We start from the raw sequence: 72,089 nt of genomic DNA on the forward strand, positions 1-72,089 counted from the left end.
CCACTAACATTAATAGTAAGAGATGGAGAAACTTCTCCATTAGCAGTTTTGTACCCAAAATTAGCAACAACAATATTCGCCCTTCGTTTTCCACCAGATTAACTCCCTCAATTTTGATTTCTTACAAAATTATATTGACAAAAGACCACCGCCACCATCACTAACTCCGACAACTCTGGTCAGCCAATCAAACAACAACACGCCATAAAAAAAAGCTCTTTTATTTCAATTGGTATTGAATACAAATTCAGAGATATTTGAGGTTCAATTCTACCCTTGTACAAAATATATTTGTAGAGTCCTTTAGTAGGGTGTAAAACAGTAATGCTCGGCTAGTTATGTTTGCATATTATTTAGGCGGTGTTTAATTTGGTGTAAAAAATAACATTAATTGCATAATTTCTAAAAATTTATTTTTACTGTTTTGACATTATCACTCATAATCTTTTTTTAAAAAAAATAATAATTTTTTTTAAAAAACTCTTAATTATAAAATATTATTTGGGCGATTTTTTTAATGCTGATATTCACAATATTAAATACGATAAACTTCTATATGTGTCGTAAAAATGGGGATAGAGAAAGTAATGCATATAATATAAAAGTTATTTTAAAAGTACTATAAATTATAATTAATAATTACATTTTTAAAACACATATAGAAATATAGTTAACGTCATATTACATTTGTGTCACATAAACTAGGACTAAAACATTACTCCTTACGTCCAAATTTACTTGTCCATTATATTAAAAATGGATGTGCAACAATACTGGTTTAATTTGAAAAATCAATGGATAATTTTTCATTTTTGCCTATTTTACCGTTGATATTAAATACGATTCATTATCCACTAAATTTTTCAAAGCATCAAATTTATTATATTCAAAATATAATATAATAACATTATCCCTAACATTTACTATATTTTAACTTGTGTGTCAAGTTAATAGTGAACAACTATTGATAGACCGAGAGAGTAACATATATTGGGCCCATGTTAGTTCGAGCGCTCAAGTAGTTAGTCTTATAAATATAAATGGAATTGAACACACATTATATTCTTTCTACTATCTTTAACATATGAGCAGGGGCGGAGCCACCTTTGGTTTAGGGGGTTCGTCCGAACCCCCTTCGGTAAAAAATTATACTATTTAGACATGATTGAAATAATTTTTTATGTATATATAGTAGGGGTTGAACCCTTTTCGGCTCGTTCATATGTTCACTTTTTCAATTTTTAAATTCCCTTAATAGTAATCTCGGGTTCGCCACTGCATGTGGGGCATTTCAAATAAAATGACGCATATATGATTGGTCTTATTGGAATATTACTCTAACTTCTATATATTTTCAAGACAATATAAACATCATTTAATAGGGATACTATAGTAAAATAATCATATTATTAATTATTTAAATTATTTATTAATCATTTAAATTGAATACTTATGAAAAAAATTAACAAATTGAATACTTTAATCATTTAAATCTACCTATGAAAAAAAATACTTTGTTTAATTTAATAAATTGAATTGATTAAATTTGAATTTCATGTAAAGGAAAAGGATCTAAAAGAGCAATAAAACTAAAATAACAAAAATCTGATGTAACTGATAAAATTTCTTTTTAAAGTCGGAAAAAAATATATTTCATGACGAATCTATATAAATTGGCATAGAAATACACATATTATTTAAAAATAAAAAAATAATATAAATCATAATAATTATCTAAAAATCAATCAATTTTATCTGTTAATAATAATTTCACTTAATAATTACATAAAAAAATCATTCTAACTTCAGTGACTATTAATAAAGCATAATTATATAATACTTTGATTATTAATATACGTACTAATTATATGACAACAACTTTGACAAATTAAAAAATATAGTCTTATTTTGACTTTAGGCAAATGTTACCCAAGGAAAAATAAAGTATTCAGATACCTCTAACCTAGGATATTCACAAAGAAAGCTAACCCCATCAAGATTCAAGAATTCCATATTCAGGTACCCCTAATTCCTATTTTTTTATTCTAAATTTCCTCAATATTGGTACTTTTTTAGTTTAGGGTTTATGATTTTACATTTAGGTGAATTTATTTAGTTCAATTGCCTCAATTTCCTATCTTTTGTCTTATTCTAATCTTGTTCAATATTGTAACTTTTTAATTTGATGTATATAATGTTACATTTAGGTGAGCGAATTTAGTTTAATTACCTCAATTTTCTATAATTAATCTACATTTAATTTGAATTTCTTGTTCATGATTGCAATTTTTGCTTTGGGGTAGAAGATTTCTATAATTGAGTGAATATAGCTGGACTCTGACATTCTATTTATTGAAACTGGAGGTAAAATATTTTTTTTTTTGATTCTTGATATCAAAATACTAAGTTCTGATTTGTGAATTAATTTGTCATACGTGGAGGTGGAAATAGGGAATGGCGGGGCCTGACAAGGTTTAAATGAGCATTTCAGGGCTTAAATAGGGCAAGACAGGGTGAGGGAAATTCAATATATGAAATAATGGAGCAAGGTAGGTACTGTATCTACACTTTTAGTAGAAAATTATAAAACAAAAAGTTACTGTAGAGGTTTAAACTCGTATGATATTTATTTGCTTGTGTAGGTGATCATGGATAAAAGTTGGATGCATAAACCAAAGTTCATTAAACGATATATTGAGGGTGTCCAATCTTTTATACGGCTTGTTCGATCTCACTTTAATTGAAATATCAAAGTTCGATGCCCATGTAGAGATTGCTTAAATGTGTTTTTTTCAAATACAAAAAGTAGTGCCTGACCACTTATTGCTTGAAGGAATTATGAAAAGTTACGTACACTGGAGACACCATGGGGAACAATCACAAATGAGATATAACAATGACTCAATTTACAGTGAAGATGAAAACGAAGGCCATGATAAGGATGATGGGATTCGTACTATGTTAGAAGAGATAGTAGAAGGATCTTTTGCCTATCATTCGAAAGATATTGGTAATAACGTGTGTACTAATATGAGTGAGAAAGAAGCTACAACTTTTGACAAATTGCTGAAAAAAGTTGAACGTGAATTATATCCGGGATGTAAAATTTTTTTAAAGCTTTCATTTCTTGTGAAGTTGCTACATTTGAAAGTATACAATCAATGGAGTAATGAATAATTTGATATGTTGCTGAAGTTGCTAAAAAAGGCATTACCTACTGAAGAGACACTTCCTAAGTCATATATGATGCTAAAAACATGCTGCAAGGTTTAGAATTAGGATATATTTCGATCCATGCTTACAAAAATAAATGTGTGTTGTACTGGGTTGAACATAAAGATAGACAAGAGTGTCCACATTATGGTACTTCGAGGTGGAAGATTGCCAATAGAAAGGATAAAAGGATTCCTCATAAAGTTTTGTGGTATTTTCCATTAAAGGTGAGACTACAAAGGTTATTTATATCTAATAAAACAAGTGTGTACAAGAGGTGGCATAAAGAGAAACGTCTTAATGAGGCGAATGTATTAAGGCATCCCACTGATTCTAAAGCATGAAAAAAGTTTGACAAGAATCATTAGTGATTTGCACAAGAACCTCGTAATATTAGACTAGGTCTTGCAACTGATAGTTTTAATCCATATGGTAACATGAACATTTCATATAGTATGTGGCCTGTCATTCTTGTTCCTTATAATATTTTTCTGTGGAAATTTTTTAAGGACCCTTTTATAATGATGTCATTACTTATTCTTGGTCCCCAAGCACCAGGAAAGGATATTAATATTTATTTGCGTCCTTTGGTTGATGAATTGAAAGAGTTATGGAGTGATGGTGTAGAGACATTCAATGCATCAACTGGGGAATGCTTCAAAATCCATGCTACTGTTTTATGAACCATAAATAATTTTCCAGCTTATGGTATTTTTTTAAATTCTCTACTTTCCTTGTTGTCTAACAATCTATACTACTTATGTATTAGACTATTTATGAGGCATTGTAAGATGATTTGAAAGATTCAAACTTTGTAAATATATTTTTATGCATTTGACTCATTCTCTTCATAACTTTTTTGTCACTGAGTAAGAAAGATAGGAAAAGTACGGGGTCTTTTCTTGAAATATTATGGATCTTACTTTAATAGTGAGTCCTAAATCAAGTCCAACTCATGAATGCTTTTTTGATTTTCAATTTTGGTAGCATTTCCTTTCAAGTTCAAGTGTATTGTTATATAACCCCATTTGTCACTTGGATCACTAGTATCTTTCAAACTACTCCCTAGAATTCTTTTTCATTTTTCATTTTTGGAGGACAACTCTTCTAATAAGAAATGAAGAACATGGAGAGAGAGAGAGAAACGTTGTATAATTATTAATTGTATTTTTGCATGAAAAAGAGGTGTTTTTTTAGTTGATTGACACCACATGATAAAATCAAATTTTTATTCATTGTTATAGAGAATCTTGTTTTTCTGCATATGTTATGTTTATGTTCCGATTATAAACTATAGCTGAATATATAACTTATTTTAAGGAATTAGGCAATTTATCTGGATGGAGCACTAAGGGATATATGACATGTCCTACTTGCAATAAGGGTGCATCTTCACAAAGGGTAAGAGGTAAAATTTCTTACACGGGTCATTGTCGGTATCTTGAACCCAACCACTCTTGGAGAAGAAGCAAAAAATTTGATGGGAAGATAGAAAAAAGAATAAAGTCAAAAGAGCTCTCAGGTGATGATTTCTTGCAACAATTGGATTTACTCAGTACTTATAGACCAGGAAGATACTCAAATAATAAAAGAAAGAAACGTTTTCCCAAAGAGTTGAGTTGGGTGAGGAAAAGTATTCTATTTGAGTTGCCCTACTGGAAGAACTTAAAGTTGCGACATAATTTAGATGTCATGCTGTGAGGCTATTTTAGGGATATTATTGAATATTGATGGGAAAACTAAAGATACATATAAAGAAAGACAAGATCTAAAGGATATGAACATAAGAAAAGAACTATGGTTGCAACATGATGGTTCTAATTATACAATGGATGGTACTTGTTATTATATGTCAAAAGAAGAGAAAAAAAGTTTTGGGCATTGTTAAAGTCTGTTAAATTTCCTGATGGCTATGCTTCAAATATTTCAGGGTGAGTAAATAGGGATGATGGTAATATAACTAGACTCAAAGGTCACGACTATCATGTTTTGTTACATCGAGTGCTGCCTATTGCTATTCGTTGATTTAAAAATAAAGATGTATTTTCAGCATTAATTGAGTTAAGTGATTTTTTCCGACGATTATGCTGTAAGACATTGAGATGATATGACTTGGAACAGCTAGAAAGGAAAATAGTTGTTATATTATGTAAGCTTGAGATGATCTTTTCACCTGCTTGTTTTTTATGTTATTGTACATTTGGCTGTGCATTTATCACGAGAGTCAATGTATGGTCGACTAGTACAATATCATTGGATGTACAAAATTGAGAGGTTTGTATGCAAGCTTAAGCGTTATGTCCGAAACAAGGCACGACCTAAAGGTTCTATCGCTAAAGGCTATATTATTGATAACTGTTTGACATTTTGATCTATGTATCTTGATGACATTAAGACTAGATTTAATTGTAAAGACAAAAATGATGATGGATCTAGTAACAATGATGGGCCTATTTTAGAAATATTTTTAAAAAGCGTTAGACCATATAAAGATGGAGATTATGATGCCATACCAAAGATAGATTTTGACATGGCTCAGTGGTATGTGTTGAATAATTGCGAAGAAGCAGAACCTTTTCTTGAGTAAGTAGTTCTTTTATATATATTTAAATATGTTGATATTTTTTATTTAAACTGTTTCTAAATAACTTAATTTGTTATATGCAGAGAGCATAAAGAAGAGCTATTGAAGCAAGGTGTTGTGGATATAGAAGAGAAACACAGAGAACAATTTCCTTCGTGGTTCAGAAGGAAAGTAAGTGACTTAAAGATAATAATCATGTTGTGTCTTTAAATTTTATCTTCTTATTCTTTACTAATTGAAAGCAATAACCTTTCCTCATAGATTATGCAGTTATTTAATAAGGAGAAGTTAAAATCTATCATGAAAGTATATCCTTTAGCTATGGGTCCTGATGTGCGTGGAACAAAATGTACTGGTTGTATTGTAAATGGTGCTAGGTACCATATTCAGCAATACGATGAATTACGTAAAAGTCAAATTGCGATATAGTTGTTAAAGGCCTTCATGAAAAAGTGGAGATTGAATTTATGGTATCATAACTGACATCCTTGAGTTAGAGTATGTTGAAGAAAATCGAGTTTTCCTATTCAAATGCAAGTGGTTTGATCTTTTCAAGAAAATAGAGATGAAACAAGATAAAAATTTTATGAGTATCTGTGTTAAAAGATTTTGGTATGAACATGATCCTTTTGTACTAGCTACTCAAGCAAAGCAAGTATTTTATATTAATGACCCAAAACTCGGGGAAGATTGGTGAATTGTGTTCAAATTTCAAGCTAGGCGCATATATGATGTGCCAGAAAAGGAAAACTCAGAGGTAGAAAATAATGATTTGCTTGTTACAAATACTGAAGTGTATCAAGATACGTCACTTGAAAGTAAATAAATTGTTAATGATACAGTTGATACATTGAGTCAACTATATAGAGATGATGTTGAGTCGATTACCGTAGGTGCAAATGTAATGAATTGGAGGCTCAAACAGAATATAAAGTTGAAACTGATTATGATGGAGAAGATTCTAACCAAGAGGATCACACTATGGTTGAGTACATCAGTGACCATGAGGAGAATGAGGGTAATAATAGTACTACTAACAATGAAGCTGATAGCACAAATGACAACGACGACATTGACTTGTGATGTAACCTCATAATAAGTAATGTCAGGTACGTACATGTTAATATATAACTCTCCAAAATTATTTATATCTTGTTTAGTTGATTTTAGGGGGATAAATTTCATAAGTTATTTATAGACACACCTATTGAGCTAAATTTCCATAAAGGATTTTAGGGTGATGATGTGTAACACCCTAATTTGTTGAACTTGGAATGCTACACGGTGCTTATGACCTCGAAGGACCAAAAGCTAACCCATGACTGATATCTGTACCTATATACTGTATAAAATACTGAATAATATGGAAACATTCACTGAAAGGCCACAAGTTTCAATACTGGACATAACATGAATGAGATAACATCTGTGGGGTAATACAATACCCAAAACAAAATTGTAAACACTGAAGTCTGAAACATAATAGTCTATATCTAGTCTAAAAGCCTCTACTGTCTGAATAATCTGAATAAGGAGTTGATGGGACATATACCCAACTAACTCCAACTAATAACAAATTAATGAAATAGTGGAGAAATAATCATATCCTAGAAATATGAGGAATCACTTCTATTCTGATTACTGAGACTGAAATCTACTGTTGATCATGAACTTGTGTCTCTAAACCTATGGTGTAACATAAAAAGAAAGAACCATAGTGCAAATATGTCAGTACAATAGAATGTATTGAGTATACATGTGAGGTAGGATAATGCAAGGGTTAACATGCATGAATAATTCTAGCTGACTGTCTAACATGAATGCGAGGATGCATACATAAATCATAACTGTAACTGACACTGTGATATTGTGATTACTAAATCTAAATACTGATGACATGACATACTAATAACTAATATAATTGATAGCATAAATAATTGTATCTAAATATAACTAATAACATGGGTGACTGTATCTAACAGTCCTAAATCTGATGGAACTATCTGAGTTCCTTACTGTATCTGAGTCGACTATATCTACCAGTCATGAATCTAAAGAACTATCTAAGTTTTTTTACAGAGACTGGAACTAAAACTGTGTGAGGTAGTATTTAACTGACATGACCCTGATATGCCATTATGGTTGAGTTGGGGTCCAATCTGTAACCCTAATTAGAAAGGTGACAATACCGCGCCACTGGTAAGGACAAGCTGTGGGCGACCCTTATCTGATAGTATCCCCAAAAGAGAATGGTGGGGCCTTTATCTGAGAGTGCTTATCTATTTCATCAACCCTCATCAGATAGTATTGATGTCTTAACCGATGCTGGCTACATAGTTTCGAAATGCAAAGATGACTTCTAAGGATCACACCCTTATTTGATAGTGTGTATCCCTATCCTTGGGTTCACTCAGTGCTAATTCCTACTCCCATCTGAATGGACACTGAACATGATTTACTGAATGAACATGAGCTGAGTTACTAAGTTTCGTTGACTAACGAAATACTACTGATATCTGACAACTGATTGAGTCATGAGATCATGGAGATTTTTCCTAAGTCATAAGACTATTTGAAGTCTAAGGATTCACAGCTTTACTGAGAGTATCATGAAAACATGACATTGCTCTAGGTACACAACTAATGTTTGGGTACAAGTACCCCCAGGACTCGATGGAAGGAAACTGACAAAGCATAACTTACTTGAATACATAATAACATTATAATACATTTACTGAAGCATTTTATCAAACATATGATAGGCATAAGCTTGTACGTACATGGGGATTTCATGATATCATGCTAATTAGACACTTTCCCTTCATCTAGGCATTCAACCAAATACATAGTAGCCATAGAATGTGTAAACAACATCACACAACAATTAACTATTGTGATTCAATTCCAATTTAATAATTCAAGGGTTTAGTCCTAGGGTTTCATGAATCTATACCCATACAAATCAACCCATATGGAATTTAACACTCATTCATGGAATACAATTCAATTACTCATTATCAATATAAAAAAAAGCAGCCCAATCATGAAATTCATAAGAAAATCCATAACTTGAATTTAGAAAAGGGATTCTTGGGCTTCATGGACGAAAGGAATCCATGAATGAACACTATGCATACCTTAGTTCGTGATTTCGTGAAGATTGATGGTGAAACCTTCTTGAATTTGAATCCCCAATAGAAACCCTAGCTTGTTCTTGAGAGAAACTTGAGAGAAAATAGTATATTTTGGTGAAGAATAGCTAAATCATGTATTATTGGGTTTAAATAGGGGTAGAAAATTGACCCTTTTAACCCTGGACGCATCATTTAATTTCAATAAAATTATCCCAAACTGGGCCCCTGGCGCGATGCGAAATTAACGCGCTATGTCACTGGAAATTGACAATTGGGAAATAAAGGGATGGCGCGACACGGAGCCATTGCGTTGTCCCTTCCTTCGTGACCTGGAACTTTGGCGCGACGCGGGGGAAATCATGCTAAGACACTGGACAAATGACAATTCAGAATTTGAGTGCTGGCGCGATGTGCTATAATCGCGGACACCTACTAGAAATTACAAAATGCCATTTCCTCTTGTGGTGCGGCGCGCCACTGACTAATATGGCACTATTTTACGATGAGAACTTGAAATAGTCATAACTTCTTATCCGATTATCGGATTTAAGCGAATCATATATCGATGGAAAGTTTATTGAATTTTTCACATGACAAAAAGTAAAAATCTTAAAAATTCCTCATAGAATAGTTATCATTCAATTTAGAAGCTAATACTAGGAATTCTTGGGACTAAATTTGCTAGAAATCTTTGGAGTATTACAATATCTCCCCCTTGAGAACATTCGTGCTCGAATGAGACTGACTGAGAGGGGAAACAATTAGATGAACATGAACTTAACAGGAATAACTGGAACATGATCTCATGACTGACAAGCTAAACATAACATACTGAACATGGATACCTGATGCTTGTGTAACTGATTCATGAATGCATGAATGAATATGCAATGGTACTTGATACCAAGTTTATACTGGGAAAATAAACATAAAACTGAATACCAAGTTCGTAATGAACACTGATCATGAAACTGAGTAAACTTAAGGAGAACTGTTACCTTGAGCTTGATCTGAGTTGGTAGAGAAGAGGTATACTTGGTATGTATGTCTGCTTCTGCTTCCCAAGTAGCTCCCTCGATGGACTGATTTCACCAAAGAACTTTAACTAGAGGAACTTCTTTGTTCCTCAATCTACGAGTCTGATAGTTTAAGATTTTGACTGGAATCTCTTCATAAGAGAGACTATTCTAAACATCAATGCTCTGAATAGGGACTACGACTGAGGGGTCTATTATGAACTTCTAGAGAAAAGAGACATGAAATACTAGATGAACTGAGGCTAGATCTGAAGGCTATTCAAGGTCATAAGCTACCTTGCCAAAATGACTGAGAATCTTGAAGGGATCGACATATCGGGGACTGAGCTTTTCCTTCTTACCAAATCTCTTCACTCCCTTCATGGGAGAGATCATTAGATAGACATGATCACCAACCTCAAACTTGAGATTTTTTCTATGAACATCTGCATAAGACTTCTGTTAGCTCTGAGCACCCGAAGTCTTTCTTTGATTAACTGGACTTTTTTGAAGGCGTCAAATACTAAGTCAGGACCTATGACAGAGGTCTCACTAACTTTGAACCAACCAATTAGAGATCTACATATCCTACCATAGAGATCTTAGAATGGAGCCATCTAAATACTAGAATGATAGTTGTTGTATGCAAACTCAATCAAAGGCAAGTGGTCATCCCAACTTCCCTTAAAATCAATTACACACGCCCTTAGCATCTCTTCTAAAGTTTGAATGGTCCTTTCTCATTGACCAACTGTCTGAGGATGGAAGGCTGTACTGAGATGAACTTGGGTACCGAGACCCTTTTGGAATACTTTCCACTAATGAGAGGTGAACTAGGCACCTCTGTCTGAGATAATAGACAATAAAACACTGTAAAATCTGACCAACTCCTTGATATAGAGTTTGGCATAGTCCTTAGCTGAATAAGAGGTATGAACTGGAAGAAAATGAGATGATTTGGTTATTCTATCTATAATGACCCAGACTAAATCATGCTGATAACGAGTTTGAGAAAAACCCATCACAAAGTCTATGTTCACAACTTCCCACTTCCAAGTAGAAATACTGAACTCCTGCATGGACCCACTAGGCTTTTGATGCTCTATCTTAACTTGCTGAGATATAGAGCACTTAGCCATAAATTCTGCAATGTCTCTCTTCATCCCACTCCATTAATAGATTCCCCACAAGTTGTAGTACATCTTTGTGGCCCCTGGATGAATAAAGTTGCACGCACCATGCGCTTCTGCAAGAATTCGCTGACTTAAGTCGTCTGCACCTGGAACACAAAGAAAACCCTGATAACGCAAAACACTATCTCCCCCTTCGGAGAAAACCTCTACTTTCTGATCCTGAACTGACTCTTTCAACTTGACAAGGCTGGAATCCCTATCTTGCTTTTCTTTCACCTCAGAAACTAGAGATGATTCTGAACTACTCTGAACACATACACTACCCTCTGAAGAATTGACTAAGAAAACGCCTAGTTTGGCAAGCTGATGGACTTCTTGAGCTAACTTTTTCTTACTATCCTCCACATGAGAAACACTACCCATAGATAGCCTACTGAGAGCATCGCCCACTATGTTGGCCTTGCCCGGATGATAGAGGACACTCATATAGTAGTCTTTCAAGAGCTCTAACCACCTTCTCTAACAAAGATTGAGATCCTTTTGAGAAATATATACTGAAGACTCTTGTGATCTGTGAAGACATCTACATAAACTCCGTAGAGATAATGCCTCCAAATCTTCAAGGCAAAGACTACGGCTGCTAACTCAAGATCATGAGTAGGATAATTTCTCTCATGGGTTTAAGCTATCTGGAGGTGTAGGCTATGACCTTACCATACTGCACGAGGACACAACCCAAACCTACTACGGATGCATCACAATACACCACGAACCCATCTGAACCATCTTGAAGAGCTAAGACTGGGGCTGAGGTAAGGCGAATCTTCAACTCATGAAAACTCTTTTCACAAGGGTTTGACCACTGAAACTTAACTTTCTTCTGAGTCAATCTGGACATAGGGGATGCAATAGATTAAAATCCTTCAACAAACCATCTATAATAGCTAGCCAAACCTAAGAAACTCCTGATATCTAATGGAGAGACAGTTCTTGGCTAGTTTCTTACTGCTTCAGTCTTTTGAGGATCAACTCTAATGCCATCACCAAAAATGATGTTACCAAGAAATGCTACTGACCTTAGCCAAAATTCACACTTACTAAATTTGGTGAATAGTTGATGATCTCTGAGAGTCTAAAGTACTATTTTGAGATGGTCTGTATGATCGTACTCAATGTGAGAATAGACCAAAATATCATCTATAAAGGCTATGATGAACATGTCCAAGTACTACTAGAACACGTGGTTCATCAAGTTCATGAAATCTACTGGGGCATTGGTAAGACCAAATGACATGACTAAGAATTCAAAGTGACCATACTTAGTATAAAAAGCTATTTACAGAACATCACTTTCTCTAACTCTGGGCTGATGATAGCTAGATCTGAGGTCTATCTTAGAGAAATAGCTGGCACCCTAAAGTTGGTCAAACAAGTCATTGATTCTGGGAAGAGGGTACTTTTCTTGACTGTGACCTTATTGAGTTGACGATAATCAATGCACATTCTAAGAGAACCATCTTTCTTGCGCATGAATAAGACTGTTGCACCCCACGGGGAAACACTGGGTCTGATGAATCCCTTATCTAAGAGATACTTCAACTATTCTTTCAATTCTATGAGTTTTATTAGTGCCATTCTATATGGTAGAATATAGATAGGCTGAGTATCTGGAAGAAGATCAATGTCGAAGTCTATTTCCCTTTTGGGAGGAATTCCTGGAAGATCCTCGGGAAAGACATCTGAATATTCATTCACTATTGGGACTGATTCAAGGCTGGATGTTTTGAAACTAGTGTTCTTAAGTCAAACAAAATGATAGACATATCCTTTAGATATCATTTTCCTTGCCCAAAGATAGAAAACAAGCTGACTCTTAAAAGTGGATACACTACCCTTCCACTCAAGGATGGGTTCATTTGGAAACTGAAACTGGACTATTCTATTTATGTAGTCCACTATGGCATAGCAGGATTAAAGCTAATCTATGTTGAGAATGACATCAAAATCAGTCATCTTTAATTTGACTAAGTCTGTTGAAGTGACTTTCTGAAATATCACAACTGGGCAGTTCCTATATACCCTCTAGGCTATGATGATTTTTCCCACTAGGGCAGAGACTGAGAAGGGCTCTACTAGAATTTTGGGACTGATTCTGAAATCAACTGATATATAGGAAGTAACAAAAGACAAAGAAGCTCCTGGATCTAGCAAAACATAAACATGCACATGAAAGATCTGTAATGTACCAGTAACTACATCAGGAGAATTTTCCTAATATTGTCGGGTCTGAAGAGCATATAGTCTATTTGGGTGTTGCCCATTAGTAGCATTGGTGGTGGCACCCTACTGATTCAGGTGACCGGACTGAGATGAGGAGCGGAGATGACTCTGATAACCTAACTAAGGGAAGTCTCTGGCTATGTAGCCTAGCTTGCCACAACTGAAATAGACATCGTTCCAGCTCTGCAAGCACCCTTGTGGTTCTTACCATAAGTCTGACAAAGGGGATTAGCTCAGGCATTGCTAACACTATCCTAAGACTTAGATCCTGGAACTCTGTCTCTGAACTTAGGAGCTGGAGCACTGGATGAAGAAGGAGCTAGAACTGATGACTTAGGACGAAACTGAGAACGATTTCCTCCTTCTAATTTAAGTTGACTAAAATTGAAGCTACGTGTCCTAGCTTTCTTATTCTGCTTTTCCCTCTGCTTAATCTTCTACTCCTCTATCTGCTGAGCATGGGTCGTAAGTCTGGCTAAAGTGATGTTACTAGTTAGCATAGTGGATCTACACTCATTAACCACGCTATCATTTACCCCTGAAGTGAACTTACTAATCTTGGTTCTTCTGTCTACAACCACATGAGGGGCATATCTGGATAATTAAGTAAACTTTAGAGAATACTCTTTTACCGTCATATTTCCCTGCCTGAGGTTGATGAATTCTAGTACCTTATCCTTTCTAAGCTCTTGGGGAAAGAATTTGTTTAAGAATGCAGTGACAAACGCCTTCTACTCTATAGGACCTACATCACCTGACCTTTCTGACTTCTACTAGTTGAACTAAATATGAGCCACATCCTACAACTGGTATGCGGCTAACTCAGGACTCTGAACAGTAGTCATCCCATGATGTATGTCACTTTATGAACTTGATCAATGAATTCCTGAGGGTCTTCATCTACTTTAGACCCATGGAAGGATAGAGGATTCATTTGGGTAAAGTCCCGAATCCTATCTACAACTGAGTTGGCCACTGACTAAGAAACAATAGCTGGTTGCTTATTATGGGCAGCTACTGACTGAGAAAGAGTGGTAAATGCGGTCCTGTACTTTTCATGAGAAACAAGATCGCCCAAAGGTTCTTCGGGCTGAGGGGCTAACTGATTTATTCTCTTAGAAGACATTTTTTGAAATAAAGAGAAGAAATAGATTAGACTGAGAGATTAACTTGTGATTATTCTCACTGTCACGACATAAATACTGAAAGAAGGGAAACTGTTCCTAAACATCTCATAGCCTCTTGCACATAAATGTGGTGCACGACACACCCATGTACAAAACTCTACTAGATACGGTTTTCAGACTTCCTAGGACTCTATTGAACCTTAGGCTCTGATACTAAGTTTGTAACACCCCTATTTACTGAACCGTAATACTACATGGTGCTCATAACCCCGAAGGACCATAAGCTAACCTATGACTGATATATGTACCTGTATAACGCATAAAATACTGAATAATATGGAAACATACACTGAAAGGCCACAAGGTTCAATACTGAACATAACATGGATGAGATAATATCTGTAGGGTGATACAATACCTAAAACAAAATTCTAAACACTGAAGTCTGAAACATAATAGTCTGTATCTAGTCTGAAAGCCTCTACTATCTGAATAATCTGAATAATTAATTGATGGGACATGTCCCCAACAAAATCCAACTAATAACTAATTAATGAAATAGTGGATAAATAATCATGTCCTTGAAGGATGAGGACTCACTTCTATTCTGACTGCTGAGGTTAGAAGCTAGTCTAGAACTCGTGTCTCTAAACCTATGGTGTAACATAAAAACAAAGCACCATAGCGCAAATATATCAGTACAATGAAATGTACTAAGTATACATCTGAGGTGGGATAATGCAAGGGTTAACATCTATGAATAATGCTAGCTGACTATCTAACATGAATGCGAGAATGCATACATAAATATGCAACTGTAACTGACACTGTGATATCGTGATTACTGAATCTGAATACTGATGATATGACATACTAATAACTGATATAACTGATATAACTGATAGCGTAAATAGCTGTATCTGAATATAACTGATAACATGGGTGACTGTATCTGACAGCCCTGAATCTGATAGAACTATCTGAGTTTCTTACTGTATCTGAGTCGACTGTATATGACGGTCTTGAATATGAATAACTATTTGAGTTCTTTTACTAGACTTGTACTGAAACTTTGGGAGGTAGTATTTAACTGACATGCCCCTGATATTCCATTATGGCTAAGTTGGGGTCTAATCTGTAACCCCAATTGGACAGATGTCAATACCGTGCCACTGGTAAGGACAAGCTGTAGGTGAACCTTATCTGATAGTGTCCCCAAAAGAGAATGGTGGGGCCCTTATCTGACAGTGCTTATCCACATCATCAACCCTCATCGCACAGTGTTGATGTCTTAACCTATGTTGGCTACATAGTTTTGAAATGCAAAGATGACTTCTAAAGATCACACCCTCATCTGATAGTGTGTGTCCCTATTCTTGGGTTCACTCGGTGCTAATTCATACTCTCATCTAAATGGACACTGAATATGATTTACTGAACTGAACTTGAGCTGAGTTACTAAGTTCTATTGATTGCAAAATACTACTGATATCTGAAAACTGACTGAGTCAAGAGATCACGGAGATTTTTCCTGAGTCATAAGACTATCTGAAGTCTAAGGATTCATATCTTCACTGAGAGTATCATGAAACATGACATGGCTCTAGGTATACAACTAATATTTCGGGTACAAGTACCCCCAGGACACGATAGAAGGAAACTAACCAAGCATGACTTACTTGAATACATAATAATCATCATAATGCATTTACTGAAGAATTTCATCAAACATGTGATAGGCATAAGCTTGTACATACATGGAGATTTCATGATATCAGGCTAATTAGACACTTTCCCTTCATCTAGGCATTCAACCAAACACATAGTAGTCATAGAATGTGTAAACAACATCACACAATAATTAACTGTCATGATTCAATTCCAATTTAATCATTCAAGGGTTTAGTCCTAGGTTTTCATGAATTTATCCCGATATAAATCAACTCATATGGAATTTAACACTCATTCATGGAATACAATTCAATTACTCATTATCAAAATGAACAAAAGTATCCCAATCATGAAATTCATAAGAAAATCCATAACGTGAATTTAGAAAAGGGATTTTTGGGCTTCATGGACAAAAGGAGTCCATGAATGAACACTATGCATACCTTAGTTCGTGATTTCGTAAAGATTGATGGTGAAACCTTCTTGAATTTAAATCCCCAATAGAAACCCTGTCTTGTTCTTGAGAGAAACTTGAGAGAAAATAGTATATTTTGGGTGAAGAATAGCTAAATCATGTGTTATTGGGTTTAAATAGATGTAGAAAATTGACCCTTTTAACCCTGGACGCATCATTTAATTTCAGTAAAATTTTCTTGAACTGGGCCCCTATGATGATACGGTGTTATTTCCTCATGTCACTGGAAATTGACAATTGATAAATAAAGGGATGGCGCGATGTGGAGCCATTGCGTTGCCCCTTCCTTCGTGACCTAAAACTTTGGCGCGACGTTGGGGAAATTGCACTGAGACACTGGAAAAAGGACAATTCTAAATTTGGGTGCTGGAGTGATGCTTCATAATCATGGACATATACTGGAAATTTTCAAATGTCATTTCCTCTTGTGGTGCGGCGCGCCACTAACTAATATGGCGCTGTTTTACGACGAAAACTTGAAATAGTCATAACTTCTTACCCGATTATCGGATTTAAGCGAATCATATACCGATGGAAAGCTTATTGAATTTTCCACATGACAAAAAGTAAAGATCTTAAAAAAAAATTTATGGAATAATTATCATTCACTTTAGAAGCTAATACTAGGCATTCTTGGAATGAAATTTCCTAGAAATCTTCAGGTTTTTACATGATGTAATTCTGATGTTGCAGGAAAACAAGTGTTGATTGGAGAACCTATAAATCCAATCCATACTCTTAACATAGATTTTGATGCGGTGTATTTAGTCGGGCAATTTAACAGTGAGATGGAGGCTAAGGGTGGAAGTTAGCAGAAGAGTCTGACTAACTTGCAAGTTAACATAAGCAAAAAGCCAAAACTAAAATGTCCTTTAGATCTTCGTCATTCTTTTGTTCTACCAAAAGAATCAATGATGCACCTTCTTTCCTAGTTGTGTTCCAGTTGACTTCAACTTACTGTTTGTAGGGCTTGCCTGTTAACTTTTTTTATGTATTTGCTTTTGATATGTGATTGAACTTAGGACATTTCAAGTTTCAAACAATTATTTAGTTGCCTCTAGTTTTGCTCTTTGTTTTTTAGGGGATAGCAAGAACCAACAAAAAAAGAAATTTTTCTTGTCCCTTGATCCTGGGAATTGATTTGCATATATTAAAATGTGTAGATGTGTTTCCTACTTATTTTTCTTTGCATATTTCCTTATAAATGCATGGAAAATTCCAATTTACTACATCTATAAGTATTAATGAATTTGATACTTGGTTGGCTGCACCAAGTTAATGGGATCTATTTTCTGATAAGCCGATGATGCAGGAGAAGCAACCTCTTCAGGTGTGTTTATTTGTAAATAAAAATAACCAAGTCTTTGTCTGTCAGATACTTTAAAGTTGTAATTAGATCTTTGGAGCGGGTGACTAGGTGTACAAAGATAATTAGCCCCAATATTGAAGATGCAAAATATGTTATAAATGTCAAGCAAATTTCTAAGGTATGTTATCATGTCTTTCACGTATAGTATTGGTTGTATCAATTTTTATGTGTGTTTGAAAGCAATTTTTCATATAAGTATCCATAAATTGATTTAGAGTTAAGAGGTCTATGCTTAACTCATTGTGAGTAGCATATGTTGGTTAACAACAACACATAAGTAAGAAGCTTGACACGTCTTAATTTCGAAACTATCAGTCATTTTCCTTTTTTTGGAGAACCTACACTGATTTAACAGGATATCTTACCATGTTTGTCTTTAGCCTGATGCTTGTGCTTGTTAGTTTGCTTTAATTTTTTCAAAAAATGATGTATTCCGTGAGATAAGTTTTGTTGTACAGTTGGTAAGCCTGTCTAGTCTCTTACTTCACACTCTGGTATTTTGCTTTCTTTGTAGAAAGATGGAAAACTAGAGAAACTTTCATCAATTTAATTATCAATTAGTCTACTGATTGATTGCTACAAGCAAATGAATAAAAATAGTATGTGATTTTTCTATTGATGTTGATTAAGTTCAGAACACAAATGTACGTATGTGTAGTATTATAAAAAAACATTCAAACAATGTAGTAGCAGTACTCCTAGTCTATGATTTCTGTTGCTGTTGATTGAATTTCAGAGTTTTGTTGGCTTAATTTTTTCATTTTTTTGATGATATATGATATGAGCACTGGTTACGTAGTTGTTGATACTATTGTGATTACTGATTCGTGCTTTTATTTTCGTACTTCTAATGCTATTTGATATGACCACTGGTTACGTAGGTATCTATCCTATCATGATTACTGATTCATTATTCCATGTCTAATATTTAGGAGGTCACGAGTTCAAGCTATAAAAATAGTATCCTATAGAAATATAGGGTGAGGTTGCGTACATAGACCCTTGTGGTCCGGCTCTTCTTAAGACCCCACTCATAGTGGGAACTTAATGCACCGGCTGCTCTTTATGATAATATTAGTTGGGGTGAATGAGAAAACATGGTCAATGAAGATTCATATAGTCGGATCTTAACTTGTTTGGGATTGGGGCATATCTATAGTTGTTCTGTTTGTGAACATGGATAGCCTAGAGGTAGGCCAAGCTACTGGTTCCTTATGGTTCCGTATTTTCATAATTCTCTAGAAGAATTTCATGGGGATAAACCGAATAGAGTATCACTTTACCCTAAACTTTTGGCTACCCAAATACAATTGGTTGATAATGGACAAGAGTGTTTTCCTCTAGGATTCTTGTTGTCTGATAAATGTATTTAAACGAACTGTAATATTTTGTTTTTTTCCTCTGGAGGTGTCATTTGGTTAGGTTTTATAATGGGGTTAGGGACTTTTTTAAGGGCTTTGCCACATTCTACATTTGTTGTGCATTGTGAAGAAGGTTTCTTATTTTGCTGTTAGCATGTCCTGCTGAAAGTAAGGCGCGATACATGGATATGGATACTTTAGAGATGTGTTTGGTCAAGGTTACTATTACCTCAAGTCTAGTTATGCTCCTTGCCCATGTTGCTAGATATATCTGTAGTTTTTGGTTAGTTGGTATTCTACAATCTTAGTTTACCTCCATAGTCATAAATCTAAAGGACTAGACATTAAGATCACATTCATTACTTGTCAAATATTTACGGCCCGCTTCATCTTTGGTTTACTCATTGGCATTAACGATTACTTCTGTGTTGTTGGAGCTGCTAAAATTTATGTCTCTAGGTCAACTTTTCTTGTTTAAACTAGGCTCATTTTCTCGGTGGGCTTAGGGGAGCAAATTGGTGACAAATTTTGTTCTGGTATTTTCAACTATAAGAATCAGTTACATGGTCACAAACCATTTCTTGTGCTGCATTCTTTTAAATGGATTGAACGATCAGCAACGATTTTCAATCAATGCTCTAGATTGGAAAACAAAACATGCATTTTTAGTTATAGAATTGTTATCACACAACCTTCTAATGGAATTGATGTGAAAGTATATTTCCCTTTACGACAGAGATACTCTTTCATTGTTTCTTTTCTCTACTTGATCTTTGAGGATGAAGTTCTTATAGAGGAGGGAAGACTACAGAAGCATACTCTTTCAGGTTGTCAGATTGTTCAATAACACTCATACTTGTTTACACAACAATCTAGCACAAATTGTAGAGTCACTTGGATATAGATTGGAGATTAGTTTTCTGGTTGCACTCTATTCTGCATGTACCTTCTTCAGGCTTCTGCTTTCAACCACCCCAGATTTTTTTCATAAATATTTCAAGATTTACTTTACTATTTCCAATTGTTATTGTTCTATTTTTTTCTATAGCATCTACTTCGGATAGTATTAACTATTAATAGTTAACACCAATGAATCCCTGCGATATTTAGAAACTTTAGTCTCTAATGACAAAAGATTCAAATTCAAGTTCTTTAGTCCTGAGACATTGATGAATTGTTATGTTAGTTTTGTGTTTAATATCCAATCACCAACTATTGTAAGGGTATCCAATAGAGAGAAACCTTTATAGGATTCTAGTGGAAGAGTGATAATATAAGATGATGGAAACCTTGTAATCTTGAACTCACAAAATAAGAGTATATTCACTTGCTATGAGAAATTTAATTGTCCCCCTTAAATACTGGAAACTTGGTTTTAAGACATCTCCAATGGGAGATTTCTCTGGGAAAGTTTACAATATTCCAACTTGTTGTTACCTTATGTTATATTTAGGTTATCAATTGTAAAGATGAGATTGCACAGGGATATTTTATGGATTGCACTAAAGTCTTCCCTGATGAGTACCATGTACAAACTCTTGAAACATTACTAGGTGTTTGCGAATAATTTCAGGTTTGTCAGATTGTTCAATCATAAAATTGGATTTTCTTTAACTACAATAACAAATAGTAGAAGCAAAAATGTCATGCCCGGTGGGATCCCCGGGATGTGAGGTTGGATTATCATCTGCAAGAATGTTAAAATAGAAAATGAGACCTAACCTTTAATAGTAGTGAATCCTTTGTCTTATATTGCATGTTCATTTGAAGATATATTTATTCCTACAAATTGTAACACCCCGTACTTTTTCTTAGCTTAAAATTGCCCCAAGGATATTAGAAGCTTTCTTTGAAAGATGAATCCACTTTTAGATTTTCACTTTTTAACAGGTGAGAAATTGAATAAGCTTTCCATCGATACTAATTTTGTCAAAATCCGACATCGAAAGAGAAAGTTATGGCCGAAATACAGAAGGCAGTAAAATCGTCCAGGTGCGACGGTGAGGCCGACGGACCGTCGGACTAGCGATGGACCATTGCCCACGACTGTTGTAGCGGGGTAGTGTGACTACTTTTTGCCCAGGATCAACGGCCCATGGAGATGGACCGTCGGACTAGCGACGGACCATCGCAAGGGAAACAATGATGCCCCATTCTGCCTAAAAGTGAAGGTCAGGACCGATGGACCGTCGACCCAACGACGGACCATCGCACCCCACCGTCGCACAAAGGCAGTAAGTTCCAGTTCTGGTCCCACTGTTATGTCAGTCTGATGGACCGTCGACCCAGATATAGACTGTTGCACCCACCGTTGTATGTTCCATTAAGTTATTTTAAAGCCGTTTCTAAAGGGGTTTTTTGGTTTTTTTACCACCCGTTTATATACCCATTTATATCCGACTTCAACTTATTTTTTCATTATTCTTTTACAATAACAAATTAGGGTTTCTCTAAGAAATCAATCCCCAAGAACAAGAAACCCTAGGTGCTTGATTCCAAGCCAAGAATTCAAGTTTTCTCCACAAATTTTCATGAAACTCACATCCCAGGTATGCATAGTGTTCATTCAAGGACTCCTTTCATCCATGAAACCCAAAAATCTCTTTACAAAGTTCAAGTATATGAATTTCTTTATGAATTTCATGTTGGATTTATTTTGTTCATGTTGAGAATGATCAATTAAATTCTAATCCATGTCAGGTGATCAAATTTAAGTGGAATTGATTAGTATAGATGTAGATTCACGTGATCCTATGATTAAACACTTGAATGATGAAATTAGAGTTGAATTATTATGTTTATTTATTGAATAATGTTGTCTACATACACTATGCTTACCATGTGTTTGATTAAATACCTTTGTGAAGGAAAAATGCCCAACTAGTATGATATTATGAAATCCCCATTTATGTACAAGCTTATGCATATCACATGTTTGATGAATTGCCTCAATAAATGAATTATGGATTGTGATGATTGGTCATGTATTCAAGAAAGTCATGCTTTGTCAGTTTTTTTCCATCGAGTCCTGGGGGTACTTGTACCCTATAATTTAGTTGTATGCCTAGAGCTAGTGTCATGTTTTCACAATATTCTCAGTCAAGCCATGATCCATAGAACTCAGTTAGTCATATGACTCAAGAAAGCTCAGTAATTCAATAACCTTAGTAATTTCACGAACTCAGTCAGTTGTCAGATAGCAGTAGTATTCTATCAATTAACGAAATTCAGTAAACTAAGTCCATGTTCAGATTAGTTAATCATATTCAGTGTCTATTCAGATAGGAGTAGAAATTAGCACTGAGTGAACCCAAGGATGGGAACTCACCTTTCGGTAGAGGGTATGATTCTTAGAAGCAATCCTTACATTCTAGAACTACATAGCCAGCATAGGTTGAGATGTCATACCTGCTATTTGGAGGTAGATGAGATGGATTAACCTACTAGTTGAGGGTTACCACTATTCTCATTAGAGTAACCTACTAGTTGAGGGTCACTCACATGTTATCCTTACCACTGGAGCGGTATTGACACCCTTCCAATCAGGACACAGACTGGACCCTAATTCAGCTATAATGCATCATTTGGGGCACGTCGGTTAGATAACTACCTCCCATAGTCTCAGTAAAAAAACTCAGCTAGTTCTTCAGAATTCAGAACTGTCAGATACAGTCAACTCCGATACAGCATGGAACTCAGCTAGTTCCATCAGATTCAAGATTGTCAGATACTGTCACTTATGTAATCAGTTATCAGAACTCATTCATTAGTCATGTTAGATATCATTAAACTCATGTTATCACGATTTTAGATATAGTTACCATGTATGCATATATGTATTCTCACGTTCATATTAGTCAGTTAGCCAGTATTGTTCATGCATATGAATCCCATATATTCAGCCTACCTCACATGAATACAAGTACATTCAATGTACTGATGCATTTGCACTATGGTGTCTTATACCATAGGTTCACAGACTCGAGCTCCAGAGCATCAGTAGATTCCAGTCTCAGCAGTCAGAGCTAAAAGTGAGTCCTTATCTTTTAAGGACATGATCATTACTTTATTATCTCATTAATTTATTTATTATTTGGAGTTAGTTGGGGGACATGTAACATGAAGTCCTTATTCAGACCGTTCAGTCAATTAGAGGCTTTCTAGACTATCATGTTTAGTAAGTTATTTTTGTTGTTTTGGGTATTTCATACCCCATCCATATGTTATGATTTATTAGATCCTATGTTAAAGTTTTGAACCTTATGGCCTTTCAGTTCATATTTCCGCATTATATAGTATATTATGCAGTATACAGGTACAAATATTAGTCATGGGTTAGCTTGTGGTCCTTCAAGGTCATGATCATTGTGTAGTGTTCCGGGTACCAGATTCAGGGCGCTACACAAATATTTTAACCCATTTCCCAGAATTCTTATGAAGAGTTTTATTTGCCGTTAAAAAAATTTGGGTGAAGAATTTAAAATTAAAGCATTTGGCACTCTATCTTTTATTTTAAGTTGAGGTTCTATCAAAAACAACCACTCTATATTTATGTACGATATGTGTATGCTCTACCTTTCCCAGATCCCACTCATGGAATTGCACTAGGTATCTTGTTGTTGATGCTCTGATCTTCTTCTCCTTGAAGTATATTCATTTTAATCAAGACATCATTGGCTTACTATGGTTGATTGGTCCAAATACATTATTAGGGCCAAGAGAACTTACAGGTGTTATGGATCTAATTACTCACTTCAAATTATTGCCTCATCAAGAGTTCTTTTGCAAGAAGTCGCTTCCATTGTCAATTTCAGATACACGCTACATTCACAATGTGGTGGGAGACACAGAGATTAGGAAAGGGGAAGGGATGTATTTGGATGAGCTTATACAACATATGTCGTCTTTAAAAGAGGCAAATTTGCGCATTCAACCATTTGACTTGAATTCTCTTAGAGAAGCTTTTCAACTACGCGAAACAACTCCAATTGATCTGCCTCCTATAAGAATCTATTATCTAAATCTTGAGTTATATATGTATATATGATTCAGATCTTTTAGTCACCCTTTTATTCCTTTCTAATCTTTGACACTGGAGGCTGGAAACTGGATTTTTTCTCAAACAATGTGCTTTTCTAAAATGTCAGTTTACCTGTTTCAGTAATTGTTGATCAATAGGTCTTTTTAGTGTTTCATCATCTGAAAAAGGGATCCCCATTGTAGGTTAATAGTCTAAAAGTGAGTCGAAATACAAGGAGAAAAAGCATAAGGATAAAGACAGGGAGAAGGAAAAAAAGCATAAGAAGCATAAACACCATCATAAAGATCAAATTAAAGACAAGGATAAAGAGAAAAAGAAATATATAACTGGCCATCATGATTCTGGTGCTGACCTTTCAAGTGGATGGAGGACCTGGTGATACAATAATGACCAAGAACACATGAAATAATAGACCAAAAATAGTCCAAAGCTCAAGAGAACTGAGGACCCTTTGGAAACCACTCTCGGATTCACTATCTAGAACAAGAAAGGCAAGAATACATATGTTTAACACACCAATCAACCAACAACCCAAACTATATTATCAACAAAGAGATGAATAACAACAATAGTACAATAACAATGACTCATGGGTCCATTAATAAGAACAAGAAATCAAAACTTACAACAAGATACAAGATAGATAGTTAGACAAGTGAGGCTATAATCTTAAGAACACAAGAATTGGTGGACTCTTGGAACCTTAACACTATACACAACAAAAACCTTAACTTCTAAATTGACACCAGAGGGACTTTACCTCCTCTAAACACCAATGTATCAATCCAATAATGCAAACACAAGTGAATTTTCACTTGCCTATCCCTAGTTTCAGTTTTGAGTTCACTCTCAAGACACAAAAAGAACTTCTAATGTTACAATGTCTCAAGTTTCAACAATAATCCACTAGGTCCCAAAAACCCTAAGTTGTTCTATTCATATTACATCGCAAACAAAAAGTGAAAAGACAAAAGGCTCTTTAATGACCAAGTGAGCAATAAATGCCTATGTAGTGAACATTATGGACGGTTTTGGAGACTCCTTCACACTTAAACATGTGTAATTTCTCGGTTGCATTCAACATGCTCAAAAAATCCATCTACGATGTCGTACTTGTATCATCATCTCCATCTTGAAAGGAGTTTGACCTCAAACTCACAGCTTCATCAACCTCACAGCTTCTCCATAGAATCACTTCCTCATTTTTTATCCCGAGATTGGATGCTTAGCCAACGGATCCTTGAGATATTCAAGCATGTGTTGGTGAGAAATTTGCTTGGTATCCCCCTAGGAAGCACATGATCATGAACCTGCACACAAGAAAAATTGGTACTAGGTAAAATGCTAGTACTTACGTTAGTGAGAAATAAAGGATCTTCGAGGGTAAGTCACAAAAGAGAGGAACCCTTTCCTCTTTTCTTCTTGGTTCCCTTCCCTTCTCCTATACTCCCACTCTCGGTCTTTCCCTTTCTCTTCTTCTTCCTCTCTTCCTCCAACTCCTTCACTTATTAATTAACTTCAGCAACTTGTATTGGTGAGAGAGGGTGGAGTGTATACCTTCGGCCATGGAGCTCCAAAGTGTAGCTATTGGTTTATTCATCATGTACGGTAGTTCTATTATATTTTTGTGGTCTCCCCAACAATAAGTGGAATTCTTACATAGGAATAACATCACATAACACCTCATCAAAATAGTTGCCTACCTCAAATTGTATCACCACTTGTCGATTTACCTTTAACTCCCCATACTCATTCAACAATTGAAGGTCTTATGGATTTTTATGATGGATAATGGGCAGCCTCAAGATGTCAACCAAGGTATTACTAGTAAATTGGCACAACTACCTCCATCAATGATCATGGAACACACAACTCCCTTAATAAAGCATTTGGTGTTAAAAATATTTTTCCTTTGACTAGGATAAACCAAAGCCTTACTAATCATGGCCCTTCTCATTACAAAACATAGAACCACAAGCTCACTATCACAAGGCAAAGCATCTTCCTCCTTCCCTTTCTTTGGCCTCTCGGGTTCTACCCTTTCTCCTTCTTGAGATTGATCATCAATCTCCATTGGTTCAAGTCCCACCTCCTCTACAAAAAAGTACAATTTCCCCTCCCTTAGGATCATATTTCTCCTATTTGGACACTTATTAGCCTTGTGTCCCCAACCTTGGCATTTAAAACATTGAAAACCCTTAGCATTAGGAAAGGAATGCAATTTACCTTTATTTCTCGGAGGGTACCTTTAGTGAGCCTTGTTCTCGGCTTGGGTAGCCTTGGCCTCGGGTTGATCTATATTGGATGACTCATTATTGTCCTTGTGCCAACCTAAGGGTGATTTCCCCTTAAGCTTATACCCCGCTTTATCCTATAACTCGCTTTTAATCTCCAAGATGGCTTGAAAGATGGCATCAATGGTGTCGAACTTGTGAAGTATCAATCATGAGGCAATCTCTCTATTCAATCCCACCTTGAATCGGATGATGTCATAACTCACTTGCTCTCTTCGATGATCATGTTTCAAAATGAGTTGTTGAAACTCATCATAGTAAGCCACGACATTCTTGTTCCCTTTCCTTAAGTTATACAACTTGGCAAGGAGCTCTTGTTGATATCTTTTGGGTAGGTACCTTTTTCTCATGATTTATCTTAATCAAAACCAAGGAGGGGGCTTCCCTTCAACCAAAACATTACCAAAATGCTTAACATACTACCACCATGTAGTAGCATAACCCTCAAAGTAAGCAATCCCATAACAAATCTTATTCTCCTCGTTAAGATCATTGACTTGGAAGACCCTCTCATATGTAGATTTCAATGCAAGAAAATCTTCGGTATCACTCTCACCCTTGAAGATTGGAAGCCCCATATTGATGGTATTTAGCCCTACATCACGGTTTTGGTTCCCTTGTTCATTCCACTGACCAACTCTACCTTCTCGGCTATGAACTTCCCTCAGATCACCATGCCTTCCCCTTATCTCTCCCTCTCTCATGTAAGCATCATTATAAGGCCCATAACCATCATGTTTTCCTCCCCTACCATATCCCTCAACATGGATGGGTTTATTTAGGTTAAGTAGAGCTTGTAGTGGCGGGATAGGATTTGGATAGTGAGGTCTTTGTTCAAGTGGAGTTTGGATGAGAGGGTTCAGTTTGGTGGTGGTATTTGGGTTCCAAGCACCTCTTGTTGGACTTGATGGAGTGGAGGATGGCTTGTTCTACCTTGTTTTCGGCTTCGGGAGTAAAGATAGGTTTGATTTGTGGCAATTGGTGGATATAGCATTTGGTACAAGGTCTCGAGAGTATTAGTTGGGGAAATGTTTTAAAGGATGGAAGGTCAACTGCTTTAACTTTCCACACGTTCTAATATCCCACTCATTGATGCCACATCCGTATCTAATTTCTCAAGACGCACATTCAACCTAGCCACATCTAGAGACATAGTTTCAAGGTGAGCCAAAATGAGATTAATGGCAATATTGTCCATTGTTTAAGCATTTGAAGCCTCGGGTTCCATTGTGGTTGTACTAAAAATAACCCTTCAAGTTATGGACCAACAAGACACCAAATCAGTCCACAAAATCACACACAACAATACAAAACAAATCCTACAAAACAAAACACACGTTAGTTCAAAATAACCTTACTACACTCTCACAAACTTTGTGGTCTCACACTTGTTTTCACCAATGTTTGCAAGTTGGCTTGTAACTCATGGTGAGTTGAAGAGTAAGTCTACTCCTTAGTCGGAATGGATTCTTTGTTTGACGACTTAAGGAAGTAATGCCCAAACTTGAACCAAGAAGTACTATGATTTAAAAATCACAAGCACAAAAGAAACGTAGACATGAACAACGGATTCATAAACTAAGTGACAACCTAGTAGAATTTTACTTGCTTGTTAATTAGTACTAGGATCAATTAAATGAAACTAAGGATCAATAAAAAAGAAAATAACAATCCAAGATTGAGCGTAATTTGGATAGTGAATAGTAAATATAATGATGTGGTGACATGCAATTGGTCACGATCCCACACAAAATTTAATCACCAACTTAAAGTTTAGTCCTTACACAATCTTAGAATGGAAGACAATTAGTATTGGAGGGAAAACACAAGTCTTGAAACCTTTTTCAAATTCAACTCAAAAAGGTGATATTTGACTTGTACTAGTCCCACAAAACAAGGTCCTTGAAATAGGGAAAGTGGTTGAAAAGTTGTTGTCAAGTCTAAGAAGTGATGGGTTCAAGTTCTTTCACCAACAAGCTTTACAACTTTGTCTTACAACTTTTGGGATCTATTTTTACACTTTATTATTGGCTAAGATAAGAGAATGGATGAAGAACAAGATCGCAATAAAAATTTTCAAGAACAATAACAATATCAACAATGTTCCACTCTAAGTCTACAACGACATCACCATTCGGCCAAGAACAACAACATCAACATTCGGCCAACTTCAAGTTAACATCAACAATCTCATCATTTTAAGCTTAAACTTTAGATTTAGACATTAGTGTTGGTGAGAAATAACACAAAACTTGAAACACTCTAAACAAAAAAATTAACTACCAAATCTAGACACACAAACAAGTCTCGGCCAAGAGGTAACAACAACACCAACTCTTGGCCAAGAACAAGAACAACTTCTTCACTTTTTTTTTTCAACTTTCAAACCCAAGATTAATCTTGTAGGAACGAAATCAATGGTGGATTTGATACCAAATGATACAAGATCGACCAAGAACATACTAAATCAAACACCAAAAATAGTCCACAAGCTTAAGAGAACCGAGGACCCTTAGGTGACCACTCTCGAATTCACTATCTAGAATAAGAAAGGAGATAATACATGTGTTTAACACACCAATCAACCAAAAACCCAAACTATATTAGCAACAAAGAGATAAAGAACAATAGTATTACAATAACAATGACTCACGGGTTCATTAACAAGAATAAGAAATCGAAACTTACAATAAGATACAAGATAGATAGTTAGACAAGTGAGGGTATAATCTTAAGAACCCAAGAATTTGATGGACTCTTGGACCCTAAACACTACACACAACAAACACCTAACTCCTACATTGACACAAGAGGGACTTTACCTCCTCTAAACACTAATGTATCAAGCCAACAATGCAAACACAAGTGAATCTTTACTTGCCTAGCCCTAGTTTTGGTTTTGAGTTCACTCTCATGACTTAAAGAGAACTTTGGATGTTACAATGTCTCAAGTTTCAACAATAATCCACCAAGTCCCAAAAACCCTAAGTTGGTCTATTTATATTACATCATAAATAAAAGGTGAAAAGATAAAAAGGCCCTTTAATGACCTAGTGAGCAATAGGCACCTATGTAGTACACATTATGGATGGTTTTAGAGCCTCCTTCACACTTAAAAGAGTGCACTTTATCGATTGCATTCAACATGCTCAAAAACATCCATCTACGAGGTTGTACTTTTATCACCTAGAGAAACATGGCAAGGCCTTTTGGCTGTTTTGCATCTTCAGCACAGGGATGCAGTTGGTTTTGCACAGTTGACTGCTGGGTGTTGATTTGATTTTTTAACAATATTTGTTCGTTATGAAAGTATAATTGGTATAGGAAACATGAGTGTAACAAACTCTTTATGTTTTGAGCGGGAATACACATAATTTAATGAAGAATGCGGATGTAGAATATCAAAATGGAAAGCCCCTCATATCATCTAATAGGTAGATGCGAAAATTTTAATTTTTATTAGCTTACTTTTCCTTTTATGTACTTTATCTTTCATGGTTTACTATATTTCTCCTGGTGCAGTTTGTCCCATGGATTTAGTGTATTATAGGATGGAAAGAGTGGTTGTAGGGGCTCCCTCAAAATGGATGCAAATGCTGAATCCAAGTTTTCTTTTGCATTTTAGTATTTCTATTGAAAATTGAGGAATTATCTAATATAGGATTGATTTTGTTCTCTTTTCAATCTGAAATAGGATGCTCTAGTGGATGATAATGGATTAAAGCCTGAAACAAACTCTGAGAACCCAATCAGACCGTTTGAGCGCAGGTACTTCCACAACTTGATACCAATTATTTACTTAGCTTAATTATTTTGTCAAGTCCTATGTATTCATTTTCATTAGTATGTTATACCATTAGAAATTTTACTACTGATCCACCTATATCTCAAAGAATGAAGTTTTATACAAGAGAAATAAGAGGTAGAAAGAAAGATTTTTTTTCTTTGTTGACTTGAACTATATGCTGATGGCCGTAAGTTTCTCCACTCTTTGTATGAAGATCTTATTGTCTTATTGCAATCTTCATATATATTATCTACCTTAAAAGTGACAATATTAGTTTATGGAAATCTTGTAATCTTAAACTCACAAAATAATAGTATATTCACCGAGAGATTAAAATATCCCTCTTAAATATTGGAAACTTAGTTTTAAGACAGCTCCAATAGGAGAGTTCTCTGGGAAAGTTTTTGGGATCCTTCAGATTCCTTCTTTCTTGCAGTCTATGAAAATCGGTATTGACGAAAATACTTTTACATTTACTTGACAGGTAGCTTTACTCATTAATAAATAGAGCAAATATTGGCATTGAGGACAAGGGTACACTGTGCTTGGTAGTACTTCTAGTGATCTTCGCCCAATATTGGTTGATGCTGCAAAGATGATGCTCAAAGGATAAATTCCACGACCTTATAGTATCCTATCAGAAAATCCGATCCAACTCTGTATATGATCGATAAAAAGCGTTCTAAACTAGATACAGACTAATTAATGTGCTATACTAGATACAAACTAATGAATATCTTTCTGAAACTTTTTTAGTTGTATGGGAGCAAATCTCAAGTTATGTTTTGGATCAACTAGATACATGTTATGTTTCATTGCTAGTTAGCAGATTAATAATTCAAAGATAACATTAATGTGGTTGTTTGGTTAGCAATTTAGAAATATTCAAAAATAATCTTTCTATCTTTTTGATTAGATTAATTATGGGTTAAATAGTGACGATATTATCATCGCTGCTGATTGTTTGAATTATTAGTTATTAAAACTATTGTCACAATTAAATATAAAATTTTGTGGCTAAAACTTATAATATGATAGCTTTAAACTTTAATTAATTAGTTGATCATATTTAACTTCGGTCTACTTAAAATGTTTCTCACATGTACAAGATTAACACACTGACTTTACACCTTCCGAAAAATCTATATATAATATAAAGAAAGGTCACACAATTAAATCGAGTCTTGTTTCCTATAGCTATATCAATATACAATGAATTTTCTATAATCATAAACAAAAATACCCAAAGGTTTATTTATATTTAGCTACAGAATATTTTTTGTACAAAAATATAGTTAAATTATTCAGCTACAAATTTTAAATTGTCACTACTTAACGATGACATATTTTGTGATAAAATTATGTTGTCACTGAATTACAGATTGATTAGAGACAATAAATGAGTGTCACTAATTGTTTATAGTATTAGTGATAAAAATTGAGGTCACAATTAGATATCAAATTTTGTAGCTAAAACTTACAATATTTAACTACGAACTTTAATTTGTCACTATTGAAACAACTTATTTATTATGACGAATTAATTTCGTGTCTAAAATTTTAACTAATTTAAGATAAATAATAATTTGTCACGAATTGAATCCATTATTAGCAACAAAAAATAGTGTCACTGAAAACTTAAAATTCGTCACTAATGGTACTTAATAAGTGAGGACAAAATATTTTTTGGTGGAAAATTTTTGAGGACAAAACTTTGCTACGAAACTTTATGTATCGTCACTAAAAGTATGTGCTTCATGTATTTAGGTACAAAATGTAATTTTTGTCATAAAAAGTCAATAATTAGTGACAAATTTTAGTTTGTAGATAATAGTTTTATAGCTATATATCAATTTTATTGTAGTGTACCTTAGATTTCTATTATTTATTTGTTAATGAGAAAAGTCAACTAAACAGTGTAATCAATAAGTGTGGCTTGGATCCAGAAAATATTGGAGCCTTATTAATGAAAATATTGGAGTTTATACTTATACTTAAAAACTCCTAATATCGGTGTTATCTCCAGTCTTATTGATTTTTTTGGTTGCTATTTTTGTCCTGATATCTTCATCTTCTATGTCAATTGCAATAGTTTTTTCAACTTCTTGTATTTTCTCTACAATGGATTCGATCTCCTCCGTTTCTTAATTTTTACAAGAAGTGTGTATTTTCTTCATTACTTTACTCCAATTTATGATAAAATGTGAATTCTTTTTTCTGTACACAAGTAAAAGATAATTCATTGAAATCAAAATATGTAAGTTACCATGTTCTGAAACATTATAAAGTCGTCAGAAAATACCGATTGACCTTTCAATTTACTTTCCTTTTCAATTTCTAAAGCTTCTCAAGTTAAAAGATAAGTGGGTTCTAATTTTGTTTGTTATATTTTCTATAATATTCTGTGCATATTGGATTCTTTCATTTTTCTTCCATGGTTTCATTGATGAAATTGGTATTTTAATTAATTTATTTCCTTAGAATGTTTTAAGTGTACTCAATGGTTAAGGTGTGACTACAAAAAATAAGAAGACGATCAGTATGTGTCACCCTTGATGGATATTTTTGAATTCCTTTCAGCAAGTGACCTCTTTTTCAAGTACATTTTTGTTCAATTATTTGTGAAATTTCATCTTTTTTCATTGTGTGATCTTTTTATTTTTTTCTATAATACAGCTTGATCTCTTGGTTAATTCTTCATTATCATGCAAAATGTCTATTTCAACATGTGGCTTTATTATTATTATTATTATTATTATTTTTTGTGATTGACTATTTTTTATTGCTCTTTATCGTGCTACATTAGAGATCTAGGTGAAAGTCATATTTTTCTATGATTGTAACCCAATAGCAAGATTTCTGGATAATAAAAATTTTTGCTATGTCAGTATAGTGAAATTAGAAATTTTAGTTTACCTTAATAAAAATTTGCTAATATTGAGATGAAATGGGTGAAATATGTAGAAGATCATATAGAAAATCTTATCTAGTTACTCAAATATATGGTAAAGCTTAAATGAAAATATAATCTGACCTTTTACGATATTAATTGTGAATATGCTGTAACGTCACAATCACGCAAGTATTTTGTAGCTTCAAATAGTGTAACACAATAGTATTCTTTCTTATCAAACACCTCAAGTTCAGAGCTTTAATCGTAATAATACGTAATTGTATAAATAAGTTATTTCTATGAGATGAAGAGGTACATATTGAACTTGTGAATATATAGTTAGCCTGAATAGAAGAAATTTCTGAATTCGAGTAGATTCAAACATGTAAATTACAAATAATACAAATTTTAAGTCACATAACAATAAAATCACAGTGAATTAAAGGAGACAATCCAAGTTAGATTTTCAAAAATAAGCAACTTGAGCTACTTTAGCAATTAGTTTGGTTAACTACGAAACTTAAGGAAAGAGAATATTCAACTAATAAGATTTACAACTAATTTTCTGTTATGAATTGCAACGGTCCAAACAACCTGTGCAAAAACGAAAGTAAGATATAAATTGCGCAAATAAACACTAAACCAGAAAAAAGAGAATAACGAATGTAGAACAGTTTCGACGAAGATCTAAATTTGAGTCAGAATAATATTGGCGACGAAGATCTAAATCTGAGTCAGAATAATATTAGCGTGTTTTGATTTGAAAACGTGAATGCAGAATTCATAAAAGATAAAATAAATATGAGAACCATAAATTTCATTATTTAGCAATGAATAATACTCCTACTGAACTAAAATATTTGCAAATAATTGTTATTGTGTACGGATGTTCATACTAAATCAAAAAATTGATGAACAGATGAAGAAGAACGTTGATGATTCAACACTCTTGCAAAATTCATAGAAGACAAAAATAGGATAACAAAAATTTCATTATTAATTAAAGAAGACTTAAAAGTTGCAGTTTGAGACAACCACAACAAAATTGGTAAAAAAAAATTGAAATTGTAATTCTTTTTATAGAAGAGTGAAATTCATAAACCAAAAAGGACTTCTATGCCATTTGCATTCAGGATTCTTTTGTTATACCCAAAGGTTAGAAAATTTTTTCAGGAAAAGGGCTAGATAGTGGAGGTGTTATTACCAAATAGGACAGAAAAACTGAAAGTCTTATAATGAAGAAAAAAACAAAAAAAATATGCCTGAATGGTTTCATGTCATAATGAAGAAAGGGTAGAAAAATTTGCCGGCAGATTTTTTTGTTTTTGGAACCTTATTTGAAAATAATATTATTTCTATCTATTATAATTTATTGGAGTAAAATAGTTAAAACATGATTTTGTCTAAAGAAAAGTCTTTTAATAAAGGATAAAAAGTTTAAACAATATTGCTAAATGTATAATATGATACGATTATAAAATTTTAACTAACTTAAGACTAAAAAGTATAGAAAAACTTAAATAGCTAGTCCAATAATAATAAAAACAAAATACTAAAATCACTAGCTAATTTATTGAAAACCTAAATTAAAAGTAAAACATATTTTTATAGATTTTTTGCTCTTTTGAAAAATAAGATAAAACTTATCCTAAAATGTGACTCTGTTTTTTGTAATTTTTAAATACCTTTAGAAGTGACATAAAAATTAAAATATCTAATTTAGACCTAAAAAATAAAAAGATATTTAAATATTTAAATGGTGCAAAATCTTAGTTTGAAAAAAAATTAAGTGTTCACAGAATGTCTTTCTTTGCTTGGGAACGTAGAGAGTTTTCAAGCAAAGAAGTGAAAGTAACTGATTTTTAATCTAGCCATTTTTACTCAAGAGTGTAAAATAACTAATAGGAAAGAGTTGCGACAGAGCCCTAATTTTGGGAATCCTACATATCTCGGGTTGTAAAAGAATAGGGTCACTTGTAGTTCTAGTGGGCGTAGGGATGAAAGTATGAGTTAGAGAGTCTAGTGAGATCTCCTTGAGGTTCCTATCTGTGGCTCCTTTTATTACATCATAAAAAATGAAACTAGAAAAGAAAAACATAAGATCCTATCTACTCTATTTGTTTTGACTTTTGCTTGTAGATCTTCCTTTTGGATCTTTAGTTATCACCTCACATTCTTCTGAAGGGTAACTTGATCTTAAAATTTGATTTTCAGATTAGTATTTGAGACTTGAAATTGAAACTTGGAATGACTAGTTGATTCTTCTCCAAATGACAGTTCATAGAATATTCTTGGATGCTTATTTTCTTGATCAAAAGCTAAGAAGATGAATCTTGAGATGCTACCAGCTGCATATGTCAAAGTTGTTTCTAACTATCTTTAAAATTAAATATTCTTCATTCCTCTAACTGAGAATGGATTCCATTCTTGATCATCAAATGTGTGCTTCACAGGAGAACCTGTAATACATAAAAAATGAGCAGACAATGACAAAATGAACAAATTCTTGCCCTAGTTTTGCACTAGAAATTTTTTATGAGTTATTAGTAAAACTATAAATAGCGACTCGAATAAAAAGAACGACAATGATAGATATTAACATAGGCACAAAATTAAGATAAGATACATTTTTTCAATAACGCAACCAAGAAATATTTTTAACATGTGAATGCATGAAAAAGAATTGGAATCTTTGTTTTCTAAAAGGCAATCAGGGGATGTTATTTTCTGTGAAGACTTAAAAAAGAAAAATGGGGCATTTTATTTCCCAAAAAGGCAACCTTTGTAAGTCTTAACCTATGAATAGATGAAAAAATAGGAGGTTTTGTTTTCTAAAAAGGAAAATTAAAGAATGCCATACCCTGTGAATACTTAACAAACCAAAATAGGGGGTTTTGTTTCCTAAAAAAGAAAGGAAACCAGGGGATATTGTACCTTGTGAAAACTTAAAGGGGGAAAAAGAGGGGTTTTGTTCCAAAAAAAAACAACTAAGGGATGTCATATCCTATGAAGACTTAAAGAAGAAAAGTATGGGAAGAAGAAAATAGGGGTTTTATGTCCTAAAATTCAACCAGGGGAGTGTCGTATCCTGTGATGACAAGAGAGTAATACATATCTAGTTTTTCAAATAAAAAAAATAAAAATGCCAGTTTTGAAATTGAGGGACTTGAAACTCTTTTCTTTTATTGTCATGACCCAAACCACGGATCATGTAGGCACCTACCTAATATCTACTCCAGATAGGAAAACCCTTACTACCCAATCATTTATTTAATGTAGAAGTTAAATTCATTTATTTTCAACATTTTTCATACATATATATTTTTAGTTTAATACATTTGATACGTAAAAGTAATACAGAAAATAATCAACAGTGAAACCCCATAAAATATCCTAAACTGGTACATGAACCTAGACAAGAAATAGAAAACTCTAAGACCTAACATCCATGTAAGATCGAAAGGATAGGAGTTGCGGTAGAGTGATCACCTTTGTACTTTAGAAACTCCAACTGACTTATTGTAATGACCCCTAGTTTATTCCCCTGATTTCCATGATCTTTTAGAGTTTAGAGCTTTCCCATAGTAGCTACAAGTCATTTATAACTTTTCAAAACTGTCGGTTCGATGATTGCACGACTTGTTTGGATTTTAGGCTCATTTCCTTATTTTGGAGCTTTTGCTATTTAGCATTTGGTCTTAGATAAAAAAAAAAACCTAGTAAACGACCTCAAATGAGAATTTTGATAGCACCATCAGCTCTGAAATATCGATTTTAGGCTAGGAAAATTTTTTATTGAGGTTTCGAGGCTTTCAGACTCATTTTGGGAAATTAGGCGAATTATGTGAAAAATAAAACTATGGTTGTGGACCCTACACTTGATCGAAATGATCTCAAATGAAATTTTTGATGGTTTGGTTGAATTTGAAATGTCGAATTTGGTATTGTAGGATATTTTATTTGTGCGTATGGGGTTCCAAATGAATTCTGAGCACCCGATCAAAGTTTATTCCGGACTTAGCAAAGTCTAGTGCATGACACCTGATAGGGCTGCTTAAGCACATCTTGGGTTACTTTAGCGCTCGACGTTTTAGCACTCTTGGACTGCATTAGTGGCCGTGTCCCTTTGCTGGTGGTGTTCTTTAGCGCCCAATGGCCGCTAAAGCAGTGCCCATTTTAGCGCCATTGGTGCTGATTTAGCAGAACTCGTTGATGTCGCCAAACTTCTTTAGCGGTCGTGTGGCTGCTTTAGCAATAGGAGCTTTAGCGCCAACATGTCCACTTTGGCAGAACCTACAGCCTTTAAATGCTCTCTTTTCCACTCGAATTTCTATCACTTCTTCCACCATTTTTGCACAAAAGTGGTAAATCATCAACATAGGTTAAGGTGCTAACCTAAATCATCTTGGTCATTTCTCATTAATTTTTTCTTCAATTTCTATCCTAATTCTTGGTAAAATTCTTAGAAATTAGGGCTTGAATATCTGAACTTTGAGGGTTGATTTGAGACCAGAATTGTGCTCCATTTGTGCTCAACTTTTAAGCATAACTTCCTTATCCTTCGAGGGACCTCGGGATGGGTTAAATTTTAAATTTCATTTGTGAGCCCCATGGGCCCATTCTTCACCCAAAATTTGACCCGACCTTAATACAGCAACATGGGTCTCGTTTTACTCCTAACTATGTATAAACTACCATTTTGATAGTGTGATAACATTCTAAAATTGTGGAGTAAAAACAAATAATTTATGGATGATTCAATGGTTGCGGTTTGACTTTAAGGTAGGCTTCTGTCTACTTTTCTTCTTCAGATGATGTGTATTTATGTTGCATGATAGATAGGGGTGTTAGGATGTGATTGTGGGTAAAACACCATGACTTAGCCTAAATTGTGAGTTTTGAGGCTAGAAGGTACTTGACCTTTAAGTTGAAATACTTATTATACTTTTATAATCCTATTACCTTCTCTATAAATAGGGCTAATTCATAGTATAATTATGATACTATGCTATATATGGGATGGAATTTAGGTATTGGAAGCACGATTGATATGATTATCTTAGTTGGGCGGCTTAGGCTATCTTGGAACGGTAATTTAGGTAGATTTGACTTAGTTGCTCATGTTCTAGGAGGAATTTCTATCTTAGAGCTAATTATGACTCATTTAATATCTAAAAGTGAATTGAGATACCTTATCCTAGCCCAAGTAAAAAGCTTGTCTAAAATGGATTTTAGTGATTAGAATTGGGCCCCTCCGGTCTACCTTAGGCCAAGACTTATGTTAGCTTTGTAGACTTATATTTGTATGGTATCCTATTAGACATAGTTGAGTCTAGTGAACCTCTAGTACAAGGTTTCTAAGTGACATGGTGGATTGTAATGTTTTTCCCCATATTATGATGTTATAGTTATGTCAGATATATATTAGGCCTAAGGTTGTGATTATAACGTTATGGTTATTCTAGATATGTATTGAGCCTAAGTCTGTGACTATGATGTTATAGTTATGTCGAATATATACTGGATCCAAGGCCTTAATTATGATGTTATAGTTATTCTGGATATATATTAGGCCTAAGGTTGTGATTATGATGTTATAGTTATGTCAGATATATATTGGGCCCAAGGGCGTGATTATAATATTGGTTGGGTTCCAGGGAGTATTCTATCCTTGTAATGAAATGGTTGTAGTTTATATACACATTGACGCTTCTAACTGTACTTGTTTGAATACTGAATTCTTCCATTTATTCACCTTAAAAATGAATTTCTTCATAATAGGAATTGTACTATCTTAATGAATAACTTATGAACCTTTGAGCCTAAAAATGATGTTTTAGAGATTTGACCAAGATAAATTTCATATATCTCTGGTACTGAATGAATAGGACATTGATGATCATATTGGTGATATAAGTTTTGGTTCAAGTCTGGTGATTGACGATTATTTTATGATATGAGTTCTAGTTCAAATTCAGAAATTGATGATGTTATTGATTATATGATTTTATACACTGAGTTACTTTATGGCATTGGATCAATTATGGTACTGTAAATTATATTTTTGCATTCATTCTTGCATGCGCATTGCCTATCACTAGTATACCCTATATCTATCAACCTTATTGGGGGAGAGGGAGGGGGAGTTACATAGGTATGGGTATCAGTATTGCTTACAGTATATTGCATAGAGCTTGTATCAATCAGCCTTATGAGGTTTACATAAGTATAGGCTCGAACTGTTGTTTGCTAAGTATTGATTGAACCTTTTGAGCTTGTGATGGTGGTGGTCTATGAAAGGCCCGATTAGGTATTATTTGTTCGAACTAGCTAGTTATCTTGTATTGTTATTGTTATTATGGTTAGTTCGTAATAGGTTGATTGTTGGACTGGTATTGAGATTTAAGGTATGATTTTGATTCTTTTATCTTACGATTATATTATTACTCATGATTATCCCATGATTAGGCGTTATGGATTTATACTTTGATATTCTGATTTCTTTCTTTATGGTTGATTTTATTATGGACAATTATCTCATGTATAGATGTGTGAATTAGGTACCTGATTAAATTAGCACTAGTTCCTGGTATTAATCGGTGGCCTTGATATTCTAGTGTGATTACTTATGATGTACCTTTGAGTTTGTTGTATATATGTATACTTATCTATTTATGTAGTGATAATATTACTGTATATCCCTTCTTTTCTTTATTTATTCATGGCATATATCCATCCTTTGACCTTTTATACTAGTATATATCCTTCTTTCGCTCTTCATTCGTATTAACCAATGATATATGGTATAGTGCTAGGGTCTCAGAGTATAGAGGAAATAGAATGTCTTATTCTTATGGTCTCATTAGCTTTATTATGTTAGTTTCTTGGGTATGAATATAATAGTTATCCATGTTGTCTCTTTAGACCTATTATGTGGTTTGTTGGGTATTTAGGTGTAGTTTATATTCCTACTTGCATGCTATTTATATTTGCATTATATTTGGAGATCAGTTGGTAGTTTCCTACTAAGTACGATGTGTTTGTACTCATACTACACTTCTGCAGCATGCAAATCATAGTACCGGTTCTCACCATTATTATGTGTGTCGTGCATAGTAGCTATGGTTTGGAGACATGGGTGAGCTCCTGGCTTTCAGGCTATTGTTATTCTCCATCTCATGTACTAGACTAGTATCTATGTTGTGTTCAGAGATATGTTGTATCAATATATTCATTTTGTACTCCATTTTTTAAGTCTTATTACATTAGAAGCTCTTATCTGATCCCATCAAGTTTTGAGACTATCTTATGTAATCCAGTCTTTCACTATATTTATTTTGTATTCTTTTTTTTCTATTGGTAGTCTGTTACTAGTAGTTTCGGAATGCAAGGGTCGGATTACCTATTGGTTGGTTATAGTAGATTCCATTATGACCTGAGGAATCAGGTCATGAAAAATTAGTATCATAGCCTAGGTTTACCGACATACTGGTACAAGAGCTTAGTTTCTAGTAGAGTCCTGCAGATACGTCCGTAACCTATCTTTATAAGGCTACAAGGCATTCTTACTAAATTTTGTTCTTGATTCCTTATCGTGTGTTCATATTTATATAAACCTCAAGTAGGTCCTTTCGACTCTATCCTTTCCCAAACGAATGATGCGAGGTTGTCGATAGATGCTAAATGACTTCGACATACATTTCCAAAGATTCAATATAGTTTCGTTCCAGGAAGTCAGGGATGGATGTCGAAGATCTTCAGCGTCATTTAGAGGATTTAGTGCTAACCCAAGCCCCAATAGAGTTTGTGATTGTTTTAGCCTTTCAAGATTCAACATAGGGGATCCCAAGTCTTTTTGTGGATACCTCACAACCAGGGATAACATTCATTTCATTGAGCAGTTCTCAGTCCAGTGTTGGCTTTGTTGGTGTTTATCAAGGTTTTTTTCAATTTCAGAGTATGAGATTGTGTTTTTTGAGTAGGCTAGGCATATTCCTATGATATATCCTTCAGAAAAGGTCATGGTGTGTGGGTTTATTATCGGATTAGCATTGCCACTCTGTTTGGTATTGGAGCACTTGATAGTAGCTAGGTTTTTCTTCTCTCAGGTTGTTGAACATGTGAGGGCCACAGAGAGAGCAAGTATTGATACTTATGGAGGTGGTAGTAAGAGGCGATGTCATCAGTATAGTGTTGTTGGTATTACATCCGGGAGTGAGGATTCTCCCGATGAAAGTCAGCTTCACTTGCAGCCTATCTGTTTTGCGTAGGTAGCCTTTCAGACTATGGGTGGCTCTCAGATTAGTCGTGGTGGTCATGCTTACAGATTTACCATAGGAACTTTTAAAGTTTTTGATATGGGTTTTCAGGTCGTGGCGGCCATCCTAGATCAGGAGAGGCAGTATATACGAGTATTCCAGGAGTTTGTTTTGGTTTTGGTGAGATAGGATATTGGTCTAGAAATGTAATGAACCTCTACGTTATTTCCTCAATTTACATGTATTTCTGGCATTTTGAGCCTTCCTGTATCGACTACAGGTCATTTATGACTTGTTGAAACTGTCGGTTTGGTGATCGGACAATTTCTTTGTATTTTAGGCTTATTTCCCTATTTCAGAGCTCCCACTATTTAGGATTTAGTCTCGAACCAAAAATACTAATAGATGACCTCAGACAAAAATTATGACAGCACCATCAGCTCCAAAATGCCAATTTTAGGTTGGGGGCCCTTGGTTAATGTCCCGAGGCTACCAAACTCATTTTGGGCTATTGGGTGGATTATGTGAAAAATAGACTACTGGTGTGGGGCCCACATATAGTTGAAATGATCCCAAATGAAAGTTTTGATAATCCCATTTGATCTGAAATATGGTTTACAATCAAAATTCACTATTAAATCATGTTCATAGGGTTCTGGATGAGTTCTGAGGATCCTTAGCTGGTGCATCAGGTTGTTGGTGCAATCGCGACATCCATTTTATGCCTTGTAGATTGCAATCGCAATTTCAGAGTCGCGATCGCAGATCTCGATTGATATTTAATCCCTTTATTTAGCCCAATTTTCCAATACTATTTCCACCATTGTTACACCATTTTGAGAGCTCAAAGAAGGTAAGAGAGTAAGAAATCGTTCAAATAAGCTCATTAAGCTAGCAAAATCCTTTTTGGTTATTTTCCATTGATTTTCCCTTTGATTTCACCCAAATTCATGGTAAATTCTTAGAAATTGGGGCTTTGAATTCCTAAACTTTGAGGGTTGATTTGAGACCCAATTTGTGTCCCGTTTGTGCTCAAATTTTGAGCATGCATTCCTTATCCTTTGAGGGCCTCATGATAGGTTCAATTTTAGATTCCATTTATGGACCCCGCAGACCCGTTCTTGACTAGAAATTTGACTCGACTCGTTATATGGAAGTATGGGTCTTGTTTTACTCCTAATGATGCATAAATTATGATTTTGATATCATAGCGGCATTTAAAGATCATGGAGTGAAGATGGACGTTTCGTGGATGATTCAAGGATTTGCAGTTTGGCATCGATGTAGGCTTCTGTCTACTCTACTTCTCAAGATGATGAATTTTATATATTGTATATAAATAAAAATATGAACACTGTGACTTAGTCTTGATTATTAAAGTTTGGAGATTATGTGAGTGATTTGACCCGTAAGGTGAAATACTTACTATACTCCTATGAACCCATTGCCTTCTTCTTAACTAGCTATGAGATTCGTGGTATTATGGTATTATTCTAGATTTGATATGTCGTTTAGGTGTTGGGAGTGTGATTAGTATTATTAACCTTATTTGAACTATTTACCTATGTTGAAACTATAATTTAGGTGGAGTTGACTTAATTACTCACCTAGAAGAAATTCCAATATTAGGGCTAATTATGGATTATGTACCATCTAGAAGTCAATTTAGATACCTTAGCCTAGTCCGGGGTCGAAACTGCCTAAGTATGGATTTTGAGGATTAGAAGTGTGTTCCTCCATCCCACCTTAGGACAGGACTTGTGTTAGACTTGTGGACTTATTTACTTATGTTAGACATAGTTGAGACTATTAAGTCTTTAGTATAAGGTTACTTTTTGACTTAGTGAATGGTGATGGTTTTCCTGGATTATAATTAATGGCTCATAGAAATTATATTGATTTCGAATTTGATTAACAATATGGCCTGTTGTCATGCTAAATAATATGCCTTATAGATATGATTTTTCCCATATATATGATATGCCTCTTAGATATGATGTGGCCTATAGATATGAGATGCCTTATGAATATGAGATGCCTTATAAATATGAGGTGGCTTAGAGATATGGATATTGATATAGATTTTGGATATGCTTAAATGTTATAGCTTATAGATGTGAGTCTTGATATAGTTTTTGTGTGTGGCTAAGAATATAATGTATGATTATGACGGATATACATTTGGGCCTCATACCATGATTATGATGTTCTAGTTATTCCGTACATATTATTAGGCCCAAGGCCGTGTTCATGATATTGAATGGTTTGATTCTAGGAAGTATTCCATCCTCGTAAAGAAAATGGCCGTAGTTTACTGACATATTGATGCTTAAGACTTCATGGTTTGAATACTGAAGATGACATGCATAGATTAGGTACATTCATGATCACTAAATATGGTATTGATGATCACTAAATGGTATGATTCCAACTAGAATACGATTTGACTACTATTTTTTCTAAAAAAGGATTAAAGCCCATTTTTCACTTTAAAAATAGACTTCATAACGGGAATCGTACCATATCAATAGATGACTTATGAGCATTGAGATTGAAGATAATATTTTAGAAATTTGGATGAAGTAGATTTTGGTCCACGGTTTTATACTACTCTTTACTCTAGTTTGTGAGAGATTTCGCCCTTTTCTACACTCCTATGATGATTTAGTCCTGAAGTTCACCCCGGGCAATAAATTTATGGATTTACACTCATTTAGTTATGGAACTTGCCGTGCATTTATATATATATATACACACACACACACACACACACATATATATATCTCTAGCATTGATGATATGAGTTTTAGGTCAAGCCCGATGATTGATGATGGTATTGGTGATATGTCACGACTCGATCCCAGGCCTAGCCGTGTGGGTATCTCAAGCCCATCATGGACTGGAGACTATGCCCATAGCCTGCTCAAACCAAACATAATCTAAATAATAATAATCGGAAGACAACTAGAGAATAAAGGTAAAACCATTAATGTAACTCTAGAATAAGCTCTAAGAGTCAACAACATCATATAACCCACACAAGTCCACAAAAGCCTCTAAACTAATTTGAATATCAATCTAGGTAGGGACATTCCCACAAAAAAGTGATAATGACAATAATAATGTTAATATGAACTCTTTAATTCTAAAATATGGAAAGAAACCAATGAAATGACCAAGCTTTCCAAAAGATGGAAGCTCATCACTTCACCACAAACCAACCGATGAACCGGATCACCTAATGCTGTACAGGAGTAAAAGAAGTGTCTTTGGACCCTACATTATGAAATAATGTAGCATCCTAGGATAATTAGCGGGGTGAGTGGTAGCATATAACTCAGAATAGGGATAAAATAATTCCATTTAAAAATCAAGTCCAAACTTAATGTTCATGTTTACATGCATACATGCATATATATAATATGCTGGGATAGGGAACAAGGTTTAGCATGAGGTTTAAGATCATTAACCTGGACTATGTAGCTCTAGTCATCCTAAAAGCAACTATTTGCTAATTGGTCTGGCTTTCCCCACCTAAAGGGCCCCAATGTGTGTTAGCCGCACGAATCAAAAAAGTTCAAGGAAAGGCGAGGGAATCCATGAACCTATGTCAATCTACGGTAATATATATCAAATATGAACTATGGAAACATTCATGTGAACCCCCACATCGGCAAACATGGTTTCCAATATCGGTCCCCCTGGGACCTCCACCTTCCACGGTGAGCTACACGACCCCCTTTATGCCCAATTAAAATACTTGCACATAAAACTATCCATTTAACCAAGAACCATTTATTAAGGCATTCACAGTTGGTATAATCATACCGCTAACACGGCCCAAACTAGGGCCTTGTCGTAATGGGTAATCCCAAGCTAGCATATCTAATTATGTGGTGACTCTGGGATAAGTCTTTATCCGAGACCAGCCCAACCAAGTCCAACCACCCAATGACTAAACAAACCAATGCCAAAACCCATAAACCAAAACCAATTATAATAATTTGATGCATATATATATATATATATATATATATATATGTATATATATATATATGAAACATAACCACTCCATACCATACCCAAGTCCATAGTTGCCTATACAAAACCTATAGACCAACCAAAGAGTACCTAATCAAGATATGCCCTCAACCATAGCCAAAAACCGAAGTCTATGCAAGACAAGAAATATGTAAAGTAACCCATGACATGAAATAGATACCCTCCAAACTATGGAAACTCACCACTTCAATACAACATCAACTGTCCCCGAATTCGATCACTAAGTAGGAGAAGTAGAATACTCGCTCCCTACAAAGTATGGGTATACAGCCGTCCGAAGATGGGTTAGTGGTTGAAAACTAGCATTTACTCAGGATAAGGATAAAATAATGCCATTTAAAAAGCCAAATAAAACTATCCATAATGCATTCAATGATACATATATATAAATAACCATGTCGCAAAAAGGAAACGGGTTTAGCATGACTTTAAAACCTTTACGTGGGTTGTGTAGTTTTGCCGTCCTAAACCACCCAAAGGCTATATGTGTTCAGCTCCCCTGGCTAAAAGGGCCCCAGTGCATGTAGCCGCACGACCAGGGAAGAAAACCTGGGTGACTAGTACATCCCCCAAATATAAAGTGTGACATCATGCACACGGTCACCAAGACAAAACCTCACATCGACAAATATGAGTTTCCAATTTTGGTACCCCGGGACCTCCACCTTCCATGATTTTGCTACATACACCGCCATTATTTCCCAATTAAACCATTACCAAGCAACCAACCAATCCATTAACCCTTTATTAACCAAGGCCATTAGTAGTGGTATCGTCATACCGACTATACTTGCAAGTACTATCCATATCCAATCATGTATAGGTTTAAGTGATTCCATGAACCCTTCATTAACCATATTAAACCACTTGGGGGATTCCAATGTACCCCATAAGCATAACCAATTTCATAGCCACCAAGGATTTAACATTTAATCCTTCCAAACCATGTATACCATTTATACCAGTTAAAACCATTTATGACTATGCCAAACATTTAAAGAATTTATATCATTTAAACTATACAAAACTATCCAAATCCATTTAGGGTTCCATTAACAAACCAAACCATGCTAGGGTTCCAATGAAAGTTCAATAATAGAATGAAAATATTCTTTTAGGCATTTTATCAAACATGTTGAGGGAATACCTTTACCAAGACCAAAACTAATGCATAAACCACTATAATTAGGGCTATTCAAGGCCCATTTGTTAAACCATAACCAACCAACACCTACATGTGCAAACCATTACCAAAAATGTGTAAAAACATAGTTTAAACAAATACCAAACAATATGCATAAAAACGCTCAACATATGTTTTGAAAACCACCATTCATGATTCATAAATCAATGTTTAAAACACAATACACATGCCTTTAGTTAGAACTAACACTGAGGAAAGAGAACATGCCTTATACAAGGAGATTTCAAAGAGAAACATGACTCTTGAGCCCTTTGAAGAACACATGAAGAAACCCTAGCCTCCAATCTTTAAGAGTAAGTTTAAGAGAGTATTTGAAGTGTTTCCATCCTTTAATAAGTATTATGAGAGGCCACAAAGGATTATATAATGTGAGAACATAAGGTCTTTGATTTAGGAAATGTCCAGACTACCCTTGACTTAAAATTAAACAAAACCACATCCAGGGGTATGACACCTATACCGTCTATATCCTAGGGTACGAGTGGTACCCCAACTCATACCCAAGACCTTGAAAAGTCCCTATCTACTGGTTTCTATACTACTCACACTTCCCTAACTCATACCTAAGGGTACGAGTGGTACATAGATTCATACACCAACCGTACCTTGGGCAGATTCCACAAGACAACTCAACAAGCACCATAAGACTTGCCTTGCACCACTCGTATGTTCCTATATGACTCATACCATGATGAGTCATATCTTGGGCAGTAGCTACCAAAAAACACTACCTAGTGTATGAGTGAACAACCAAAGCTTCTCCTAACTCGTATCCAAGGTTATGATTGTTACCCTTGAGTCGTACCAAGCCTAGTAAGTTCAAAACCAAGGTAAATTTGCAAGGGTCCAAGACATAGGGTGTTTCAACCACAATGCTTGCAAGCTTATAGAGTCATGTCATTCTAATTATCCACTAACTTGGGGATCTACAACCCCCAAGCTCCAATTTTAAAACTAAAACAAGGCCACTATGGCCTTTCAACACCATTTATATTTCATTAACCTTTTATTCCATGAAGTAGTTTAAAACAATGGTTAATTTATACATATAGTTATGTTTTAAAGCCTATTTCATAAAGGTGCGTTGAGGTTATTACCAATTCCAATACCAAAAATTCATAAAATTTATGAAAATCCACGAGCCCCATTCTATTATTCATAAATTTGGGGGAATCCACAACCCCTATTCTATTATCCATACATATGCACCCAACGAGTTCCAAAATCCATCAATAAAGCATAAACAAATGCATGTAAACCATAGGAATACCGTTCAAACAATAATCGTTCAAACCCCTCAACCCAAATTCCAAAACCAAATATTAAAACCATTGAATAACAAACCATTGTATTTATAAATAAAATACAAGTATAAGGGAAGTAATATATGCCTAATAACACCAAGAATTTGGAGAAGAAACCATACTCTGAGCTCTAGATGTCCAACTCTTAGAAACCCTAGCTTTGTTCTTGACTTGGGAATTTAAGAGAGGAGGGAGTATTTATGCTATGTTTAATGGGTGGAAATTGGGCTAAGGGAATATTTTAAGTCATGGGAATAGTGTAAATAAAGGGAATATGCCAAATTACCCTTAATGAAAAATGTGCAGGAAAATAACTCCTAGTTACTAAGGGTCTCGTAATGACTCATGGTCACTGGCCACAGGTCATCACCACGGCTCGTAGTCTGGGCAGTGACTCAGGGCCACCTCTTTGATTTGGTCACGAGTCCTACCCTATGCCTCGTGACTAGACCATACAACTCTTAGGGATACTTAAGATAGAAACATAGGTAATCTATACTTGTTTTCCTATGACATGCATTGCACGACTCGTTTAGAGTGACTATGAATCATAGGGTCTTAGTCGTAGCCTAGAAAGTGGGCTCAACACATATGGAAATTTTCAGAGTCCAAAACCTGGGGTATTACATTACCCCTTTCTCTCCAAGATCATTCATTCTCTAATAAAGAGTCGAGGCACCCATTAACATGATAACAAGAAAGAATGCAACAACAATTTGTCAGTATTTTACTAAGGGAACTTTGGATATTTCCCCTCTTCCCCAATATTGACCCACTACTTAAAACCCCTTTGAGTATCATTATCACTCTAAACTAAATCAAAATAACTTCTCAATCTTTCTCAAGTCCCCAAGGATAAGAACACTTAGGGTTTTCAAGAAGTTGGTCAATTAGAGTTCTCAAGGGTGATTTCACCCCATAGTTGCGATACTTTCAGGCATGTTACTCTTACCCAAACCTTATTTTGTGAAATGCATGTATTTTAAATGGTTTAATTATATGGATTTGAATATAGGCTTTGACACGAGTTGAGGGTTTTGGAATAGATGATTCTTGAATTGTTTTCCCATGGTTTTCATGACTTGTTCATGCTTTGAATTGATTATTTTTGAACTACTAGGGTGCATGGGTGTGGTAATTGGAATAGAGGTTGAGGTAATCCCCCAATTTAATGTTTTGAACTTGGAAATTAGTTTTGAACAATTGTATTCCCTCAACCCACTTGTGTAAATGACTTTGAATTATCAAAGCATCACTTGGTTTGATTTACTCACCTATACTAATGCATTTCATAAGTGGTTAGACAATGAAAATGGATTTTAAAGGCCTTATTGGCTATGTTTTGAATTAATGAACAAAGGGGGTCGAGGCATTCCCCCAGATTGATTTGATAAACTAAAGGAGGTCGAGGAATTCCTCCAATTTGATTTAATAGGAAAATGAGGTCGAGGCATTCCGCCAAGAAAATAGAATTATCATGGCATATTTATAAGATTGCAATCATAAATGGTATGACGATACCTATGGTGTGCCATAATGTATAATTCCTTGGTTAATGAATGGGTTATGTGAAACTTGTTTTAATTGGGCTTTAGGGGGTTATGTAGCTAAGCCGAGAAGGCGTGGGTCTTGAATGACTTATACTAGAAACTCATGTTTACCGACGTGAGGGTTTGTCTTGATGACCATGTTCATGGTTCACACTATTGATATAATTGTATCTTGGATTAACGTGGGGTCGAGACATTACCTGATCTTCCTTAATACCTCTGGTTCGTGGGGCTTATATGCACTGAGGCCCTTTCAGCAGGAGGAGCTGAACCCATATAGCCTATGGATGCCTGTTTATGACGGTTGAGCTACATAGTCCCGGATAATGTTTGACTATCACGCTAAGCCTTGTTTGCTACCCCAGCATCTATATATGTATTTATGTATATATGTATATATTTGAACATGTACAGTGAGATTGAAATTAAACTTTTGGTTGACATTATTTTACCCCTACCCTTAGTTATCTGCTAGTGCTCACCCTACTAACCATCTCCGGATGCTATACCTCATGCGAAGCAGGGTCTGAAGGCACCTCTACTTTTCTTGTGCAATGGAAGGTGTTCCTCGAGTCGATTATTTGTGGTGTTGTGGTGAGCTTCCATTCTCTGGAAGACTTGACCATCCCATCAATTTTCCACCCATAAATTAGAAGTGAAGACTTTACATTTACATTGTCATTGTCAAGGTTGGGGACATATCCCAACTTAGATTCTTTTCAGATTAGTAGAGGCTTTGTGGATATTACTGTGGACTTATGTATTGGTTATTGGTTTTTTTTTGGCATATCATAGATATCTTTGAATTTACCTTATCTATCTTGTTATATGTTTGGAATTTAGTCCTGATAGTATGTATGCTCTATTGATTATGATAAAGGGGTTGTCTCCGGTCCATGGCGGACTAACTTAAGAGCTCAAATAGAGGAAAAGTATGAAATCATCCACAAAGGTTAAGGTAAGATAAACTACCTTGTCTTGGTCATATCCCATTAATTTTCCCTTTAATTTCCATCCTAATTCTTGGTAAAATTCTTAGAAATTACGGCTTGAATTCCTAAACTTTGAGGGTTTATTTAAATTGAGAGCACAAATAGAGGAAAAGTTGGAAATCATCGACATAGGTTAAGGTAAGATAAACTAACTGGTCTTGGTCATATCCCATTAATTTTCCCTTCAATTTTCATCCTAATTCTTGGTAAAATTCTTAGAAATTAGGGCTTGAATTCCTAAACTTTGAGGATTGATTTCAAACCCAAATTGTGCTCCGTTTATGCTCAACTTTTGAGCACAACTTCTTTGTCCTTTGAGGGACCTCGTGATAGGTTCAATTTTGGATTCTTTTTGCGAGCCTCGTGGGCCTATTCTTGACCCAAAATTTGATTTGACCCTTAATATAGCTACATAGGTGTTATTTTACTCCCAACAACATGCAGATTACTATTTTGATAACATGATGACATTTTGGGATCTTGGAGTGGAGACAGATAATTTATGAATGATTAAATGGTTACGATTTGACTTTGAGGTAGGCTTTTGTATTATTTTCTTCTTGAGATAGTTTTTGTATATGTTGCATGTTAGATAGGGGTGTTAGAATATGATTGTGGGCAATACCCTGTGATTTAGCCTAAATTGTGAGCTTGAGGGCTATAAGGGTATTTGACCCTTAAGTTGAAATACTTATCATACTTGTATAATAGTTTTACCTTCTTTATAAAAAGGGATAATTAGTAGTATAATTATGATGTTATGCTAGATATGGGATGGAATTTAGGTATTGGAAGTGTTATTGGTATGATTAGTCTTATTTGGATGACTTAGGCTATCTTGGAGTGTTAATTTAGGTGGATTTTGTTTAGTTGCACATGTTCTAGATGGAATTTCTATATTAGGACTAATTATGGCTTAATTAACATCTAGAATTGAATTTATATACCTTAGCCTAGCCTGGGGTAGAAGCTTGTCTAAAATGGTTTTTGGGTATTAGAAATTGGCCCCTCCATCCCACCTTAGGCTAAGACTTGTGTTATCTTTGTAGATTATATTTGTATGGTAGCCTGTTAGACATAGTTGAGATAAGCAAACTCTATTATAAGGTTTCTACGTGACTTGGTAGATTTTAATGGGTTTTTCCCAAATAATGATGTTATGGTTATTCCGGATGTATATCAGGCCTAAGGTCGTAATTATGATGTTATGGTTATTTTGGATATATATTGGGCCTAAGGTCGTGATTATAATGTTATAGTTATGTCGGATATATATTGGACCCAAGGTTGTGATTATGATGTTATGATTATTCTAGATATATATTGGAACTAATGTCGTGATTATGATGTTATAGTTATGTCGGATATATGTTTGGCCCAAGGTCATGATTATGATATTATGGTTATTCCAGATATATATTGGGTCTAAGGCTGTGATTTTAATGTTATAGTTATGCCGGATATATATTGGGCCCATGGTCATAATTATGATATTGGTTGGGTTCCGAGGAGTATTCTATCCTTACAAAAAGGAAATGGTTGTAGTTTATAGACATATTGAAGCTTATAATCGTATTTGCTTGAATACTGGTGATGGCATGCATAGATTCGATACAATCATGATCACTTAGACAATAAATGGTACGATTCCAACTAAAATACAATTTTATTACTCTTTTTCCTAAAAAGGGAATTATTCCCACTGTTCACCTTAAAATAGATTTCTTCATAACAGGGACCAAACCATCTTAATAAATAACTTATGAACCTTTGAGTCCAAAAATGATGTTTTAGAGATTTGACCGAGACAGATTCTGGTCCATGATTTTTCTACTATTATTTACCTCAATCGAGAGATATTCTGACCTATTCTACACTTTTATGTGATGTAGTCTCAGAGCTTACCCCAGCAATGGATTTATGGACATATACTGTAATACCTGGAGACTGCACCCCGGATGCTACATGGTGCTTACAACCCTAAAGGACCACAAGCTAACCCATGACTGGTACCTGCTGAGAGCACTGAATAATAATACTTAGATAATACGGAAGTTGGGCTGAAATGCCAAAAGGTTCATAATCTGAATACTGATAAATATAGCAACCGGTAATAACATCTAAAAACTAAAGAATGTCTGAACTAGTCTAGTCTGAAAAGCTTCTAACTGAATTGTCTGCATGTGGAGTTGATGGGACAAACCCCCAACTAACCCCAGCTAACAAAATACTGAATCTACTGTAATACTGAAATAAAAGAATATCCTCGATAGATGAGGACTCACTATTGAATATGTTGTTGCTAACTGAATCTGGCTATGCGCGGTCAGGAACTTGAGCATCCGAACCTATGATATGAGATATCATATCGAAGAAATGAGTATACGATCAGTACGTAGAAATATACTATTATGCTAGATAAGGTAAGTCTGGAATGTAAGAGTTCATATGCATGACCAGTAACTGATTGAATGATATGAATATAACTGAATGAGAGTGCATGGATAATTGAAGTTGCTGTAAACACTAGTATGCAATACTGTACATATACATATATACTGTATCTGAGAGTTATACTGAAACTGAGTACTGAGTTCTGATAACTGAGTAACTGATATCTGAAATTACTGATAATTGAAGTACTGATAATTGGGTGACTATTACTGATAGTCCTGACTCTGTAGAACTGAACTGAGTTCTATACTGAAGACTAAAATTAAAACTGTGGGAGGTAATCATCTAACCGACATGCCTCTCTTTGAATTTATTGGGGTCCAACCTGTAACCTCAGTTGGAAAGGTATCAGTACCATGCCACGGGTACAGACACTGGCAGTGTGGATCCACTAAAATGTCATCCCGGTGGACTAAAGGTCACCCTGTACTGGCAGGTTCCCTAATTAGAACGGTATTACCCTCAAATGAAAGGTAAATACCTTATCAACCCTCAACTGGCAAGTTGATATCTCAACCTACGCTGACTACATAGTTCTGGAATACAAGGACTGCTACTAAGGATCACACCCTCTACAAACAGGTGAGCCCCCATCCCTGGGTTCGCTCAGTGCTGAATCCTACTCCCAACTGAATGACATTAATTATTAGACTAAACTAAACTAGACTGAGTTTCACTGATTTTGGTAACTGATTGAGTACTACTGTTCTTGACATTACTGAGACTATTTTGTAGCTACTGTAATTCTAGGTATACAGCTAGATTTTGAGTATTAAATACCCCCAGGACTCAATAGTATTTATAGTAAAGCATGCCATGATCTTAAAAGCATAACAATAATTGCTTGTTAACAATGCATTCATTTGGACATTTTGTCAAACACTTGAGAGGCATGAACTTGTACATGAATGGGGAACACATGATAACATGTCATGACTGAACTATTCAATTCACATAGGAATTCTAACAAACACTTAGGCAGCATAACTATTTCACATAATAATAATAAGCATATATATAAATATCATGGCTACAACATTCAACTTGAAATTTCAAGGATTTAACATTAGAATCACATAATTCATCACATATGCTATCTTGATTTCATGAAACTTGTAATTAATCATGGATTAAAGACCATATAACAACACACACATGAACACAATCCAACTCAAACATGTGATTCATGAAATCTCAATCTTTTATTTTGAAAAAGGATTCTTGGGCTCCGTGGTTGATAAGGACCCATGGATGAACATCTAATATACCTGAGAAATTAACTTCTTAAAGATTCTTGGTAGTTCTCTTAAGATTTGACCTTGATTCTTAAAGGCTAGGGTTTTGCTAATTAAAAGAAAGATTGATCTTGATTTGAGAGAAATTGAGTAAATGATGATCTAATTTGGTTATTAGGGGTTAATTAATATGTTCAGGCTAATTAAGGCTATGGAAAAAGACCAAATTACCCCTGGAAAGATTTAAATTTTTATCACTAAAAATCTCGATTTTGGATTTCACCGTGACACAGTGGCATCGTGGTGAGCCACTGTATTTTGTCGGCTAGTGTAGTCCAAGGACGAGTGCAAAAATGCACTTTTGCATAGGTATCACGGAGCCTCACTAGAAAGTGACAATTGCGAAATGGCACTCTGGTGCGATGCGCCATTATCGCTTTAACACACTAGAAAGAGCCAATTGGGAATTGGGACTTTACCACAATGTGCTGGAATCATGGTGTCTCACTGGAAACTAACGAATGTCATTTTGAACCTCACCGTGATGCGGTGCTTCTCAATTTGACATACTGTTTCACTAAAAGTGTCATAACTTCTTACCCAAATATCAGATTTGGGAAAAATTTATATCGTTGGAAAGCTGACTGAATTTTCTACAAGATGGTGGGTATTAAACTGGAAAATTTCACCTAGAACAAAAGTTATACATAGGAAATTCTCATATACTGAGAGCTAAACAGAGCTAGGATATTATGGGGTATTACAATATCTCCCCCTTAGGAATATTCATCCTTGAATGAGACTGATTTAAGCTGAAAAATAATGATAGACTAAGTTTACATACTAATCATGCTTAACTGAAGCATAATTACATAGTTAAACTACTGATAATTGAATTTTCACACTAAAACATGATTACATGGTTGTACTGATTCATGAATGCATGACTGTCATGAGAATGATATGCAACGGTAACTAATACTAAGTTTGCAATTGAAACTGAGCATGGAACAGAGTAAATTTAAGAAAGACAGTTACCTCAAGCTAAGTCTTAGTTTATGGAGAAGAGGTGAGGATACTTGGTCCGCATAGCTGCTTCTACTTCCCAAGTAGCTCTCTCAAAGGACTAGTTTCGCAAAAGAACTTTGACCAAGGGAACTTCTTTGTTCCTCAGTCTGCGAATCTGATGATCGAGGATTTTAACTGGGACCTCTTCAAAAGAAAGATCATTTTGAATTCTTACTTCTAAGGGGACTACAACTACTGGTTTACCAATGCATTTCTTTAGCAAGAAGACGTGGAATACTGGGTGCACTGAAGCTAAGTTTGAAGGCAACTTAAGCTCATAAGCTACCTTTCCAAAATAGCTGAGAATTTTGTATAGACCAACATATCAGGGAATGAGTTTCCCCTTCTTGATGAACCTCTTCACTCTCTTCATGGGAGAGATCTTTAGATACACAATATCATAAATCTCAAACTTGAGATCTTTTATTCTCACATCAGCATACGATTTATGTCCTCTCTGGGTTACCTTAAGCCTCTCCTTGATCAACTAAACCTTCTCTAAGGCATCAAATACTAAGTCAAGCCTTACCAATGTAGTCTTGCCTACCTCAAACCAACCAATGGGCGACCAATATCTCCTCCCATAAAGTTCCTCAAATGAGGCAATCTGGATACTGAAATGATAGTTATTATTATATGCGAACTCAATCAAAGGAAAGTGGTCATCCTAACTACCTTTAAAATCAACAATACATGCACTCAACATATTTTCTAAAGTCTAAACGGTCCTTTCTGCTTGACCATCTATCTGAGGGTGAAAAGTTGTACTGAGGTAAACTTGGGTACCAAGATCCTTTTGGAAGGCTTTCCAAAAGTTAAAGGTAAATTGAGAACCCACATATGAGATGATAGATAATGGAACACCGTGAAACCTAAGCAACTCTTTGAGATAAAACTTGGCATAGTCATTGATAAAATAAGAAGTATGGACTGGAAAGAAATGGGCTAATTTAGTTATCCTATCTACAATGACCCAAATAGAATTATGCTGATGACGAGTATGAGGTAAACCCATCACGAAGTCCATGTTCACTTTCTCCTACTTCCAAGTGGGAATACTAAAATCTTGCATGGACTCACTAGGATTCTGATGCTCAATCTTAACCTGCTGACACGTTGAGCCTTTTGCTACAAACTCTGCAATATCTCTTATTATCCCACTCCACCTATAGATCTCACATAGATCACGGTACATCTTAGTGGCCCCTGGATGAATAGAGTATCGCGCACCATGCACTTTTACAAGAATTCCCTGTCTCAACACAGCAACACACGGCACACACAGTCTACCCTAGCAATGCAATACACCATCTCCCTCTTGGGAGAAAACCTCTACCTTCTGATCTATGACTGACTTTTTTAACTTGACTAGACTGGGATCTCAATCTTGTTTTTCTTTCACTTTAGAAACCAAAGATAATTCCAAACTATTCTGAACCCACATACTACCCTCAGCTGAATCAACCAAATGAACACTTAATCTAGCAAACTGAAGAACTTCCTGAACAAACTTCTTCTTATCATCCTCGATATGAGTAACACTACACATGGACAATCTATTTAGGGCATCTGCCACTACATTGGCCTTTCTCGGATGGTACAAAACACTCATTTCATAATATTTTAACAACTCTAACCACCTTCTCTGATGCAAGTTTAAGTCTTTCTGAGAAAATACATACTGTAAACTCTTATGGTCTATGAACATATCAACATGCACCCAATACAAATAATGCCTCCGAATCTGTAAGGTAAATACTGTTGTTTCTAACTCAAGATCATGGGTAGGGTAATTCTTTTCATGAGGCTTAAGTTGTCTGGAGGCATAGGCTATGACCTTACCTCTCTATCTCAAAGCAAAGCCCAACCCAACTTTAGAAGCATTAAAATACACAACAAACCCATTTGAATCATCTGGCAAGGTCAAAATTGGGGTTGAGGTGAGTCAAGTCTTCAATTCCTTAAAACTCTCCTCACAGGAATCTGACTACTGAAACTTGACTTTCTTTTGATTTAATTTAGACGTGGGAATGAAATAGATGAAAATCCTTTAACAAATCATTGGTAATAGCCAGCCAAACCCAAAAAACTCCTGATATCTGATGGAAAGATGGGTCTAGGATAGTTTCTCACCACTTTGATCTTTTGAGGATCAACTCTAATACCACCATCAAAAACTATATAACCATGGAAAGCTATTGACCTTAGCCAAAATTCGCACTTACTAAATTTAGTGAACAACTGGTGGGCTCAAAGGGTCTGTAATACTATTCTGAGGTGTTCTGTATGATCATTTTCACAGTGGGAGTAGACAAAAATATCATCAATGAAGACTATGATGAACATGTCCAAGTATTGCATGAACACGCAGTTCATCAAGTCTATATTCTCTGACTCTGAGCTGATGATAGACGAATCTGACGTCTATCTTAGAAAAGTAACTATCACCCTGAAGTTGGTCAAAAAAGTCATCGATTCTGGGAAGTAGGTACTTATTCTTGACTGTGACTTTGTTCAACTGGCGGTAGTCTATACACATCCTGAGTGAACCATCTTTTATACGCATGAATAAGACTGGTATGCCCCATGGGGAAATGCGGGGTATGATGAACCCCTTGTCTAATAGGTCATTTAACTGTTCTTTTAATTCTCTGAGTTTAGTTGGAGCCATCCTGTATGGCAGAATAAATATAGGCTGATTAACTAGAAGAAGGTATATTTCGAAGTCAATTTCTCTTTTGGGAGGAGCTCCAGGAAGATCTTCGGGGAACTCATCTGAGAATGCATTTACTACTAGAACTGACTCAAGACTAGGTATCTCTAAACTAGAGTCTTTGACTCATACAAGATGGTAAATACACCCTATGGATATCATCTTTCTTCCTCTAAGGTATGAAATAAGCTGACCCTTAAGTGTTGTAGTACTACCCCTCCATTCAAGGACTGGTTCATTAGGAAACTAAAAATGAACAACTCTATTTCTACAATCAACTGAAGCATAGCATAAATAGAGCCAATCTATACTGAGAATAACATTAAAATCTGCCATCTCTAGCTCTACAAGGTCTGCTGAAGTGACTTTCTGAGATACCATAACCAAATAGCTCATGTATTCCCTCCGGGCTATGATAGAATTACCTACTAGGGTAGAGACTAAGAAAGGCTCTATTAGGATTTCAGGACTGACTTCAAAGTTGATCGCTATGTAAGGAGTTATGTAAGACAAAGAAGCTCCTGGATCTAAAAAGGCATAAACACGTAAATGGAAGATCTGTTGCGTACTAGTGACCATATCAGGAGAACTTTCCTAATCTTATCTAGACTAAAGTACATAAAGCCTGTTTGGGCGTTGCCTACTGGGGGCACTAGAAATAGCACCCTGTTCATTCGAGCGACCGACTTGTGCTGTGGGGTGATTGTACTAACCCTGTGAACCTGACTGAGGACAATCTCTAATTCTATGGTCTGGCTTGTGACACTCGAAACATACATCACTCCCATCTCTACAGATACCCTGATGGTTTCCTTCATATTTCTAACAAAGAGGATTTGTTCGGGTACTGCTGACACTTCCCTGGGACTTAGAGCCTGGTGCCCTATCTTTGTTACTATTTCTGAACTTAGATACTGGAGCACTGGCTGAGGACGGAGCTGGAACTAAATATGTTAGGCAAAACTAGGAATGGTTCCCGCCTTCTGACTTAGGTTGAGTAAAATTAAAGCTACCTATTCTAGCTCTCTTGTTTTCCCTCTCTCTCTCCTTATTCTTAGCCTCTTATATCTGCTGAGCATAGACTATTAGCCTGGATATATCTATCTCCTTAATTAGCATTGTGGTCCTACACTCCTTGACTATACTCTCTGATACCCCAGATACAAACTTGCTCATCCTAGACCTATTATCTACTACTAAATGGGGAGCATACCTAGCTAACTAGGTCAACTTGAGGGAATACTATTTAATGCTGATGTTGCCTTACCTGATATTGATGAACTCTAACACCTTGGCTTTCCTCAACTCTAAGGAAAAGAATCTATCTAGAAAAGCAGTAGCAAACTCTTCCATATCTACATGTTCTACATTTGTGCCCCTATCTACCTTCCACTGCTTAAACCATGTATGAGCTACATCTTGTAATTGATAGGTAGCTAATAGTAAATGACTGAATGATATGAATATAACTGAATGAGAGTATATGGATAACTGAAGCTGCTATAAATATTAGGTATGCAATACCGTGCATATCCATATATACTATATCTGAGAGTTATGCTGAAAATGAGTACTGAGTTTTGATAACTGAGTAACTGATATTTGGGGTTACTGATAACTAAATTACTAATAACTGATTGGGGTCCAACCTATAACCCCAGTTGGAAGGATGTCAATACCGTGCCATGGGTACAGAAACTGGCTATGTGGATCTACTAAAATGTCATCCCGAAGGACTAAGGGTCACCATCTACTAGCAGGTTCCCTAATGAGAACGGTATTACCCTCAACTGGTAGGTAAACACCTTATTAACCCTTAATTGGCAGGTTGATATCTCAACCTACGCTGGATACGTAGTTTTTGAACACAAGGACTACTACTAAGGATCAGACCATCTACTGACAGGTGAACCCCATCCTTGGGTTTGCTCGGTGTTGAATCTTACTCCCAACTGAATGACACTGATTATTAGACTAGACTGAACTGGATTGAGTTTCACAGAGTTTTGTAACTGATTAAGTACTATTACTCATGACATTACTAATACTATTATGTAGCTACTGTAGTTCTAGGTAAACAGCCAGATTTTGGATATTAAATACCCCCAGGACTCAATAGCATTTATAGTAAACCATGGCATGATCTTAAAAGGATAACAATAATTGCTTGTTAAAAATGCATTCATTTGGACATTTTGTCAAATACTTGAGAGACATGAACTTGTACATGAATATGGAACATATGATAACATGTCATGATTGAACTATTCAATTCACATAGGCATTATAACAAACACTTGGGGAGCATGATTATTTCACGTAATAATAAACATATATATAAATATCATGGCTCCAATATTCAACTAGAAATTTCAAGGATTTAATATGAGAATCACATAATTCATCACACATGCTATCTTAATTTCATAAAAATTATAATTAATCATGGATTAAAGACCATATAACAACACACACATGAACATAATTCAACTCAAACATATGACTCATGAAATCTCAATCTTGTATTTTGAAAAAGGATTCTTTGGCTCCATGGGTGGTAAGGACCCATGGATGAACATCTAATATACCTAAGAGATTAACTTCTTAAAGATCCTTGACAGCGTTTTTGTGATTTGACCTTGATTCTTGAAGTGTAGGATTTTGCTAATTAGAAGAGAGATTGATCTTTGATTTGAGGGAAATTGTGTAAATAATGATCTAATTAGGTTATTAGTTGTTAATTAATGTGCTTAGACAAACTAAGGTTGTGGAAAAAGATTAAATTACCCTTGGAAAGATTTAAATTTTTGTTACTGTAAATCCCAATTTTGGCTTTCACCGTGACACAGTAGTATCGCGGTGATCCACTGGATTTTGTCGGATAGTGCAGTCCAAAGATGAGTGCAAAATTTCACTTTGGTGCAATGCGGAGATATCGCGGAGCCTCACTGGAAAGTAAAAATTGTAAAATGGCACTCTGGCGTGACGTGCCATAATAAGGTTAACACACTAGAAAGAGCCCATTGGGAATTGAGACTTCACCGTGATGCTCTGGAATCATGGTAGCTCACTAGAAATTGATGAATGCCATTTTGGCCCTCACCGCGATGTGGTGCTTCTCAATTTGACATACTATTTCACTAAAAGTTCCATAACTTCTCACCCGAATATTGGATTTGGGCAATATTATATCATTAGAAAGATGGCTAAATTTCCTATAAGATGGTGGGTATTAAACTGGAAAATTCCACCTAGAACGAAAGTTATACATAGGAAATTCTCGTGTACTGAGTGCTAAATTGAGGTAGGAGAATACGGGGTATTACATATACTCTTTTAGTTGTGGTTCTAGATGTGCACTTATACATATATACATACATATATATATATAGTACTAAATGAATATATGATTGATAATATGAGTTCTGGTTCAAGTCCGATGATTGACGATTGTATTAATGATATAAGTTTCAGTTAATTCTGGTAATTAATGATGATATGATTTTATTCACTGAGTTACTTTATGGCATTCAAATTTGTTATGATACTATAGATTATATCTAGTATTCATTCTGGCTTGGATATTGGCTATCACCAGTATGCCCTATATCTATCAGCCTTATGGGGGGTTGTATAGGTATGGGAATGAGTTTTGCTTATAGTATATTATGTGGAGCTTGTATCTATTAGCCTTATGGAGGGTCGCTAAGGTATAGGCTAAGAGTATTGTTTGTTGACTGTTGATTGAACCTTTTGAGCCTATGACAATAGTGGCTTATGACAGGACTGGTTAGGTATTGTTCGTTCAGATAAGCCGGTTACCTTGTATTTTTATTGTTATTTTGGTTAGTTCATGAACATTGATTATTGTTCTGGTATAGTGATTCAAGTTATGATTCTGATTCTTTCATCTTACAGTCATATTATTATGCATGATTAGGCATTATGTCTTAATACTCTAGTATTCTAATTCCTTTCTTTATATGTAACACCCTAATTTTTGTGATAGAATTCTAACAGTCATTCCTACATGTATAAGCCATAATTCAAATGATTTCCATGTGAATATAAGTTTCATGATCTTTATCCTCATGTTTGATGTGCTTTTGAGGTGAAAAATGTTCATAGGAATCACTTAAAACAAAGTTAAGCTAAAAGCCTTTCATTCGTCCAAAGTTTAGTATTTAATTCTACAAGGGTCATCTTTGAATGAGTATAAATTTTTGTATATAAATAATTTGGCAGATTAAGACCCACCAAATTGTAAATAGTAAAATTAGCTTTCCAACGTACCAATTTTTCATTAATCCGATACCCGAGTGAAAAGTTATGTCATTTTTTGAGTGAGGCAGTGAGGTCTCGTGATAGGCTAGCGATGTGAGATCCATTCCTATTTCTAGGAGGCATGATGCGAGGTCCATTCCCATTTATGGGGTTAGCTCCACGAGGGTCATTTACATGGGAAAAAGAGGTCAAAGGGTAGTATAGTCCTTTTCCCTCATCCCTAGCCGTCCAAACATGATTTATAACTCAAAAAGGGCATTATTTGCCCATATTATTCAAATCAACTCACATAAAAACCCTCTCTTTTCCCAAGAACAATAATTCAAGTTTCTCCTTTCAAGAACACAAGGAACCAAGCATCAATTTTTTCATCATAAAGGTATGTGGGGATATGAACAAGGATACTCCTTTCATCCTTATGCCCAAAACTTGCTTTTAACTTATGATTTCATTATTTGCAAATTAGGGTTCATACCCTATTATCATTATTTGAAAATTATGATGTTACAAATGATTTAAATGTTGAATTGCATGTCTATTTTTACATCTTTATGCGTGTGATATGATTTTATAGATTTCCAATAGAGCTTTAAGCATGATAATATGAGTTTGATTTCATTACTTTGATATTGTTGAAGTATTTCAAGAAGTTTATTGAGAATTGATGTCTTGTCATGAATTTGCATGAGTTTAAAGCATGGGTTTTAAAGCCCTAAGTTTGACGTATCAATATCTCAACAAGATTATGATTTTGAGTCTGTCTTATGAATTATTTACCAAAATTTAAGAAAAGAAACTTGATATTTTAATCCTAAGCTAAGATAAGGAATCCACATTATTCATACAGATTGAGATTTAAATAAGAGAAGCATAATTGGTTTTACTAACAAACCTTTTTGCTATTTTAAGGTGGACTTCCTAAAGTTCTGAGCAACAAATTGGGAGTAGTATTTAGCACTGAGTTGGGTATGATTCCAAAGTCTCATGCCCTAGAACTACGTGCCACTATAGGTTTTAACACCCCTAGTGGGTTCAGTATAATGGTCACTCTAGCTAGGTTCTATTCTCGTGGCAAAGGTAGAAGAACTCTAGCAATGTGGGTAAAAGACATTGTACTCTATGATAGCTCACATGGTTTATGTCAGCTAGAAGATCCTTCCAAAGTTCCTAAGTCCCAAAATAGAATATCAGAACAGCTTTTAGAAACTAAGTGTAAAGGCTCACAATTTTTTTCAAATATTAGCTATGAGATTTTAGCTTTCAATTTATAGATATAGAGGTAAGTCCTTTTACACTTAGCCTGCATGATTTGAAATCAGACTAACTTCAGTCCTACTTATTCTAATACTAGAAAGAGTAACAATACAACTTTTAGAACTAAGTGTTATGGCTCAGAGGATTTTTACAGTATGCTTTATTATTCATGATTTATGATTTTCAGCTTTCAGATATTCAAGCTAATGTGAGTCATTTACACTTAGCATGCATTCTTGAAATGTTTATATGAATATTGAGTTATTATTTTTACTTATGCATTCACTCCTACATACTTAGTAAATCCCAAAAGTAATGATCCACATATACATCTATGTGCTACATTGTCTCATAATGTAGGTACCAGTTGTAGCACTCACATCATAATCAGATAGTTTGCAGCTTCCAGTTAGCAGATGATGGTTTCTTTTGATTCAAAGACTCGAGTCAACTTTAGTTTGAGTAGTATCTTATTTTATTTATTCGATCGTATTGATTATGATAGTTGGGGACCATGTCCCGACTACCTATAGTCATTGCTAGTAGAGGCTTCATAGACAGTCAGTATAGCTTATGTATTCAATTTTAATTTTATTTTATATAAACAGAGTTGTAATTATCTTAATATAGCTTTGTATTTATCAAGTTCTGAAAAGATTTATCTTCTGTATTTTTTTCTTTAGATTTATGTGTTTTATTCAGTTGCTTATGAGTTATACCAGTACAAGGGTTAGCTTGTGATCACTTGTGGTCCTAAGCACCGTGTGATGACTAGGGAGTAGTCTCAGGTCATTACAAACTTGGTATCAAAGTGAGGTTTAAGTTTCCTAGGGTGCCTGTAAAGCCATGTCTAGTAGAGTCTTATGAAATGGTATGGAGACGTCTGTACTTTTCTTCGAGAGGCTATAAGACATTTAGGAAATGTTTTCATTTTTCACGTTCTAGATCATGCAGTAAAGTTGTTCGCTTGGAAACTTTTGTCTATTCGTGTGTTACTCCATAATCCTTTATTTATGACTTATTCTTGAGATAACATGATTATTAAGTTGCAATTCCTCCTATGATGACGCTCTCAGATTTACTATCAGTAATTTTAGAAGTCACAACGAGGCTTGAGAGGAGTTCACTAGTGTGTTATAAGTTCCTCAAGTTGAAATTTATTTCCTCATCCCCATGGGGTCCTTCAGTTAAGACAGAGTAAGATATGTATTCAGATTCCTCATTAACCCTTCAATATAGATAGTGCACATAAAAGAAGATAGTATAAACCTAGATTATTCAATAAAGTTTACATTCAAAGAAGATTGCAGCCTAGAGTATTATGATTTATTAGTAGTAGAACTCTTTTATAGTTAGAGGTATAGATATAGAAGTGTGGTGAAAAGAAAAGTGGGAATGACTATTAATATAAAGTATAGAGATAAACTGGTGCATGCGATTGAGTTAGTAGTGAAGTGATATGTCCTTGTGTGTTAGTTTAGTGGAAGGTAGAGAAAGAGTTATTAGTTAAGGTGAATTGTTGTTTCCTTGAAGTATCAAAGGAGTTATTGATGGTATTTATTTTGTTATAAAAGTATAGGTTATTAATGAAGTATTTGGTGGTTGAGTATTATTAATTTAGGCTTCCCTTGAGGTTGCAAAAAGGGAGTTTAGTTAAAACTTATATAGCTATGAAAGTAATTTAGGTGTATAGATGGGTAAATAATCGTGATGTGTAGAAGGAGGATGTGCTAATGGATTTTAATAAGGTATGCCATAGGATTGTGATCAATTATGGTTGTTATAGGGTTCTAGTGGACTGGTGTTTCTTAGTGTCCGATTTTATAGCTTCCAAGTGAGAATACTATGTGTGGTTGGGTTGTTAATCATGTTTAGCACTAGACATTAAGTTTGAATAGTAGAGGATCATAAAGATGGAAATAATGATTACTTGGTGGGTGATGCTAATTATACGGAGGTGAACTAGTAGGCTTGAAAAGTAAATGAAAGAATTTAAGTTTATTGATTTGAGATTAAATATGATCTTGTAGGTATGATGTAGAGGTGTGCCCATGGTGATATGGGGTTGAATTATTTTCTAAGGTTATTAAGTGTTGTGTATGGTTAGTAGTACCCTTGAGTTGCTAAGTGAAAGAAATCTAGTTATTTAGTACGTGGTGTTCTTAATAGCTAAGTTAAGGAGTTATGGATAGATGGTGTTGAGCATTTTAAGTGTGATTTTGATTCTAATCGTTTCGGAAAAATATAAGTATAGAAGTGTGATCTTGGTAGTCTATAATTATGTGTTTAGTGAGGTAGGTATGTTTGTAAAGGAGAGTGTAAGTCTTTGACGTGATTATTGAAGCTAGAGAAAGTTAAGGATGGTATATATAAAAGGATAGTTCAAGAATGAAGTCATTAAGTTCAAAATATAGCTTATTCTTGTGAGTTTAGCATTTATGTGTAGACCCATAAGCTTAGAATGTCCGCTTTGATCTAACGGGGAGATGGTAGAATACAGAACCAAATCAAGTTTTGAGAATTAGATCGTGATGAATGTCAATAAGAGTTGTAATGAGATAGTGATCCCTTCTTACTCTATAGTATTCCTTGGATTCCATTCATTATCACTCCGAATCCATGTCTTGTGTGATAGACCCATGCCAAAGGCCAATGCTTATACACTTCATGCGTACTCAAGTCCATTCTCATCTTCTATAAAGCAAGTAACAGCTTCACTCTGTGATTCAAGTTATCCCTCATGAATCTATGAACTCCAGTGTTATGTTGAATAGCTTATGATAAGTATGAACCCATGTTTCAAAGTATGATCAGTTCTTAGAAAACTCATGATCCTATTAAAATTCAGTTTATGTCATGTATACCCCCAGTTTAGATCTCTTTGGTAAATCCATGATGTTGATACTCTATTCCTCAGGCCTCAGTAAAGTGTCCAGTTATGCTTAGTATCCCTTCATGCTTCAAGTCCTCATGTTCTAACCCTTCAGTGACCTTTCCTTATATCAACATAGTGATGATAAACAATTTTTTAGATAGGAGAGAGTAAATATTTATTGTTGACAAAAGATCGTTGTATGCATGTTTTAGCTAAGGCTATAAGTTTGAAGTAAGATTAAGGCCAAGTCTTTTGATGTAGCACAAGTTTTAGAGGAACTCTCTAATGTGCTAAATAAAGTAAACCACACAATTTGTTGAAAGAACAACTTCAACGTGTTGTAAGATAACGCTTTAAAGACAATTCAAATCCACAAATAACAAGAGCTTAATCCAAAGCCCTTAAAATACAAGATCTAATCCAAGATCTTAAAAGAAAACACAATGTTTCATTAATAGAAGAGTTGAACTAAAACTACATAGCTAGAGGTCATTGCCTCTATTTATAGGCTTCAAAAGACTTTGTACAACTCATTAATAACTCTTACACAACTCATTAACAACTCATACTCATCTCATTGACGACTCATAGTTGACAACTCATTTTCTTAATAGCTAAGTATTTTAGAATTATGTAAAAGATTAACTTAATAACTAATAGCAAAATTCAAATTGACTTTCTCTTTCTATAAGTAGCAAAGTTGATTTTTGATTCATGAAGGTTCTGGACTAGTTTTAGAATTTTAATGTTCCTCATTATTCTCCTCTACTTCATTGAAACTCGACCTTGAGTTTTCTTCGTAAAGTGTTTGCTCTGGATGATAGAGTGATAGGTCAGCCACAATAAAAGTATTTGAAATATTCATCTCACTTGGCAGATCTACCACATAGTCATTGTCATCGATCTTCTTTAGAATAGTGTATGGGCCATATTTTTTTTGCCTTAATTTTTCATGAACACCAGTAGGCAATCTCTCCTTTCTAAGGTATACCATTACTTGGTCACTAACTTGGAATAACATTAGCCTCCTATTCGTATCTACCAACTACTTGTATTTCTTGTTTAGTGTTTATAATACATCTTGAACCTCTTTAAATAATTTTGAATAGTTGTTTCCAAAGGTCATAGCTGATCTTGAATTCTCCATTATTGGTAGCTTCACTAAATCAACCATATGTCTTGGAACTCTAGTGTACACAATGGAGAAAGGGCTACGACCCGTAGACTTGTGCTTAGAATTATTCTAGGCAAACTCCGCAAAGGATAAAGCTAAATCCCATTGTCCTTTCTTATCTCTACAGATGCATCTAATTAAATTTCCTAGAAATTTATTCACCACTTCTGTTTGGCCATCTATTTATGAATGGGCAGTGCTTGAAAACTTCAATTATGTGTTGAATTGTTTCCATAAAGTAAGCCAAAATGTAGCAAGAAATTTGCTATCTCAATCTAAAATAATTGATCTTGGAACACCATGTAGTCTGACTACTTCTCTGAAGAAAATATTAGTTACATGATGGGTATCTATTGTCTTACAGCAAGGGATAAAATGAGTCATTTTAGAAAATTTGCCTACTATCATGTAAACAGCATCATGTCCTTGCCTTGTCCTTTGTAAGCCAAGTACAAAATCCATTGATAGGTCTTCCCAAGGTGCACTTGGAATGGGTAATGGCATATAGAGTTCGGTGTTATGAACCTGACCTTTGTATGTTTGGAAAATAGGACACCTTTGCACAAATTTTCCGGTATCTCTATTAAGTTGTGGCCAACAGTAGTGTGTTTCTAAATTAGCAATAGTTTTATCACACCCAACATAGCCACTAAGATTACATGAATGCATCTCTCGAATCAAGTTGTCTCGTAGAGAACCTCTGGGAATACATAAGTGACTTCCATTAAAGAGATATCCATCTTGTACTCTCTTCTATTGGTAAACCTTTCATTTGTTTCACCCAGATTCTCTCGAAGTCTTCATCATTTTCATATAGTTCTTTTATTTGGTCTACTCCTGGTAACTTAGTTTTAAAAGAAACCATGAGACTTTCATGTCATCTTAAATCATCTTCCACTCGATTAGTTACTCCGTACTTGGGGACAATAAGATAATTGAATCTCTCCAGGTATGTTGCCCATCTTGCAATCATGCAATCCATATGCTTTTGACTTCTGAAATGTTTCAAGGATTGATGATCAGTGTATATAATGAACTCTTTAGGCATTAAATAGACCTCTCATGTCTTTAATGCTCTATAAACAGAATACAACTCTTACTAGTAAGTACTCCACTTTTATCTTGCTTTATTTAGCTTCTCACTGAAGAGAGCAAAAAGTTTCATTTCTTGTGATAAAACAGCCCCAATGCCTACTCCACTAGCATCACATTCCAACTCAAAGGTCTTGTTGAAATCTGGTAACACTAATACAGGAGCTTGTGATAGCTTTTCCTTAATCTCCAGGAAACTAGCTTTAGCTTTTTCATCCCATTTGAACTTCCCTTTCTTTAAACTTTCAGTGATTGGTTCCATGATAGTACTAAATTTCTTCACAAATCTTCTATATAAAGTGGCTAAACCATGGAAGATCCTTACTTCAGAGATAGTTTTTGGAGTTGGCCATCCCTTTATTGCATCTATTTTAGACTCATCAACTTGAATCCCCTCACTTGAGATAATAAAGCCTAAGAAAACTAGTTTTGTTTAAAGGAATACACACTTCTTCAGGCTAACATAGAGCTCATTCTCCTTCAATACATCCATCACCTTTTTGACATGTTCAAAATATTCCTCTATATTTTTTCTATAGATCAATATGTCGTCAAAATAGTCAACTACAAACTGTGACAAGAATGGATGAAGAACCTAATTCATTAGGCGTATGAAAGTACTAGGAGCATTAGAAAGTCCAAATGGCATAACTATCCATTCATACAACCTCTCTTTTATCTTGAATGCAATCTTCCATTCATCACTAGGTCCAATTTGTATTTGGTGATATCCGCTTCTTATATCAAACTTCAAAACCACCTTTGCTCCACTGAGTTGGTTAAGCATGTGATCCATTCGTGGGATTGGAAATTTGTACCTTGTAGTGATTTTATTGATAGCTCTATTATCCATGCACATCCGCCAAGATCCATATTTCTTCGGTGTGAGTAGTGCTGGTATAGCGCATGGATGTATGCTTTCTCTAACATGTCCCTTACGCAATAACTTATCTACTTTCTCCCTTAGAATTGCATGCTCTTTTGGGCTCATCCTATTGTATGGTAGGTTGGGAAGACTAGAACCTAGAGCAAAATCTATTTGATGTTGAATATTTCTCATAGGAGGTAGATGTTGAGGCTCTCCAAGTATGATTTGGTATTCAGATAACAGACTTTGCATTTCCACTGGAATTTTGTTTGTTGGTTGCTCATCTCCCTTGACGACTAATGCGGAACATAATTTTGATTTCTTCAAATCTTGAGCAAATTCTTTTGGATTTTGAATGATGGTTAACATACTCTTCTCCTCTACTTTAGAGGCATTATTAGTAGTCTTGTTTGGAAGTATAATGATTATTCATTTTTTCTAAATGAAAGAATACCAATTATCTCTTTCTTTATATGCGGTGTTCACATCATATTGCCAGGGTATTCCAAGAATAACATGACATGCATCCATATCAACCACATCACATAGAACATTTGATCGATAATACTTACACAAAAAAGTGGCAACCAACATTGTTTAGTGATCCTGATCTTCACTTCTTTCTTGATCCATCCGATAGTATATGGATTCGGATGATCATCTGTCTCAATATTTAATTATTTAACCATGTTTTCAAAAACTAAATTCTCACAACTACAACTATTAATTACCAACTTGCATACTTTTCCATTCACAGTGCATTTGCTTTTGAATATCATCTTTCGTTATGTCTCTTCAGGTTGCATGGTTGAGCATAGAAGGTGTTTAACCACACATATTATTTCTTCTCCCTCTTCTTAATATAGTTCGGGTTCACCTTCACTTTCATAGTTGTCCATTTCTTCATCACTTTCATCACAATAAGTGGTGTTGACAAACTTCCTTCATGGATAGTTTCTTAATATGTGTCCCTCTTCGCGGCATTTGTAACACTTGATCATATTAGATGTTTTCTTATCATTATTTTTTCTAGAAGATGGTGCCTTTTCATTTTTTTTTTCTTTAGATGGAATAAACTTCCCCTCCTCTTGGCGTGAAGAACTTTTTGATATACTCTCTGGGCCAAAATAAGATGCGGCTTTATAAGACTTCTTGGTCTTTTTATGTTTCTCAGCTTTCAAGGCAAGAGTTTGAGCTTGATCTATTGACCAAATTTGTTGTATGCCAAGACGTTCTTGGATAGAATCATTGAGACCATTGATATACCTTGCGACTTGTTGGTCTTTATTTTTATAAAGATTCCACCTTACTTGTAATCTTAAGAACTCCTCTGTATAATCAGAAACAGATTTATTACCTTGAACACAGTTATGGAACTATAGGTACAAGAGTTTTTCATAATCCGCAGGCAAGAACCTAGCCTTTAGAAGTGCTTTCATTTATGGCCAATATCTTACATGATTTTCACCCCTCAAATAAAGTCTTCTTGATGATGATTACACCAAGCTCCAGCACCTCCTTTTAATTTATATGCCACCAATGGTACTCGACAATCTGGAGGGATGTTCATAATCTCAAAGAATGTCTCCACCTTATAGATCCAATCAAGAAACCCTTCTATGTTTACATTACCATTGAAAGTTGGGATTTCAGCCTTAATCTTATACATATCTCCACCATTTGCATGACCTCTTCTTGGTTGTGCATAAAGATCATGTTCCTCTACATTATCTTTCTCTTCCATATATTGAGCTCGATGTTATTTCTAGTTTTTGGCAACATCTCCTTGATTGTTTCTCACTAATACAATAAGTTCTTCAAACCTCCCAGTGAGTTTTTCATGAAGAGTAGCGATTTGTTGATCCAATCCTTTTTTTAGGTTATTCACCCTCATTGTAAGATCCTTCATTGCTATGATACCAAACTGATGTAGCACAAGTTTTAGAGAAACTCTCTAATGTGCTAAATAAATTAAACCACACAATTTGTTGAAGAAACAACTTCAACGTGTTGTAAGATAACACTTTAAAGACAATCCGAATCCACGTATAACAAGAGTTTAATCCAAAGCCCTTAAAATACAAGATCTAATCGAAGATCTTAAAATAAAGCACAAAGTTTCATTAATAGAAAAGTTGAATTAAAACTACATAGCTAGAGGTCATTGCCTCTATTTATAGGCTTTAAAAGCCTTTGTACAACTCATTGAAAACTCATACACAACTCATTGACAACTCATACAAAACTCATTGAAAACTCATAGTTGACAACTCATTTTCTTAATAGCTAAGTATTCTAGAATTATGTAAAAGATAAACTTGACA

At 34.9% G+C, this 72,089-nt stretch overlaps 1 protein-coding gene across 1 annotated transcript; it reads left to right on the forward strand.

Annotated features, from left to right (window-relative positions):
• The first annotated feature begins 6,899 nt into the window (after nucleotides 1-6,899).
• On the forward strand, nucleotides 6,900-24,783 carry LOC124887074 (mediator of RNA polymerase II transcription subunit 19a-like). Its single transcript, XM_047396252.1, is given in 3 exon segments — nucleotides 6,900-6,906; nucleotides 24,076-24,363; nucleotides 24,560-24,783. Coding segments are annotated over 3 exon segments (519 nt in total).
• The last annotated feature ends 47,306 nt before the right edge of the window (nucleotides 24,784-72,089 follow it).

The sequence above is a fragment of the Capsicum annuum genome, chromosome 9 (assembly GCF_002878395.1).
Source record: "Capsicum annuum cultivar UCD-10X-F1 chromosome 9, UCD10Xv1.1, whole genome shotgun sequence".
NCBI lineage: Eukaryota > Viridiplantae > Streptophyta > Magnoliopsida > Solanales > Solanaceae > Capsicum > Capsicum annuum.